General features: G+C 37.5%; 5 protein-coding genes across 6 annotated transcripts; 3 read left to right on the top strand and 2 right to left on the bottom strand.

The window, feature by feature from the left end:
- The first annotated feature begins 30,627 nt into the window (after positions 1 to 30,627).
- On the top strand, positions 30,628 to 33,990 carry LOC145102083 (3',5'-bisphosphate nucleotidase AHL-like). Its single transcript, XM_079039429.1, has 3 exons — positions 30,628 to 31,106; positions 31,895 to 32,585; positions 33,428 to 33,990. Exons 1-3 carry the CDS (start codon positions 30,728 to 30,730, stop codon positions 33,729 to 33,731), a joined length of 1,374 nt encoding a protein of 457 aa, XP_078895555.1. The 5' UTR covers positions 30,628 to 30,727; the 3' UTR covers positions 33,732 to 33,990.
- A 194-nt stretch (positions 33,991 to 34,184) lies between these two features.
- On the bottom strand, positions 34,185 to 37,853 carry LOC145102084 (secretory carrier-associated membrane protein 5-like). Its single transcript, XM_079039430.1, has 13 exons — positions 37,586 to 37,853; positions 36,925 to 36,984; positions 36,542 to 36,646; positions 36,382 to 36,444; positions 36,151 to 36,184; positions 35,937 to 36,059; positions 35,626 to 35,688; positions 35,441 to 35,534; positions 35,128 to 35,173; positions 34,913 to 34,980; positions 34,765 to 34,813; positions 34,620 to 34,685; positions 34,185 to 34,490 (listed from the first exon to the last, which is right to left on the bottom strand). The coding sequence occupies exons 1-13, from the start codon at positions 37,643 to 37,645 to the stop codon at positions 34,428 to 34,430; spliced, it is 894 nt and encodes a 297-aa protein (XP_078895556.1). The 5' UTR covers positions 37,646 to 37,853; the 3' UTR covers positions 34,185 to 34,427.
- A 1,007-nt stretch (positions 37,854 to 38,860) lies between these two features.
- Positions 38,861 to 41,264, top strand: LOC145102080 (4-hydroxy-tetrahydrodipicolinate synthase 2, chloroplastic-like). Of its 2 annotated transcripts, XM_079039424.1 has the most exons (4): positions 38,861 to 39,215; positions 39,781 to 39,861; positions 40,102 to 40,336; positions 40,431 to 41,264. In XM_079039424.1, the coding sequence occupies exons 1-4, from the start codon at positions 39,109 to 39,111 to the stop codon at positions 41,121 to 41,123; spliced, it is 1,116 nt and encodes a 371-aa protein (XP_078895550.1). In that variant the 5' UTR covers positions 38,861 to 39,108; the 3' UTR covers positions 41,124 to 41,264. The 2 variants fall into 2 exon arrangements, with proteins under 2 accessions (XP_078895550.1, XP_078895551.1); XM_079039425.1 differs by lacking the exons at positions 38,861 to 39,215; positions 39,781 to 39,861 and adding an exon at positions 39,907 to 39,938.
- Positions 41,265 to 42,189: 925 nt separating this feature from the next.
- LOC145102081 (oxidoreductase, 2OG-Fe(II) oxygenase family protein) lies at positions 42,190 to 45,350 on the bottom strand. Its single transcript, XM_079039427.1, has 8 exons — positions 45,045 to 45,350; positions 44,253 to 44,366; positions 44,013 to 44,170; positions 43,565 to 43,902; positions 43,320 to 43,458; positions 42,959 to 43,025; positions 42,756 to 42,877; positions 42,190 to 42,557 (listed from the first exon to the last, which is right to left on the bottom strand). Exons 2-8 carry the CDS (start codon positions 44,354 to 44,356, stop codon positions 42,418 to 42,420), a joined length of 1,068 nt encoding a protein of 355 aa, XP_078895553.1. The 5' UTR covers positions 44,357 to 44,366; positions 45,045 to 45,350; the 3' UTR covers positions 42,190 to 42,417.
- A 147-nt stretch (positions 45,351 to 45,497) lies between these two features.
- Positions 45,498 to 49,304, top strand: LOC145102082 (uncharacterized). Its single transcript, XM_079039428.1, has 4 exons — positions 45,498 to 45,840; positions 47,944 to 48,056; positions 48,809 to 48,922; positions 49,121 to 49,304. The coding sequence occupies exons 1-4, from the start codon at positions 45,558 to 45,560 to the stop codon at positions 49,277 to 49,279; spliced, it is 669 nt and encodes a 222-aa protein (XP_078895554.1). The 5' UTR covers positions 45,498 to 45,557; the 3' UTR covers positions 49,280 to 49,304.
- Positions 49,305 to 72,089: the final 22,785 nt, after the last annotated feature.

The raw sequence follows: 72,089 nt of genomic DNA, 5'->3' as shown, positions 1-72,089 counted from the left end.
CCCATCGCGATAGGAATCAGGTCAATCGGAAACTCAACCCCGAAAATCTCTAACACGCATCCCCGGAAGACCCCCGTGGCACAAATCACTCTATCATCAGCTATGGAAACTCTCAGAGGCCGACTCAATGCCTCACGGCTAGCACTGATATGCTGACTAAAGGCCAGATATACAAAAGACCGACTCGCACCCGAGTCAAATAACACTAAAGCAGGCACAAAATTCACAAGGAAGGTACCTACGCATAACCTAATATAAGCATAATATTTCAACATCGATATAAATATATGAAAGGAAACGTACCAGCCACCACATCGGGCGCAGCGCGGACTTCCTCCGCAGTCAGCTGGAAGGCTCTCCCTCGAGCTCTCGGTGCCTCGATCTTCATAGGCCGACTCTCTGTAGCTCTGATGGCGGCAGGAGCAGATCCCTGAGGTGCTCCGTGCAGCTGCGGACACTCAGCCTTCCGGTGTCCAGTCTGGTTGCAGTGAAAGCACACTGCAAATCCCTTGGGGCAGTCCTTGGCCATGTGCCCCTCCTTGCCACATTTGTAGCAAGACCCCGCTCGGCAAACTCCGTCATGCCCCTTGCCGCACTTCTCGCAAGTGCGGCCCTTCTGGCTCCCTGGTCTGGGATCAGCAGGCTTGGCCCGCTTGGCGGCCGGCTGCGACTGTGCCGGTCGCCGATCCCTCCCCTGAGACTCCGCCTCCTCCCTGGCCTGAGTCTCAAGCTCGATCTCCCTCTTCCGGGCATTTGCCTGAAGCTCGGCAAATGTCCGGTACGAGGAGTTTGCAGCGAACTCCCGAATATCCCGCCTCAAGACACTCAAGTAGCGGCTCATACGTGCCTGCTCAGTGGGCACGTGCTCAGGGCAGAACATCGCCCTCTCGTGGAACATCCTCGTGATTGCTGTAACAGACTCAGTACCCTGCTTGAGGGTCAAAAACTCCTGTGCTAAACGCTCCCTCTCCACCTGGGGAACGTACTCATCTCGAAACATAGTGGTGAACCTTTCCCAGGTCACCGCAGAAAGCTCGGCAGGTGTATAATGCGCCGTTGCGAACTTCCACCAGTCCTTCGCTCCCAAGCGAAGCTGGTTCAGCGCGAATCGGACCTTCAAATGCTCAGGAGACGAGCAAGTGAAGAAGCACCCCTCAATATCAGATATCCACCTCATCGCTGCCACCGGACCCGGGGTCCCATCGAACTCTGGTGGTTTTGTGTTGCTGAATTCCCGGAATAGTAATGCGTCCCCACCCTGCGGCCTTGCAGCAGTCACCGCTGCGGTAGCCGCTGCAGCAGCAACCTCAGTAAGAGCGGCATAACGCTCGTCGAACGTCTCAATCAGTGTGGTCTTTATGGACCCAAACATCTCCGGAATCTCGACCCTGATGGCCACAGCTACCTCCTCCTGGATGATCCGGCGGATATCCTCCTCACTGGTACCACTGCTCTCGGACGTGAAACGTGTCCTCACCATGATCTACCGCTGAAATACGACATACAATAAATTTAGAATTCCCACGAACACGCTCACACTCGTCAACTCTTTCCTCTTTGATTCTTGGCATTCCAAAGATTCTTACTTGGGTTGCACCCCGCTCCGGTGCTTCCAGTAGTACGGGCCCAATACTACTGTCCGCACCGCACCAGAATACACTCCAAGTCCTCCTCTTCGGATTCCAGGTCTCAAGTACTCTATCATGCGTAGACCACTCTCTAATATATCTATCATAAGTCCCTCGCTGCTACCTACTCACTCTCAAGCATCTCATAGCAGCTCACCTCTCCCTAGACTAAGGCATCACATATCAGGCCAATCTATTCCTAGTAGCAATGCCTAGCCTAGTCTAGCATGCAGACACATCATATCAATATTAACATCACGTAATGTAAGGGTATTTTGGGAAATCACCGTTCGGGCGCGGGCTGATCGTACACACATCTCTTGCTCTGCGTCTTTTAAAAATCTTTTAATCTTTTGAAAATTACATCTCAATCCTCAGTTTGAGTCCAAATACGCCCGAAGGTGTACTCGAATCCCTCAAACCTGGCTCTGATACCAAATTGTAACACCAAAAATTTAAAAATAATTTTCCACATTTAATAAAGACAAACTTCATTTAATATTCATAAAAACATCATTGTTTGTAATTCATTTCATAACATATATAAAATCCCCAAGATCACATAATATAAAAATCTCGCGTGTGTGCACTGATCAGGCCGGCGCCTTCCCGCGATCCTCACTAGTACCTGAAACAAATAACACCAACACTGTAAGCATAAAGCTTAGTGAGTTCCCCAAAATACCATAATAAACATATTAGCCACTCGAGGCTATAACTCTGTGGGTCCGTGCACCCATACTCTGTGAACCCTCAGGTTCTAACTCTATAAACAAGCATAGCATAAATCACATAGAAGAATGCAGTGCAACACATAACATACATAGCATACAAATACTCTATCACATAACTCTGGTTACCTACTCAAGGTAAAGTATAGTGAGAAGACTCACCTCGCGTGTCTCGATATCTCACAACCTGGGAATCCCTCGTGCCCGATTCTCCGAGCTCTAATCCTCCTATAACATCATAACGTCCCTAGTTAACACTTTATATCTCTAATGTTGACTATCCCTAAAAAGTCAACACAAGTCCACTCTGGTCAACGGTCAACGGTCAGCGGTCAACTTTGACCGGACTCGGCGAGTGCTAGGGCGAATCGGCGAGTCTAAACGTCCTCACCAATTCTCTAAGATTCCCTTTCTACTCGTCGAGTACCCCCTTGACTCGACGAGTTCCTCCTGAAAGAATCGCGGGGCCACCCCGACTCAACTCGCCGAGTCTGAAGAACAACTCGGCGAGTCCCAGTTAATCTTCAAGCTACTCGCCGAGTCTGTTCATCGGACTCGGCGAGTCCATGCCATGCAACCGCTCAAACTGCTTCCTAAGGTCAGATCTGCTCCGACAATTCACAGGTCTGGCCTTCCTAAACTGGTTCATCACGTAAAGCCCTCATTTCGGTGTTCATAATACACCCCAAGACTCATAATTCACATTTTGACCTAAGGCATAAGGATTCCAATCCAAAACCTCCATTGATTCCCGAAATGCTCAGGCATGGGACATTCTGGACTTCTAAGGGTCCCAATACAGGGTTCCAATCGCTTGGGGGACTAAGGTAACACTCAATCTAGCCACAAAAGGGTTCAATAAACCCTAAATCCATATACACATCAACATAGAAGAGTGCAACTCGAAATCTTACCTGAATAACGTGCTCTGTGTCCCCAAATCCTCAGAGTGTGGCTTCTCTTGTTGTTCCCTTAACCAATCCTCCTTCTCCTTGCAAAATAACACTTAGAAGATCAATAACGGTCTTCTACCTTGCTCCAGATGTTCACAATCGAATTAGGGTTTCTCTCCAGGGACTAGGATGAACAATGACGGCCATAAGGCCCCTTATATGTGTCCCAAACCTGAACGGTTAGGGTTTCGCTAAACAGCGCGGACTCGCCGAGTCCATATCCGGACTCGCCGAGTCCAGTCGCGAACCCGCGACCAGATCCGCGATCCTACTCGGCGAGTCTGAGCTCCAACTCGCCGAGTCCCCTCTTAAAACACCCAAAAGTCATAAATATAACGATACCTGGAATTCCGGGCTGTTACAACTCTCCCCCACTAGGACTAGACTTCGCCCTCGAAGTCTCACTCTGAAAATAGCTCCGGATGCTGCTCCCGCATCTCACGCTCCGGCTCCCAGGTCATTCCCGATCCCTTCCGGTGCTGCCACTGAACTAACACCAGAGGTATCTCCTTATTCCTCAAAACCTTGATCTTCCGATCTCTGATGGCCACTGGTCTCTCGGCGTAATTCAGGCTCGCATCCACCTGAATGTCCTCTAATGGAACCACTGCCGACTCATCGGCTATACACTTTCTCAATTGCGACACATGAAAAGTGTCGTGGATCTGACTCAATTCCGCTGGCAACTCCAAACGGTAGGCCACCCGGCCTACCCTCGCAATCACACGAAAAGGCCCAATATATCGGGGCCCCAACTTGCCCCTCTTCCTGAATCGAATCACTCCTTTCCAAGGAGAGACCTTCAGGAGTACGAAGTCGCCGACCTGGAAATCAAGCTCGGACCGGCGTCTGTCTGCATAACTTTTCTGTCGGCTCTGGGCGGTCAATAACCTCTGTCTAACCTGCTGAATCTGCTCTGCCGTCTGAAGCACGATCTCTGTACTGCCCATCACTCTCTGTCCCACCTCTCCCCAACAAATGGGGGTCCGACATCTCCTACCATACAACAGCTCAAAGGGCGGCATACCAATGCTCGAATGATGGCTGTTGTTGTAGGAAAACTCCGCCAAGGGCAAATACGCATCCCAGCTACCCCCAAAATCCAACACACACGCCCGAAGCATGTCCTCGAGCGTCTGAATCGTCCGCTCACTCTGACCGTCTGTCTGGGGATGATATGCGGTACTAAAATGCAATCTAGTAGCCAATTCCTCATGAAATTTCTTCTAGAACATAGAAGTGAAACGCACATCACGATCTGAAACAATCGAGATCGGCACCCCATGCCGAGATACTACTTCTCTCACATACACCTCCGCCAATTTCTCTGCTGAAGAACTCTCACTAATGGCAAGGAAGTGAGCGCTCTTCGTCAATCTGTCTACAATCACCCAAATTGCATCAACTCCTCTGGCAGTCCTCGGCAATTTGGTGATGAAATCCATAGTGATCTGTTCCCACTTCCACTCGGGAACCTCCAATGGCTGCAACTTGCCATGGGGTCTCTGGTGCTCGGCCTTAACCCTACGGCAGGTTAAGCACCTCTCGACGAACCACGCGACGTCCCTCTTCATGCAGGGCCACCAATATTCTCTCCTCAAATCCAAATACATCTTTGTAGCCCCGGGATGGATCGAGAATTTCGATCGATGTGCCTCCTCCATCAAAGTAGTACGCGTACCGCCCACAAAAGGTACCCAAATCCGACCCTGAAAGGTCATCAACCCTCGATCATCAGTAACGAACTCTGAGACCAAACCAACGACCCGTTCCCTCTTCTGCATCTCCGGTTACATAGCCTCAGACTGTGCCCCACGAATGGCATCCAGTACTGGAGCTATCACGGTCAACCTCAAACATACATTTCGTAGTGGAGTGCTCTCCCCCTTACGGCTCAACGCATCTGCTACCACATTAGTTTTGCCCGGGTGGTACAGGATCTCGCAATCATAATCCTTGACCACATCCAACCACCTCCTCTGACGCATGTTTAGGTTGGGCTGGTCCATCAAGTACTTCAAACTCTTATGGTCAGTGTATATCATGCAACGAACTCCATACAAGTAATGACGCCAAATCTTGAGGGCGAACACTACTGCCCCCAGCTCTAGATCATGTGTGGGATATCTCGTCTCGTGAGGCTTCAGCTGCCTCGATGCATATGCTATTACATGCCCTCTTTGCATCAGAACTGCACCCAACCCCGAAATAGATGCATCACAATAAACTACAAAATCCTCCATCCCTTCCGGGAGAGCTAACACCGGGGCTTCGCACAATCTCTGGCGAAGTGTCTCAAAAGAGGTCTGCTGCTCGGGTCCCCATGAGAATACAACCCCCTTTCGCGTCAATCTAGTGAGTGGCACTGCAATTTTGGAGAAGTCCTTAATAAATCTCCGATAGTACCCTGCCAATCCAAGGAAACTCCTGATCTCAGAAGGTGACTTCGGCACCTCCCAATTCATCACCGCCTCAACCTTGGCCGGATCGACCAATATCCCTTCCTGATTAACAACATGTCCTAGGAATTGGACCTCCCACAACCAAAAGTCACACTTGGAGAACTTCGCATAAAGCTTCTCCGATCTCAACACCCCAAGGACCTCCCTCAAATGTTCCTCATGCTGCTCTCTAGATCTCGAATACACCAAAATATCATCGATAAATACAATCACTGACCGATCCAACATCGGCCTACATACTGTGTTCATGAGATCCATGAATACAGCCGGGGCGTTGGTGAGCCCAAAAGGCATCACCACAAACTCATAATGCCCATATCGCGTCCTGAATGTTGTCTTCTGAACGTCCTCATCCCGCACTTTCACTTGATGATATCCCGACCTCAAGTCGATCTTGGAAAACCAAGATGCTCCCTGCAACTGATCAAATAAATCGTCGATCCTCGGTAATGGGTAACGGTTCTTGACCGTCAACTTGTTCAACTCCCGGTAATCAATGCACATCCGGTGTGAACCATCTTTCTTCTTAACAAACAGGATAGGCGCTCCCCACGGCGAGCTGCTCGGCCGGATGAATCCCTTCCCCAGCAACTCCTGAAGCTGCGAGGATAACTCTTGCATCTCTGGAGGTGCAAAACGATAAGGCACCTTTGCGATAGGTGCGGCTCCCGGAATCAAATCAATACCAAACTCCACCTGCCTCACAGGAGGTACTCCCGGCAGCTCCTCGGGAAAGACATCTGGAAACTCACGCACCACCGGTACCTCCTCAACTAAACTCGGTCTCTCGGAAGTCTCTCGCGTATCCATCACATATGCCACAAAACCCTTACAGCCCTGCTGTAGACACTGCCTCGCCCTGGCGGCCGAACAAAAGGCTGATCCCGAACGCGTACCCTCGCCGTACACCGAAAGAACTCCCCCACTAGGGTCTCGTATAGTCACCAGCTGACGCTCGCAGTCGATGACTGCACCGAATCGGCTCAACCAGTCCATGCCCACAATGACACAGACATCACCCATCGCGATAGGAATCAGGTCAATCGGAAACTCAACCCCGAAAATCTCTAACACGCATCCCCGGAAGACCCCCGTGGCATAAATCACTCTATCATCAGCTATGGAAACTCTCAGAGGCCGACTCAATGCCTCACGGCTAGCACTGATATGCTGACTAAAGGCCAGAGATACAAAAGACCGACTCGCACCCGAGTCAAATAACACTAAAGCAGGCACAAAATTCACAAGGAAGGTACCTACGCATAACCTAATATAAGCATAATATTTCAACATCGATATAAATATATGAAAGGAAACGTACCAGCCACCACATCGGGCGCAGCGCGGACTTCCTCCGCAGTCAGCTGGAAGGCTCTCCCTCGAGCTCTCGGTGCCTCGATCTTCATAGGCCGACTCTCTGTAGCTCTGATGGCGGCAGGAGCAGATCCCTGAGGTGCTCCGTGCAGCTGCGGACACTCAGCCTTCCGGTGTCCAGTCTGGTTGCAGTGAAAGCACACTGCAAATCCCTTGGGGCAGTCCTTGGCCATGTGCCCCTCCTTGCCACATTTGTAGCAAGACCCCGCTCGGCAAACTCCGTCATGCCCCTTGCCGCACTTCCCGCAAGTGCGGCCCTTCTGGCTCCCTGGTCTGGGATCAGCAGGCTTGGCCCGCTTGGCGGCCGGCTGCGACTGTGCCGGTCGCCGATCCCTCCCCTGAGACTCCGCCTCCTCCCTGGCCTGAGTCTCAAGCTCGATCTCCCTCTTCCGGGCATTTTCCTGAAGCTCGGCAAATGTCCGGTACGAGGAGTTTGCAGCGAACTCCCGAATATCCCGCCTCAAGACACTCAAGTAGCGGCTCATACGTGCCTGCTCAGTGGGCACGTGCTCAGGGCAGAACATCGCCCTCTCGTGGAACATCCTCGTGATTGTTGTAACAGACTCAGTACCCTGCTTGAGGGTCAAAAACTCCTGTGCTAAACGCTCCCTCTCCACCTGGGGAACGTACTCATCTCGAAACATAGTGGTGAACCTTTCCCAGGTCACCGCAGAAAGCTCGGCAGGTGTATAATGCGCCGTTGCGAACTTCCACCAGTCCTTCGCTCCCAAGCGAAGCTGGTTCAGCGCGAATCGGACCTTCAAATGCTCAGGAGACGAGCAAGTGAAGAAGCACCCCTCAATATCAGATATCCACCTCATCGCTGCCACCGGACCCGGGGTCCCATCGAACTCTGGTGGTTTTGTGTTGCTGAATTCCCGGAATAGTAACGCGTCCCCACCCTGCGGCCTTGCAGCAGTCACCGCTGCGGTAGCCGCTGCAGCAGCAACCTCAGTAAGAGCGGCATAACGCTCGTCGAACGTCTCGATCAGTGTGGTCTTTATGGACCCAAACATCTCCGGAATCTCGGCCCTGATGGCCGCAGCTACCTCCTCCTGGATGATCCGGCGGATATCCTCCTCACTGGTACCACTGCTCTCGGACGTGAAACGTGTCCTCACCATGATCTACCGCTGAAATACGACATACAATAAATTTAGAATTCCCATGAACACGCTCACACTCGTCAACTCTTTCCTCTTTGATTCTTGGCATTCCAAAGATTCTTACTTGGGCTGCACCCCGCTCCGGTGCTTCCAGTAGTACGGGCCCAATACTACTGTCCGCACCGCACCAGAATACACTCCAAGTCCTCCTCTTCGGATTCCAGGTCTCAAGTACTCTATCATGCGTAGACCACTCTCTAATATATCTATCATAAGTCCCTCGCTGCTACCTACTCACTCTCAAGCATCTCATAGCAGCTCACCTCTCCCTAGACTAAGGCATCACATATCAGGCCAATCTATTCCTAGTAGCAATGCCTAGCCTACTCTAGCATGCAGACACATCATATCAATATTAACATCACGTAATGTAAGGGTATTTTGGGAAATCACCGTTCGGGCGCGGGCTGATCGTACACACATCTCTTGCTCTGCGTCTTTTAAAAATCTTTTAATCTTTTGAAAATTACATCTCAATCCTCAGTTTGAGTCCAAATACGCCCGAAGGTGTACTCGAATCCCTCAAACCTGGCTCTGATACCAAATTGTAACACCAAAAATTTAAAAATAATTTTCCGCGTTTAATAAAGACAAACTTCATTTAATATTCATAAAAACATCATTGTTTGTAATTCATTTCATAACATATATAAAATCCCCAAGATCACATAATATAAAAATCTCGCGTGTGTGCACTGATCAGGCCGACGCCTTCCCGCGATCCTCACTAGTACCTGAAACAAATAACACCAACACTGTAAGCATAAAGCTTAGTGAGTTCCCCAAAATACCATAATAAACATATTAGCCACTCGAGGCTATAACTCTGTGGGTCCGTGCACCCATACTCTGTGAACCCTCAGGTTCTAACTCTGTAAACAAGCATAGCATAAATCACATAGAAGAATGCAGTGCAACACATAACATACATAGCATACAAATACTCTATCACATAACTCTGGTTACCTACTCAAGGTAAAGTATAGTGAGAAGACTCACCTCGCGTGTCTCGATATCTCACAACCTGGGAATCCCTCGTGCCTAATTCTCCGAGCTCTAATCCTCCTATAACATCATAACGTCCCTAGTTAACACTTTATATCTCTAATGTTGACTATCCCTAAGAAGTCAACACAAGTCCACTCTGGTCAACGGTCAACGGTCAGCGGTCAACTTTGACCGGACTCGGCGAGTGCTAGGGCGACTCGGCGAGTCTAAACGTCCTCACCAATTCTCTAAGATTCCCTTTCTACTCGTCGAGTACCCCCTTGACTCGACGAGTTCCTCCTGAAAGAATCGCGGGGCCACCCCGACTCAACTCGCCGAGTCTGAAGAACAACTCGGCGAGTCCCAGTTAATCTTCAAGCTACTCGCCGAGTTTGTTCATCGGACTCGGCGAGTCGATGCCATGCAACCGCTCAAACTGCTTCCTAAGGTCAGATCTGCTCCGACAATTCACAGGTCTGGCCTTCCTAAACTGGTTCATCACGTAAAGCCCTCATTTCGGTGTTCATAATACACCCCAAGACTCATAATTCACATTTTGACCTAAGGCATAAGGATTCCAATCCAAAACCTCCATTGATTCCCGAAATGCTCAGGCATGGGACATTCTGGACTTCTAAGGGTCCCAATACAGGGTTCCAATCGCTTGGGGGACTAAGGTAACACTCAATCTAGCCACAAAAGGGTTCAATAAACCCTAAATCCATATACACATCAACATAGAAGAGTGCAACTCGAAATCTTACCTGAATAACGTGCTCTGTGTCCCCAAATCCTCAGAGTGTGGCTTCTCTTGTTGTTCCCTTAACCAATCCTCCTTCTCCTTGCAAAATAACACTTAGAAGATCAATAACGGTCTTCTACCTTGCTCCAGATGTTCACAATCGAATTAGGGTTTCTCTCCAGGGACTAGGATGAACAATGACGGCCATAAGGCCCCTTATATGTGTCCCAAACCTGAACGGTTAGGGTTTCGCTAAACAGCGCGGACTCGCCGAGTCCATATCCGGACTCGCCGAGTCCAGTCGCGAACCCGCGACCAGATCCGCGATCCTACTCGGCGAGTCTGAGCTCCAACTCAACGAGTCCCCTCTTAAAACACCCAAAAGTCATAAATATAACGATACCTGGAATTCCGGGCTGTTACACCACTCTCACCCACCGCTTCCTTGATTGGTGGAGGGTCGTTAGCCGAACGGGTAGGAATGGACTATAATTCTCCCCTCATTAAAAGTATAATGAAAAATACTAAGTAACTAAACACTTATAAATTCCCAATCTTAGTTACTTAGAAAAATGTGAAAAGGTGCTAGCCCATAAAATTACACTTTGTACCTTACCAAGTCGTTAGTGTAGCGTGTGTGGTTAACCGGCACACTAATATGGACTAGTAAAAGTGGCAAAGGGTAACTTGACTTTATTATAGATCGGTGGAGCGTGTGTGGTTAATCGGCACATCGATTAGGTAATATTGTTAAGGGTACCAAGTCAATTTGTATGTTTATTCACACCTTGTTTGTGATCCTCGGCATCCCAGTCACAAATTTGAGAGGGCACAATCGAGATTCAAATATGCCATTGAAAAGTTCAATGTATCTCAAAAGATCTAGGAGTTTCAAAACCAATAAAACATAATAATAAAATATTTCATTTTCATGGTGGAAATTGGTAAATCGTCATTTACCTACCTTCAACTATTTTATAATTTTGATTACGGCATCCCTCTTCCAATTATAAATAGGTTGTTGGGTCCTAGCCTTAATATTTCATATTGGGTGTTATATTAAGGACTTTAAATCAACTAACTTGAATTTCTCTCATTATAGATGTCTAGTTTAGACAGCTATGGTCTTCCCAAATCTTTAGGAACAAGCTTCCTAATAAGGATGATATCCCAAATGGCAATCAAGGTGAAAGATCAATCCCTTTGTTGGGCATTCGTGGGACTAGAAATCATACTTCACTTCATCCACCTCCTCCAATAAATCTCCCTATCCCACAAGTTTTAAGACTTGATAAGTTCTAAGTCACTCAATCCCTATTAGCAAGCAAAGTCTATATGTGCTTAGATCTTGGGGATTAAGCCACATATTGACAAGTCGGGAGAGTCGGGTGTCGAAGTCTCGAGGTAGCTGGCTGCTTACTTGGTTCTTCAGTCACTCCCTGATGACAGGTCGCGACAAGACCCTTAATGATCTTACCTATTTGCTTGATGATGCTAAATGAGCAGTGATTTGGAGCATTAGTAAAGCAAATTGGATTGGAAGATCTACTTTCCAAACCTATTTGGACATTGAAAATGGTGACATTGGAGGTCCAGGAAAAACTTTCTCTTCCCAATGGAAAGGGATCGGCCATAGTCAACTCGATTGACCAAATGGTAAAGAGAAAGGTTAAGTTTGTGATAGTCCCATGTACCGTTTCCAAAGAGTCCATAAGATTCTGTTGCCAAAGGAAAGACATTGGTTGCGAAGCTGCTAAATTTACCTGAAACATCTTAAGGATGGTAAAGTTAATAGGTTTGACTCTACTTCGGGTAAATTCCATTGTCTAACTCTATTAAGTTTCTATTCTGAGATTCTTATTGCATAATGTGACGAGGTCACATGTTGATGTTTTAAGAATCAAAGAAAAAGTGAAGAAACTTAAAGGAAGTATATGTTGATTCTGATCGCGAAGATGGATTTCGATCGCATGGTTCGGTGATCAGAATTTTGAGTTGTTACTTAAGAGTTATGATATATTGCTTAGGAATAGATAACAACAAGTTTTCCATATGCATTATAAGGATAAATTTTTCCGCAAAGTTTTAAAATAAAAGAAAAATGGTTTTGATTTTATTTATTTTAAGTATCCTTACAATGGCATTTGTGAAAAATTGTTGATTATATGTTTCCATTGATAAGCAATATGGGTAAATGGATTTGATTCTTTGATTAGTGGAAGTGTCATAATTTACCAAATAAGGAAAGATTCTCATCACCCAAGTTTCAGTTGGATAGAAACTTGGAATCATGCAACTTGTATTGTATGATCATGAGATTTTTTTTATATATTTGGGAAATTAAGTCTAATTCCTTGTTCACATGTATATGTGAATCAAGTGAAGGACAAAGGGATCGGATACACTTGGGTGTGCGTTGATCAGGTCCACCACAAAGTTGATAATATTATTCATTATGATTTACTAAAGTTTAGTAAATATGGTTATACTTACAAGTTTAAGTATAGTTCTGGATCATTGGAGAAGTTTCAATGATAGACATAATGAGTAAGAATAATCAAATAAGGCAGAAAGATAAAAGTTTCTCTAATCTGAAGAGATGGGAGAGTACTTGAGTATCTTGTTTTATGATTATCTTAGTGATTATGAAACCATGTCACAATTGATCCTCAAAGGACACCTTAGTTCATTTTGTTTGGCTAAGGAGAGGAATCGTGAATTGTTGAAATGGTTAGATCAAAAGATAAATTATACTTCGTTCCAAAATTAAATCTTGGAGTCATACTCCAAGATTAAGCCTTGAGTGACATAATCTTAAGAAAGGTTTAAAACACTTGTTAAATGTAGAGTAAAATGTGTTCTTACTCTTACATTTGAAATTGGTAAGTTGTGATGTTTTGGATAAAACAAAGACCAACTAAGACCAATTGTGAGAAGTGTTTAACTTGATAAGAATCTGCACTAACTCTTGAATATTCGTTTTTGTCAAGGAATGGTTCTTGACAAAGAGAATCTTATATGTCAAGAGGTCAGTGGGAGTCTTAAAAGGATCTTAAGATAGATTCAAGACCTAATCAAGAGTTTTGTTAATCACTAGACCACGAATTGAGGTTTGTAACTTATCGTGTTGACATATTCTGTGCCCATTCCAGTTAAAGTTGGTTTTGCATTGGAGTTATGAGAGTTCTCAACTGGTTGCATAACAACTTGGAAGCAATGGTAGGCCCATGTGCTACCAGGTGGCAATAAATTAATACTGCACAAGTTCAGTCCATATGAATTTGGATTTGCCATTAACCTTGCCGTGTGATAATGGTTATGTCAAATTCACATGGATAGGAACACATACACCATCAAAATCTAAGTGTCATAAGGTTTCTCTCCGATTCATGAAAATGATAGTGAGGAAAATCTTTCACTAAGTAGATTTAAATGGATAGCAAGTGTGAAGTTTGCATTCTCATGTCGTTAGTGGAGCGTGTGTGGTTGGATACTTTTGTGTTATATGATATGCTAGTTGATTATGTATGTTATTGTATGGAAGACCCCAGGAGGAGCCCGTGGCAGTTGGATATAAGACCATGTGTGATTTCTGGCTGCAAGAGGTATAGTTTTTTGGGGCACATTATCAACCTGTAGGGTATTTCGGTTGATCCACCCAAAGTTGAGGTGGTGATGCAGTGGGAAGTACCGAAGAATGCATCCGAGATCCGTAATTTCTTGGGTCTAGCAAGTTATTATCGGAGATTCATCCAGGATTTCTCCAAGATTTCTCTGCCTTTTACCCGCTTGACCAAGAAGAATGTGACATTTCGAAAGGGCACGGCCCAATTTTAGTGAAATTGACAATTTCGGCCCAAGTTTATGAAATTTTGCATTTTTGGCCTAAAAGCATAGAATTTATCCTTTTTGGCCCAAGTTTGATAAAAAATTATCATTTTCAACCTTATAACCGAAAAATAACATTTTTGGCTCAAATTTGTTTAAAATGACACTCAAGCCCACAAAAGTCAAAAATTTACAAACTTAGCCCAAAAATCGTGAAAGCCCAATATGAGGCCTATTTGTGAAAATTTACACTTTTAGCCCTTTTAAAATCATAAATACCATAGAGATCCAAATTTAATCAAAATAAATCCTTTTTGGTCCCTTCAAAACCCTGGGTTATATAATAACTACACTTTTTGATTATTTTGTCATTTTTGGCCCTCTTATGCGATTTTCTTAGTTTTAAACAACCTTGTAATGTTTTAAACTGTCACATCTGGAAATTTTGTGTCATGTAATCTATACACTCAAGCTAATGTGAATCAAAAGCTTAAGAACATGTGTAACACCTATGATTATAACTTCAAAAACTTCAAGTAACTACATCATACAAGTACTACAAATAGTCATCAAACAATTGGAAACCCTAGAAGTTCTTTTTTAGGTACACCTTGGACTAGAACTTCCTTATTGGATCCAAATGGGCCAATAAGCTTCCAAATAGACTATCATGGGCTTAGAACCCTAATTGGGCTCTAATTGGACCCACACTAAATTATTTCAACGTTTTGGGCCATATTGGGCCTAGAATGAAATAAATTAATGACTATGAACCATAATTAACCTAATTTGACCCTAACAAGTCATAAAAATCACCTTTATATTTATTTGGACCAAAAATCACTCAATTTAACCATGAAAATTGGGCTTAAGCATTTATGGCCCAAACATCCTCTTTTTCCCCACCATTCTCGGCCCAAGCCCAAATAAAAGGGAGGAGTTGACTTCTTGCATGACACATCATCTTTGTATGGAGGATATCTAAGCATTACCCTTCAAACATCCATGCATTCTCATTCTTCCATGCAAACATCACCTCAAGTTCTTTTCTTCTCTCCCTCCCTCTTCCTTCTTGATTCGGCCGAGAGTAACCCACACACACACACTTCACAAACTCTCTCCAAATTACTCAAGAAATCATCCTTCCACTCCATTCAAAAGTCTCGAAAATTTGGCTTGAAGCATAAGAATCATTCTAAAGAAATTCACCATCTAAGGTAAGTTAATGTTTAACTTATGATCTAACTCCCTCTACTTCATTAAAATCTCTTCTAAATTCATTCATTTTTGTGATCTTGCATCCTAGAGGTCGAAATCTTCACCAAAGGGTGCTTAGGCCAAAAATCACTTCATTTTCCTTCCATTTTCTTTGCAAAACCGAGCCCCCACACCCAAGGTGAGCTTCATACCCCCTATTTTCTGTTTTTATGAGTTTTGTGGGGGGGGGAATACAAGTGAAGGTGTAGATCTATATGTGTTTTGTATGCCTTGTATGATTTCCATGCTTACATGCATGCTTTTGTGTGCTAAAATGTTGGATCTAGCCATAAAACCCCTCAAAACCGAGATATATCTTATGTCAAATGATTTTTGCATCAGATATGTTTCTACATACAAAGTGTTGCAAGAAAAATGGCTAAGTAGTTTAGTAACAATCTTCTTTGGGCTAAAAACACAAATTTTGGGCCTAAAATGTGAAAAATACAAAATCAAGGATCCAAATTGACATCTCACGAATTCTGATGGATGAGGTGTGCCAAAACAGTTTCAATAAAACAAATTCTGGAAATTTACTCATTTAGAGGACTAAAAACATAAATTTCAAGCTTAATGGGCTAAAAATGACATTTTCGGCCCAATGAGGCCCATTATGCGAATTTTTCTGTTTTGGAGGGCCAAAACTGTGATTTTCTGTAAAACAGTGGACCATAAGTGATCCAAGTCCTTTTCAAAGGTTTAAAATGCTTTTTAAATTTAAAAAGGACCAAAGTTGCAAAAATTTCACAATTTGGGCCAAAATTGTCAAAATTGCGAAAAGAAGGGTTATAACCGAGAAAACTGAAATTCCAGGGACTTAAGCTGTTTTCTATGAAAAATATGCTGAAAAATATTTATTTCAATAATTTTTGGTGTTAAAATGTCAAGAAAATTGATTTAAGGACCAAACCGGAAAGTATTTAAGTAAAGGGTTGAAAAAGTAAATTTTACAAACAAGGAGGGGCTGAAAACAGAATATTTTCAAGACTAATTCCATGCATGCAATTTGACCAAATAATGGTACCGCGACTATCGACGAAACACAATACACTACAATACCAAAATCGTTGTAAAACGAATTGGTTCGGTCTCGAACCAATGAAAATCCGAAACTACTAACATGGCGACACTACGATACATACAAATAACGTTTGGGAACTTAACTTACATACGAGTGTGCACAGACGTCTACGCACCATCTTTGGGCCCCAAAAGTGTAAAATCTTGTTTGTTGGGCCTAGCTAGCCCAATGACCTGATCTTAAGGCCCGAAGACATATTTTTCTACGAAGTGTTGGGTTTCACCGACTTGGCACAACGTAGAGGGACTTTCAATGGCTCGTATACCACTGGTCCCCAAGGGTCCTTTGGTATTGCTAGTAAAGTCTACATATTTTTGCGAGGCGGGTCGGGGACCCCTCGTACACATATTATCCCCAACCGGCTAATAGAGTCATCGAGGCCTTCGTGTCCTCTTTCTCTTCGGATGTGGGACGACACGTAGTCAGGGTGGCTGGATAACGTGATTAGTACGGACGACGCCTTCGGGATCGTTAGTATTGCTATAAACTGGGCGTTTGTGTAATGCGGGTTTGTAGTAATTAATCATGCTCAAAAATAATCCAACGTCGCCTGGGAATGAGACTACTATTTTTGTAATGGTTTCAATGCAACTTAATGGATTTCAAAGGATTAGGAAAACATCGGGTTTTCCTAGGTTTTTCAATACATATCGGATTCGAAATGCATACAATTTTAGTGAACAATTGCTACAAGTATAGAAACAAACAAGCATACTTATGGATCTTCACAACCGTTTTCAAAAGCTTCTCTTTTCAGAAAATATCGGATTTTCTGGTGGTTTTCAAACGATACGAAACATTGTTTTTCAAATACAACTTATGAACTCACCAACATACCATATGTTGACGTTTTTTCAAAATACTTGTATTCTCAGGAAACCCTTGAATCAAAGGAAATCATATTCAGTGATGGCTTGCAGTTTGTTTATGTACGAGTCGAACAATTTATTTTGGGGAATGTAATATTTAAACAGTGTATGTCATGTAAACGCTACTGGTTGTACTATATTAATGAATGGTGACGAATGTTGTTATGTTTCATATATATTCAATGTTATGGTATACAATTGAGTCACAACAGCCCCCGGACGTTTCCGCCGTCTGGTTCGGGGGTGTGACATAAACCTTTTCTTTGCATAATAAGTTGTATCAACTGTTATGTTATACAAATATCATCATATTTTAGCATATTTTCAAGTTTATGAAGTTTAAAACACATAATCACAACATATATCATGAAAAACACACATAATCAAGCATATACACATAGATCTACACAAAACAACTTGTATTCTCCCCGAAAACATAGTATAAACCGAAGAATAGTTGGTATGAACTCACTTTGGTTTGATGAATTTGGTTTTTGAAGAAGATGGGAGGAGTTTTCGGCCTAGATCACTTCTTTGAAGAGATCTTCGATTTCTAAGAGATTTTATGAGCATGGATCATGAAATAGAGTGTTAAGGAGTGAAGGATTAGCATAAAATAAAGTTAATCATCTTACTTAGAGAGTAGCTTACCCAAAAGTGATGATCTTTGATGAAGTGTTCTTGATGCACAGTTACAACTCATGAAAATTTGGAAGAATGGAGGAATTCTTTGAAGATTTAGAGAGGAATTTTAGAAATGAGATAAATTTTGTAATGGTGAGTAGGAAGGTCAAGATTTTAACGAGGAAGGAGATAAATTAGTTTTGGGTATTACATGGAGAATTAGGAGGCTTAATCTTGGAAATATGTGATGCAAATGGCATGGATTTCCATTATGCAATAGTGATGTGTCAAGTTATTATCCTTATTATTATTATTATTATTATTTCCTTTTTTTATCAAAACCGAGGATGGAGTGAGGGAAGGAAATAAAAGATAATATTAAAAATTATTGAAATTACAAGGCCCAAATGTGGAAGTTTTCGGCCCATTAGGCCCTCCTATGGGTTTACGGCCCAAAAGGGTGAACATAATGGGTTTTCGGCCCATTTAAGTTCAAGAAGGTTGTTCACGGCCCATTAAGGCCCATGAAAATAAATGTAAGTCATTTTAGGCCCATCATGGCCCAAAATGATATGGTTTAATGAATGTAGGTCCAATTAGAACCCAAATGGGGTTCCTTGGCCCAAAATATCCAAATTGAGAGTTTATTGGCCCGATAGGCCCAATAAATGATTCCTGGCCCATTAAAATGTTTGAACTGGGAAGTTAGGGTTTCAAACCCACAATTGAGTGTATAAGATGTATTGAATTAGGTTTTGAACTTCATGCGTGAGTTCTGATTCAAATAGTTGTTTTTAAATGAGCATAGTGCATAATATCAACTTAAAGTTACAAATTATACAAGGGTTAATTACAGGTAGACAGAATTTCCTAGTTGAAAATGCTAGTTGTGACATTGTATGGTAGGAGATTCAAGACCCCGGTTTGTTGGGGCGAGGTTGGACATCGGGTCATGGGGAGCACTGAGGTAGTGCTCAAGACTACCAGGCTTATTCAACAGGTGTGCGACCGGCTACAGGTCACGTAGAGCCGTCAGAAAAGTTATGCGGACCGGCAGAGCTCGGATCTCAAGTTCCACAGTCAGTCATATGTTGGAAGTAGATATGAAGTAAGACTGTCATGAAGTTGGTTGTAGGTGTCAGGATATAAGACAACACTTCATGAGTGCTCATAAGTTCTGAGTATTAGAATCAACCCACGCTCACTGGAATCACTTCATGGAATTTTATCTCGAGTGATCGTGAGACGGTAATATCATATAAGTCTTCAAACCTAGAGATATGATTTGTTGCCTATGAATTGATTATGCATTGATTGTACGAAAACGCATTGGTAACTCGATGTTATAAAACGTGCTTTTGTGTATAATTCAACTAGTAGTAGAACAAAAATATGAGTCGAAGTTTATCTGTTCCTTCTTGGATTAGAAGCTGATATCTGGGCCCCTCGATGATTTTGTTTTGACCTATGTACCGGGCCCGGTCAGCACTAAGTTGATGTGTTCAATTAAGTTCTCTGTCAAACAAATCAGGAATCGGGAAACAAACTGCTGGACAATAAGTAAGACATTGTTCCATGTAATTGTCCGGCTGATATCTAGAACAGAGGATTATATGATCACTTATCTTAAATGGCGTATCAACATCTTCTCAGTTCCGAGAGACCTTGAAAGAGCTACGATTGCCGATCGGTTCCTGAAGTATTGCAGTTATAGTTATTAGACTTATCCAAGTGGGAAACTTTTGGATAAGGTGTCTAAGTCCATAACTATTTCTGGTAAGTACTTGACCCGACCCGGCATGGTCCATTTGGGTTGCATGGCATCATGCAATTGGATAAACTAAATGAGAGAAATAACACATATGGTTTATTAATATATTATAAGTTCTAATATATTAATAATATTATTTAATTAGTTTTGATCAAGAATTAATTTAGAATTAATTAAGTGATCAAAAGATAACTAATTAGATATATGGGTAGATTAAGTAAATCTTCCATATCTTATATAGTGGGCTAATAGGCTACATGGGTTATCAAGTTGGGTTCCACCCATAGGATGCTCCATGGAGTTAATCCATGGATCAAGAAATGAAGAGTCATGGAACATTAGGGTTTACCTAGTGTAACACGCTATATAAGCAATGTAACTCTCCCCAAAATCAGCTACATACACTAAGAAACAAGAGGGCTTGGCCAATTTTGCATGTGTTAGAGTATTCTCTAAAGTTTATTCTTTGCATTTGGTGTTGTGTGAAGCATTTGACGCATCACACTTGAGGTGCTAGGCTCACAAGGTTTCAAGGAACACTTTCAACAACAAGGTATGTATTTCTATCTTATATACAAAGAAAATTGTACCCCATGTATGCTAGATAGGTTCATAACCTTGGAAAACAACTTTGCATGATTATTAGACAAACATAGATCCAAGGTTATTAGGGTTGCATGTACACTTAGGAAGTGTTAGAATGCTCAAAACCCATCAGTGGTATCAGAGCCTAGGCTTGCTTGTTTGATTTTTGTGCAAACTGCTTGAAAAATCGAGTTTTCTGCTTTCTGCACGTATGAACTCGCCGAGTCCATGGGGGGACTCAATGAGTCCATGACCAAATGCAAGCTACTTGTCGAGTCTGTTCATGCACTCGACGAGTAGAGGCTGCAGTTTTCAGAATTTCGATTTTTGTTGCTGGAAATGGACTAGGAACATTACCCTAAACTGTTTTGGCGTTTTAAAACTTGTTTTAGTTGGTGTAGTGTTCATGTTAATCCATTTACAATGACAAATTATCAAAATTACAAGTTTTTAAGTGTAATTTTTGATTTATGAAAGTGTTCATATTCATATTCTTGATCTTATGATGTTTAGATGATCATAGGAATTATTTGTAACCTATGTGGTAGATTAATTCATGATCATTATGTGTTTTAATGGAGTCCATAACTTGTCCTCAAGTTATGGAAAACCAAAAGTCACTTTGTTTTAAAACCATTAAAAGAACACATGGGTTATAAAAATGAAGAGTCTTCATTTTTAATACTCTAATTAACTCATAAGTTACAAGAAATGAAAAGTTTTGAAAGTTTACAAAACTTGCCCTCAAGTTTTGGAACAAGTAAAGTCATATTAAAACTTTAGTTCCAACCCTTAGAATTTTAATAGTTAAAATTCAACCCTTATACTTTATAATATTATAAGTTGATAATATATATATATATATATATATATATATATATATATATATATATATATATATATATGTGTGTGTGTGTGTATGTATAAGATCAAAGTCGTCTTACCGCTAGTACGCCGCATTCACGAAGCTAGTCTATAAGGTGGGTATAAGGTTGTTGCCTATAAAATGGCAACTTAATGGGTTTCCACTCTCACCTACCGCTTGCTTGACTGGTGGAGGGTTGTTATCCAAACGGGTAGGACAAGGACTTATAAATTCTCATTAAAAGTATAATGATAATTATAAAGTAACTAAATGTTTTATTAAATTTCCAATCTTAGTTACTTTAGGAAAAATGTGAATAAGGTGTTAATCCATGAAATTACACTTTACACCTTGTCTAAGTCGTTAGTGGAGCGTGTGTGGTTAACCGGCACACTAACTTAAACATAACAAGGTAGGTAAAAGGGTGACTTAATGTTTATCATAGTATCGATGGAGCGTGTGTGGTTAACCGGCACATCGATTGAGGGGTAATACATTAAGGGTACCAAGTAATTTGCATGGTTACTTCACACCACGTTTTCTGATCCTCGGCATCCCAGTCACAAAACTTGGAGGGCACACTCGAGATTGAAACATGCCTTTGAAAAGTTCATTGAATCTCAAAAGAATCTAGGAGTTTCTAAGAACCAAATTAAATATTTTAATATTTCGTCTTTGGTGGAAATTGGTGAATCGTCATTCACCTACCTTTCAAATATGTTATTACTTAGATTACGGCATACCTCTTCTAATTATAATATATTGTGATTGGGTCCTAGCCTTAATACTACATTTGGGTGTTTTTATTAAGGACTATCTCTATTTCTAAACTAAACTCTTCTTCTTTTCAGATGTCTGCAAACACTGCTGCTTCTGGCTCTAATCCTAATGGCTCTTTTTCTCTAATGAACTTGTGTGTGAAAGTCACTTTTGATGGATCCAACTTTAATGAATGGATCAGAAACATCCGAATGATTACCCGCTACGAGGACAAAGAATATGTCCTCGATAAGGAGCTTAAGGAGATTGATGAGACAGTTGCTACTCCTCAAGAGATCACTGACTTTAGGGCACATGAAAGGGATGCCACCAAGGTGGCATGCATCATGATGACCACTATGACAGCCAACCTCCAAAAGTCCTACGCGGACTTCTACCCTTTTGAAATGCACCAAGATTTGATGGAAAGATACCATCAAAGTGCAAGAAAAGAGAGGTATGAAATCATCTCCTCCATGATAACAACCCGAATGAAGGATGGTGTACCCATCACGGGCCACATGCAGAAAATGCAAAGATTTATGGACCGTTTGCTGAAGCTTAATGTGAACTTCCCCGAGGAGCTTGCAATAGATATCATTTTGCACTCCTTACCTTCATGTTATGATCAATTCCGCTTGACATACCACGTGAACAAGGAAGAGGTCACTCTCAGCAAACTTCAAGGACTCTTAAAGACCACGGAAAGTGGTCTTAAGGGTAAGGCGGTTATTACTACTCCTACTCCTACCAACTCCGCCCCTGTCTTGCAATTAGGAAAGGCGAGGGAAGAAGAGAAAGAGTTCTTCGAAGGGTACCAAGGCTAGGATCCTTGATGGCTCTTCTTCAAGTGGAACCAAGAAAGGTTTCATCACTCCTTCTTCTGACCCAAAAGAGGCTGAATTCTTCTATTGCCATGAAAAGGCACATTGGAAGCGGAACTGCCCAAAGTACCAGCAAGATGTGAAGGATGGGAAAGTCAAACCCAACCATGCAGGTATTTACACTATCTTATCTAACAACTCACCCCATTCTAACTCATGGGTCCTTGATACCGGTTGTGGTATTCATATCTGTTCTGATTTACAGGGACTAAGAAGAAGTGAGAATGTGGAGCAAGGAAGAATAAACTTGATCATGGGAAACGATAAAGCTTCCCCTGTCACCAAGATTGGAGTTTATACTTTATCTCTAAGTAGTGGGTTTAGTTTAGATTTGAATAAATGTTGTTATTCGCCAGAAATGGCAAGAAATATTATTTCCTTTCATGCATTGTATAAACAAGGTTTTACCTTTTCATTTGATAATGAAGTTGGTTTGATTAATGCTTTCTTTAATAATATTCTTTATTTTAAAGCATTACCTTGTGATGGTGTGTATGAAACTGCATCTGTGGTTGATAACTTAGGAAATAATGTTTTGTGTATTGATTCTCCTAATAATAATAACTTGGATAAAGCTTCATTATGGCATTGTCACCGTGGACATATAAGCAAGAAACGCATAGGCCAACTCCAAAAGGATGGAGTCTTGGAGTCATTTGACCTAAAGTCAGATGATAGTTGCGAATCATGCTTACTTGGAAAAATGACAAAGTGACCCTTCATAGGTTCTTGTAAGAGGGGTGAAGGTTTGTTGGACCTTGTACACATGGATGTGTGTGGACCATTCAAACATGCCACAAGGGATGCTAATCGTTATTATTTGACTTTTACTGATGATTACAGTAGATATGGATATGTCTACTTAATCAAGCATAAGTCAGAGACTTTCGAAAGGTTTAGGGAATTTAAACATGAAGTTGAGAATCAGTTGGGCGGGAACATTAAGATGCTTCAATCCGATCGAGGTGGTGAGTATCTTAGTTTAGAGTTCCTCGACTATCTTAGGGAATGTGGGATTGTCTCACAATTGACACCTCCCAGGACACCACAGTTGAATGGTGTAGCTGAGAGGCGTAATCAAACCTTGTTGGATATGGTTCGTTCCTTGATGAGTCAAGCATCGCTACCAATCTCATTCTGGGGGTATGCCTTAGAGACTGCCGCCCATATCCTTAATCTAGTCCCTACAAAGAAAGTTGTCAAAACTCCTCACAAGATGTGGACTGGTAAAGTACCCAAACTAGACCACATCAAGATTTGGGGTTGCGAGGCTTTTGTGAGGCACGAGTCTCATGATAAGATAGAACCCTGAAGCGAGAGGTGTATTTTCATCGGCTACCCACAAAGATCCTTTGGTTACCTCTTCTACAGACCTAGTGATAATGTGGTCTTTGTAGCAAGAAGAGGAGTCTTGAGAGAGAGAGATAGAGAGATAGAGAGTTTATAAGCCAAGGAGACAGTGGGAGGCAAATTGACCTTGAAGAACTTCAAGATCCAAGTGGTGAAGGAACTTCAAACCCTAGCCCTCAACTTGAGGAGGAAACTCATGTTGAGCCAATTGACGAGTCTGTACCTCTGAGGCGTTCCACGAGAGTTAATAATGCACCTGAGCATTACTATGGTTTCCATATTACTGCGGAAGGTGAGACACTTATTAGTGATGAGACACTAGTAGGTCTGGATGAACCTAACAGCTACGCGGAAGCCATGGCAGGCCCAGAGTCTGCTAAATGGAAAGAGACTATGGATATCGAGATACAATCCATGTATGACAATCAAGTTTGGAACTTGGTTGAAAATGTACCGGGTGGTAAGACTGTAGGGTGCAAATGGATCTTCAAGAAGAAAACCGACATGGATGGTAATGTACACACTTATAAGGCTCGACTGGTTGCAAAGGGATCCTCTCAAACTCCTGGAGTGGATTATGATGAGACTTTTTCTCCAGTAGCCAAGATTAAGTCTATTAGGGTTATGTTAGCCATAGCTGCATTTCATGACTATGAAATATGGCAAATGGATGTCAAAATTGCTTTCCTTAATGGAAAGTTGACTGAAGATGTTTACATGAGTCAGCCAGAAGGTTTTTTCAGTAACGAGTACCCTAATAGAGTGTGTAAGCTTGAGAAATCCATTTACGGATTAAAGCAAGAACCTCGCAGATGGAATCTTTGCTTTGATGAGAAAGTCAAGGAATTTGGCTTTTCTAGGAGTGAAGATGAATCTTGTGTGTATGTCAAGGCTAGTGGGAGTATAGTTAGCTTTTGGTATTGTATGTGGATGACATACTACTCATAGGAAATGACATCCCAACTCTGCAGGAAGTTAAGTCCTGGCTTGGGAAGTGTTTCTTTATGAAGGACCTAGGAGAAGCTACCTATATTCTAGGGATAAGGATTTTGAGAGACCGGAGTAAAAGACTAATTGGATTTAGTCAAAGTACCTACCTGGACAAGGTGTTGAAGAGATTCAGCATGCAGAACTCCAAGAAAGGAGAGTTACCTATCTAGAGTAATGTCGGATTGAGTAAGACACAAAGCCCTAGTACTGAGGCTGAGATAGCAGAAATGAGTCGAGTGCCTTATGCTTTGGCAGTAGGCTCGATCATGTATGCTATGACTTGTACTCGACCTGATGTAGCCTTTGCCTTGAGCATCGTTAGTAGGTATCAGGGGAACCCTGGCAAGGCTCATTGGATTGCGGTGAAGAATATCCTCAAGTACCTACGGAGGACTAAGGACTGAGTCCTTACCCTCGGTGGGAGTGATGACTTGAGAGTTGTAGGGTATTGTGATGCTGGTTTCCAGACTGATAGGGATAATTTCCGCTCTCAGTCGGGCTGGGTCTTCACCCTAAACGGAGGAGCAATCACTTGGAAGAGTTCCAAGCAGGAGACAGTGGCTGATTCAACTTGTGAATCAGAGTATATAGTAGCAAGCGAGGCAGCAAAGGAGGCTATATGACTGAAGAACTTCATAGGAGACCTTGGAGTAGTACTAGCTATAAAGGAGCCCATGGAAATTTTCTATGATAGTGAAAGTGTTGTTGCCTTAGCCAAGGAACCAAGGGATCACGGGAGATCCAGACACATCGACAGAAAATATCATTTTATCAGACATCGCATAGAAAAAGGAATCCTCGTGGCAAAGAGGGTATCATTGGATGAAAACCCAACAGATCCCCTCACGAAGGGACTGAGTAGGGTTAAGCATCTCCAGCATGCTCGAAGCATAAGGCTGAAGGATGATGTAAGTTTTAGTAGTTAGATATATTATGAAATTTGTAAAATGTAATTGACATTTGATGATGAATAAAAGTTGTGTTTATTCATGAGTAAAGTGTTGTTATCTTTTGTCAATCGTTTACTATAATTTCTTTTGCATGTTTTGACTTCCAGAATAGTATGTTGTGGTTTCACATATTATTCAAAATTTCCACAGTCAGTCATATGTTGGAAGTAGATATGAAGTAAGACTGTCATGAAGTTGGTTGTAGGTGTCAGGATATAAGACAACACTTCATGAGTGCTCATAAGTTCTGAGTATTAGAATCAACCCACGCTCACTGGAATCACTTCATGGAATTTTATCTCGAGTGATCGTGAGACGGTAATATCATATAAGTCTTCAAACCTAGAGATATGATTTGTTGCCTATGAATTGATTATGCATTGATTGTACGAAAACGCATTGGTAACTCGATGTTATAAAACGTGCTTTTGTGTATAATTCAACTAGTAGTAGAACAAAAATATGAGTCGAAGTTTATCTGTTCCTTCTTGGATTAGAAGCTGATATCTGGGCCCCTCGATGATTTTGTTTTGACCTATGTACCGGGCCCGGTCAGCACTAAGTTGATGTGTTCAATTAAGTTCTCTGTCAAACAAATCAGGAATCGGGAAACAAACTGCTGGACAATAAGTAAGACATTGTTCCATGTAATTGTCCGGCTGATATCTAGAACAGAGGATTATATGATCACTTATCTTAAATGGCGTATCAACATCTTCTCAGTTCCGAGAGACCTTGAAAGAGCTACGATTGCCGATCGGTTCCTGAAGTATTGCAGTTATAGTTATTAGACTTATCCAAGTGGGAAACTTTTGGATAAGGTGTCTAAGTCCATAACTATTTCTGGTAAGTACTTGACCCGACCCGGCATGGTCCATTTGGGTTGCATGGCATCATGCAATTGGATAAACTAAATGAGAGAAATAACACATATGGTTTATTAATATATTATAAGTTCTAATATATTAATAATATTATTTAATTAGTTTTGATCAAGAATTAATTTAGAATTAATTAAGTGATCAAAAGATAACTAATTAGATATATGGGTAGATTAAGTAAATCTTCCATATCTTATATAGTGGGCTAAGAGGCTCCATGTGTTATCAAGTTGGGTTCCACCCATAGGATGCTCCATGGAGTTAATCCATGGATCAAGAAATGAAGAGTCATGGAACATTAGGGTTTACCTAGTGTAACACACTATATAAGCAATGTAACTCTCCCCAAAATCAGCTACATACACTAAGAAACAAGAGGGCTTGGCCGATTTTGCATGTGTTAGAGTATTCTCTAAAGTTTATTCTTTGCATTTGGTGTTGTGTGAAGCATTTGAGGCATCACACTTGAGGTGCTAGGCTCACAAGGTTTCAAGGAACACTTTCAACAACAAGGTATGTAGTTCTATCTTATATACAAAGAAAATTGTACCCCATGTATGCTAGATAGGTTCATAACCTTGGAAAACAACTTTGCATGATTATTAGACAAACATAGATCCAAGGTTATTAGGGTTGCATGTACACTTAGGAAGTGTTAGAATGCTCAAAACCCATCACTTCCTTCAAGAGAGCATGCAAGTCACTCCAAGAGTTCAAATCTCACAAAAGTTGGCTAGGGTTTCAAGGTGGCTGATGAAGAAGGTGGAGGTTGATTATGGGGAGGATCCCAAGGAGTTAGAGCCTTTAAATAGGCCTCATAACCATAGGTTTAGGGTTTTGGTCCAGCACGACTATGCTTGGCGTATCCTTAACTATACTTAGTGTAGGTCATTAAACCCGCGTCCACATTCCAACACCTACGCTCAGTATAGGGGACTATCCTACGCTTAACGTAAGTTGTACTTCTTAATACTTAAGCATAAAAATCTCAAAGAATCATACCTGTAAATTATGGATGTTACATTGGACACCTATTTCCAACAATAATATCAGCTACAAATTACAATCAATACATGTAGTTTTCTCAAAAGGTTCCAAAAACCCCATAACAATATTCTCCTATCGAGGTCTCCTATTTTTGTGATACTCAAAACTTAGAATTTGAAGAATCTAGTGATGAACTCACTCCCGTTGGAAGTGAACAAATAATCGATGACCACAAACCTGTTGTTAAGAAGACACATGATTATACAAATCGCCAAAAGTCAAAGAAATTGTTGGACAAGGAAGAGGTGCCTTTTGCTAAGGTGTATATCGATGTTTTTAATATAAGGCACAAAGAAATGAACAGAGGTAGGAGACATTTTGAGAGTGGTTTCTAGATCATTTTAATGTCCAAGTGGGATGTTTGGATCGTACAAGGTACCAAGTTAATTCAAACCGGAAAGATCTTTAAAAGAACTGTAACAATTTCAACAACATCTACAACAATAAGCCAGAAAATCTAGCTAATGAGAGATCTAAAGTCGATGTTTTAAAATCGACACAAAGAGAATATCGAAGGCTTAGTAATCATAAAGCTATTCCCTATGAAAAAACTTGAGAATTTCTAAAAAAAACCATGTGAAATTGTAATGCGTAAAAAGTCGGTGAAGACTCCCTGCCTCCTTCATCAAACAAACAGAAACATCTTCATCCAACGCCTACAAAACATCTTCAGATGCATATTTTCCACCCAGATTTGGCCAACAAGAGAAAACTTTTCATGTTGTTGACTCATCGCCTCGGAGACAACGAAAATTAAAGAAAATGACATCGACATCCTCACAACCGAATGAAATAGTTGATCTTGTTAACGAAATCACCGATATCTACACTAAAAAAATCAGAGGCAAAAGAAAGAAGATGATACCAATAAGAAAATTATTTCTTATATGAGAAATCAAAGAATGAAAAGTTCAACTATCGGAGAAGGAGATAGAGGCTCAAGATATGTTATATTTTCTCAATCTGCATAATCATTTGACTGGAGGTAGGAGTGTCAATTTATGACATGACACTACAAAAATACACGATACGAAACAAAATTGAGACGAAATCGAAATTTGAATTTGTGTTCGTTTCCTATTCGTGTCAAATGTAAAAAAACACAACTATGTGTTGTGTCCGTGTTTAAAATTTGGCATGAAATTGACACGATTTAGCATGTGTGTGTCGAGTTTTCATGTTTTTCGTCTTAAATGTGATTAAGTATGAATTATATAAACTAATAATTGTATTATTTTATGTGTGTCATGTCATGTTGTGTTTGTCGTGTTTTAATCAACTTGTTTTCATGTTAATGAAAATAAACACGACATTGTGTCGTGTCGTGTTCGTATTATATAAAACATTGTGGTGTCGTGTGTGTCAGACAAAAAAATGACACGATTGCCCGATTTGACACCCTTAACTGGAGGTGTTTCTGTGACCGTTGATCGAGAAGAAACAACAAATTGTAGCAAAATATGGTTAAGAGTTTTTGACTTTTATTTTAGGAATTTACGAACTTTAATTATCTTGTTTTTTTCATTTGTACTAGTTTACTTTTAATTGAAAATATTATGTTTTATTTTATTTTTCTACTTTTAAATTATTAATAAAAATTAATTTAACAAAAAATGAAAATTGAATGGGTTGGACGAAATGAGAAAGATGACTTTTCCATATGTTGTAGGATGAGAGAGATAAAAGAGAAATAATAAAAAAATTGACTTTCCAATGATATATCAAGCGGATTGGAAGTTATGAGAAAATTAGATACATTTCAAGAAAAAATGTCTTAACCTTTTAAGATAAAATAAGGATTAAAGTTAGAATAAAAAGTTTATGGTTTCGACAATCAGCTAACTAAAACTTAATGATTTGACTCAAAATGTTTGACAATTTGAAAAAAAGATCACATAAAAATCACAAAATCATTTATGTTGAGAAATGCTACTTCGATGACTCAGTGACTCACAATTGTTTAATTTTAGTTTTCCATTTATGTCCACAATGAGACTTGAACCCTTGACCTCATGGAAGGAGGACAACACTCGATACCGTTTAACTAGAAGCCCTTTGATAGTTAGTAACATCTAAATTGGATTCATTTGACTCAACAGGATATTTATTACAATCTCTAAACATGTCAAAACCCTTAAAATTATCCGAACCATAAAAATGTTTTAAATAGCATTCATTACAATTTAACAACCCCTAAACATGTTGTCATCTGCACGGCTTTCATTTTTTATTATTTATTATTTTATTTTTTTTGTGATTTTAATGGACAACTCGGTTTTAACTTTTAACGATTCAATTATTAGAACATTAGGTGTGAGACTCGTGTATTACACGAGTTTATTAAAAATAAAAATTTAATATGAATATATATAAACATTAAATATTTTATAAAATAATGCTTTCCATAACAAATGTAATCTTTTAGATTATTTATGAAAGAAATCCGATCGTTTGGAACATTTATGAGAATTTATTATTAAATTAATAGAATGATAACATTATATATATATATATATATATATATATATATATATATATATATATATATAACCCATTAGAATTTTTTGGAAATTTATTTTAAGAAAATTGAAATTTCCAAAAACAAGTAGAAAATAATAATTTTAAAAATCTTAAAAATATCATGTGTCAAAAATGAAAGAAGATGTAACAAATGGTAAAAAAACATTAGGGGATGATGATGATGATGGTAAAAGTATTTTTATTTACTAGGGGATAGGGGATGATGATGTGAATCGTCATCGGGTTAAAACGAGGCTTGCTCTACAATCTCCGCAATCTAAAGGGTCTTAAATGCAATATTCCACATTACCTTTTTCTAAGCAAACCAACACAACACCGTGTGCCTTTCTCGGCCAAATACATCAAAATCACTGGAAACTTTGAAAAATCTGGATACAGTCGAGTGTGAGAGAGCTATTTATAATGACTGTTTTTCCTTCAAAATTGGGAACCAAAATCCCACAAACTTTGTTCTTTGCCAACAAGAGCAACGATTCTCTAAAACCCAATGTAAAATTCTGGGTTTCCTTTCATAGTCGCAATTACCCAAAATCCACAACCTCCATTTGCTGTCTAAATACATCTGATCGAAAACCACACGTTTCTGACGAAATGGAGAAGAACGGCAATTGGGTGTCGACTGAATCACACCCAGATGAGAAATACGGTAAAGAATTGGAAATTGCTGTGAAAGCCGTTCATGTTGCTTGTTTGTTATGCCAGAAAGTTCAAGAAAATTTGATCTTTAATGGAAATGGAGATGTTCAAGCCAAAGACGATAATTCCCCTGTCACAATTGCTGGTAATCTTTGATTCTCAATTTCACTTTTGATTTTCAAATTCATTGTCTTGGTTGTGTGGTAATTGCTTGAAGATTAGTGAAACTGATTTTATGCGGGTAGCAAGAACAATTGTGTCTTAATTCTTTATTTCAGAACTCATTATTTCTATGTCTACTGGTTAATGAATTGCAAGAGCTATACTTTCACTTATGGAGGTCAAATATAGAAGTTTCAAACTCATTATTATTATTGAGTATGTACGCATTATACAGTATATTTATTTTTTTAAAGAAAAATTGATGATTATGAGTTAACTTCCAACAAGTACTACAAAGAGAATCATGTTTGTAACAAAGTTAATTCTCCAACATTGATTCGATAAAGTACTACGTTTGACCTAAAAACTAAAAGTAAGGCAACTTCACAAGTGCCAATGGGATTCATTAATTTGTGGAAAGATTTTCTTTACACAAAGTAAGTACCTATAATGGACTTATAAGTGACAATCCTACTCATTTTCGATTTTGCTTTCAAGCTATGGACTAGCAACATGTAAAGTTACTATGATCGTAAAGCTACATGATGAATTCATGAAAAGAGTATCTTTCTCAAAAGCAATTAGAACATTATTTTGGATATGAAGTTTAAAGTGTTGTTTTTTATTACTTGATAAAGACTTGCACTTACTCCAGTTAGTCATACACTCACTTTAAGTCCAATACACGCCAAACATAGTATAACCTGTTCTGTCATGTCATGTCCAGTGTGATTATCAGTTGTAACAATCATATCACAAATTTATTAACAGATTGGAGTGTGCAAGCAACCGTTAGCTGGATATTATCCCAAGCATTCGGACCAGAAAACGTATCAATCGTTGCAGAAGAAGACATCGAAGCCCTCTCAAAACCTAACGCCGCCAGCCTCCTCTCATCCATAGTCACAACCGTCAACGACTCCCTATCCACCGCCGCCACTTTCAACCTCCAACCGCCAGCCACACCTCTCAAAACCACCCAAGTCCTCGAAGCCATTAGCCGCTGCAACTCAACCGGCGGGCCCACCGGTCGATTCTGGGTACTCGACCCGGTCGACGGGACCCTAGGATTTGTACGCGGAGACCAGTACGCGATTGCGCTAGCCTTAATTGAAAACGGGCAGGTGGTGCTCGGGGTTCTTGGGTGCCCGAACTACCCGTTGAATAAGGAGTGGTTAAATTACCAAAATGGGTATCGGAGGATGCTTTCGAGATTGACTAAAACAGGGTTGGATAGCTGGGATGGGAAAGGGTGTGTGCTTTATGCAAAGAAAGGGAGTAAGAAAGCATGGATGCAACCGTTGGTGAGTGGAGATAAAAGTTTTGTGTGGCCGAATTCTGCAAGGCCGGTCACAGTGTCGAGTATTGATAATCCCGTTTTGGCTACGTTTTGTGAGCCCGTTGAGAAGGCGAACTCGAGCCACTCGTTTACTCAAGGGTTGGCTCATAGTGTTGGGCTTAGGTACTTGTTCTTTCTCTTTTCAAGTCTTTCAATTTTGATCCGAGTGAAATGTCTTAAGTACCAATATAGGAAACTTACTTTATTCTAGATATCAATATAGGCAAAGTACTTTATTTTTTACCAAATAATAGCAAGGTATCACATACTTACATTTCACTACCAATATGGGTAACGTAATCTATTTGTTACATTTTGTTATTGCTATTATTGGTAAAAAAAAAATGTAAGTATGTTGTTATTATGGGTTATCTGTAAAATTTTAAGTACAGCAAATTTGGAGGAATAGCAACGTACTTTTTTCACACTGCCAATGAATTCAATGCACTTTATTTTTAACTCATGATAGGCTACGTACTTATATTTTTTTTTACCAATGATGAACAATTTTACTTTATTGTTTTACCCAAAATAGTAACTTACTTACATTTCATTACCAGGTAATGTACTCAATTTGTTATATTTTTTTTGCTATAAATATAAGTATGTTATTCATATTCTGTTATATGTAAATGCTATATATTATTTGTAAAAAATAAATAGATAGATTGCTATCATAGTTACAAAAAAAATACATTTATCATACTAGTAAAAATATGAAGTGTTCTGTTATTTTCTGCAAATTGCTCTTTTCAATACCAAGAATCAACAAATCGATCATTTGTAATGGTCACAGATATTAACTATACAATGAAATTTGCAAAATTACTTGGATATCCATGACTGTTGCAAACACATTGCGAGTTGAGACATTCATAAATTTACTAATCTACCCTTATCCCGAAATTCAGGGATAAATCGGGAAAATCACATGAAATTTTTTAATTTTCACCCTCGTACTGCAGGAACCAACCATTACGAGTATACAGTATGGTGAAATACGCCGCCATCGCTCGTGGAGACGCAGAGATTTTCATGAAGTTCGCAAGAGCCGGATATAAGGAGAAGATATGGGACCATGCCGCCGGAGTTGTCATCATTGAAGAAGCCGGCGGAGTCGTCACCGACGCCGGTGGCCAGCGACTCGACTTCTCTAAAGGTATGTACTTGCAAGGACTAGATCGAGGTATAATCGCATGTGCTGGCGCCTCCCTACATGAGAAAATCATGAGAGCAGTTGATGCCAGCTGGAACTCTTCTAGCCTTTGATCCATCACATAATATCTTAATATCCGCCGTTGGATTTTGTATGATATGTTTTTAGAGTACAGAAGGGGAGAAAATATTTGCTCTAGTAAAATAAATTTTCTTCACTTATTTGACCAAATAAAGAAAAGTAGGAAACGAAAAAAAAAATGGTTGAATTTAAGATATATAATGGTCAAATAAATAACTTTTGTAATACAGCTTAGATGATTTGGTACCAAAATAATATTGTTTTGTCAAATGCATGATTTTTTTTGTGGGTTTTCCTTTGTATTATATATCATGTAATTATATTGGGTTATTTTGATTAATTTGCCATGAGCTATTTCATTTTTGATTTCAAGTTTTCAATCTTTTATCTGTATTTAATATGCCATTAAACATGTAATATAGACACATTCAATGGAGCCAAATTTTGTTCATTTGTTGAATCATATAATCCACAACTCAAAAGCATTCAAAAACAAGAATCACCAATCTCTTCTCTTATTATAGTTTATAATCAAATATAAAAATAAAATATAACCGATTTACAAACAAAGTTAAAAACTATCAGTTCCTCTCCTTCTCCTGCCATCTTTCTAAACTTTTTTACAACTCAAATCCATTTATGAAATTAAAATCAGCAAATATAATCTCACCATTAAAAAAAAAACATTATCAGAATCAACGTAACTCATGCCTCAGGTTGGTGACACCTCAAGCACCCCCACGTCTCATCTCTGCTGCTCTGCCACTCCCTCGGAAATACATGTATACTTGCTGCATAATTAGGAATAATATGAAAAAAAATATATACTTAATATTCTTAATAATAGCTTTATTAAAACATAACAATAACAATTAACCAATGTGGATAAAAGGGTTGTTTATTTGTGAAAGAGAATAAACCTGAATAACCCAAATGCTGAGCAAAGACTCGAGACAGAATAGCCCGAAACCAAGAAAGTAGAAGATCTATACAAAATAATCATAATTAGTACTAAAATAATAAACGTTATATTCTTAAAAGATTAAAATCTGCACAAAAACTCACCCCAACTAAAGCTTGATCTCCTACAAGATCAACTGCTGGTAGGATTCCTCTGTTCAATGGAAAGCAAAATTGTTACAAAAAAAAATGAAAAAGGGCAAATTTGGCCTAAAAGGGATGAATATATTTATAAAAAGGGGGAGGAACTCACGTGAGAGATTTCCCTTTGAAGACAATGGGAGGAGCAACAGCCGCAAAGATTACAAAACCTATGTGTAACTGTAAGCAGAAAAATAACAACAAACAATCAGAAAATGATAATGTTTCTTTTTCATTATATTTTGCATTTTCGTTCCCATAATTTGTCCAAATTGCTTCTTTGGAAACCATAGTAAAAAATCAAATACAATGGCTAAGGCTTTTTACCAAGTAAAATAGGAAGAACCAACCAAACCCGAATGCACTTTCCTTCCTGCAAACACAATTAATAATGTTAATCAAAAAGATAAGAAGATGATACTTTGTTAAGCAAAATGCAAGAAAACAGCAGCATGTTTTTATTTATTTGTAATTGTAGCGTTTAAAATCTACCCAAAAATAGCAATGTCATCCAAATACAAAGCAATTTTCATTGTTATAACTGGGTAGATTTTCCAAAGCACAATGGCTTAATAAGAAATGAATTGAAATACAATATTTTAATAAAAAGGAATGAAAGTAGGATGCTATAAAGCGTTACCTAAAAACACGATAAAGTGGCCGATACCACAAAACATAGCCAAGTGGAACCCCTAATATGAAGTAGATAACTGCAAGAAACCAGATCTTCACGTCTGTAGCAAAAGGAAAAAAAAAAAACATATTAGAATAATTTAAGGACAGGTACTAATAAAAATTTAAAACAAAAAGAAAATAAACACACACCTTCTCCTTTAATCCATGCAGTCGTTGTGGCTATAATATTCCAAAAAAGACAAAATACCAACCCTGTTTGCAATAACAATTGTATACTATTAGAAAAACTTTATAAAACTGTTTGATTTTTTAATCAAATGATCTTGTGACTCAAAAGCATCAGTAAGTTATAAATGACAATGGATCAAAAGCCTCCCATGAAAGTTACAATGTCTTATGAAATTGTTGACTATTAGTCAAATGACCAAAAGCCTTCCATTATGCAAATAATAAAGAAATTTGAGAACCAAAACTAATAAGTGAATAAAATAAACACATACCCAAGTATGTCATGAATGCAACATACTGCAATTTCTGTAGATGAATCGGTATCTCATTTGCAATATCGTGATGAATGATTGGGAAAAATGGTGGCCAATTTTTCTCCTCAAGAACAATACCAGCTGAAATGCAAAAAGATGAATTAGTTTATAAAAAATTTGGACTTGTGTATATGATATAAAAAAAAATGGGACAAATATGAAGATGAATTACCTCGAGCAGCTGCCTCCTCTTTTCGTCTTACTATCTGCAAAAAACCCAATCAAAAAAATAACGAGGTTGGTGTTAACAAAGGTGAAATAGATAGCCATGTACTTTTAATAAATAAACATTATTATAACAGTTTACTTTCAAATTTGTTTTTTTAGAACCATAGCAGTGAAAAATTGAAAATTGCTTTGTATTTAATTGAAATTGCAAATATACAAATCAATGAACATTTACCTCTTCTCTCTTCTTCAGATCAGCTTCCCTAGCTTGAAGATCCCTCTCTCTCTTCTTCAGATCCTTCAATAAATTTCCATTGATACCAACATTTGTCAACAACATTCATGTAAAAAAATAAATTAATAAACTAATAATAAGATTTAATAGTCAACCCTACCGAAGCAGAATCAAGAGGAATGTCAACTGAGGCATTTCGATCATAATAATTTGCTGGTTCGTGAGGAAGAAGTGAGATCTTAGAACTTGGAGCAGAAGGAACACCCTGAAAAAACCCATCCAATTTATATAAATAACATCTGGAAAATTATATAATTCATATATAAACATAGCAGAAAATCCCAAACTTTATGGTATATATGGAATTTTGAGTTAATGCTTGATAGAGAAAGTAGCAGAAATAATATTTCCCCCTATTAAGTCTTTTAACTTTTTTAAAATTTGCCCTCGTGTATTTTTCTCAAATATATTTTCAAACATTAGACAACACTTTATGGGAACAAAAAAACAAAAAAAAAAAAAAAAAAGGAAACAAGGCCTTACTGTAGTGTAAAATGAACCCCCACTATAATTTGTTTTCCTGCCTTTTCCCGCTGCTCCTTCCTGATTATGTAGATTCAAAAAGACGTTAGAATGACCAAACATATACATTTGTTAAAAAAAATATTAATATTAACATGAGTTTGCAAAATGTGAACAAATAATCACTTAAAATCACTCAAATTCATATATCATTAATCAAAGACTTTCAAATAAAGGATCATTGTCTTTTTAATGCGTGGATTACATTAATCATTTTGGCCACACTTTGTATGGATGTTTTAAAAACAAAAATGTAATAAAATAGAAACATAATTATGTTTGAAATGAAGAGTCTATGATCTCATTAGCTTTACAATACGCAAAAGCATCGGCACTTTTTGCTAATCATGTGAGCAGAGGAATCGTAGTAAGAACTGCTTAAAAATTAAAAATCACAATTCAGTTCCATAATCAATAAATACAGATATTATGCTGCAAATAAGTTGAAGATCAATTGAAATCGAAATTCAAACAAAATCGGATTCAGCAATTCAGGGCAGAAAAACAAGTTCAATCCTGAATCATAATTAGCGTCGATCAAGTAAAAGTTCAAAGGGAAAACCATGATCAAACATTTAGATGAGACGTTACAAGCAAATTGGAAGCAGAACTGATAACTTACAGCGAAGGGGTTGACTTCCTCCCCATCGTCAAAGGGATTAGGATCATAACGACCAGCCATCAGCACCAAATTCAGGCGGGAGAAGATCCCAGTTAACACAACGATGAAAAACAAGTTGAGAGAGAGAGAGAGAGAGAGAGAGAGAGAGAGAGAATTCAAAGAAGTTTTCAAAAGCTTAGGCGTGTAATAAGTTTACAGTTTTCTATCGTTGAAATACAAGAAGAAGAAGAAGTAGAAAGAAAAAAAAAAAAAGGAGAGAGACAAACGGTATGGTCAGCAGACAACATCAAGATGAACTTTCAAACATCCTTCATTTTCGTTGAAAAATATTTTATTATATATATAAGAAAATGATTTAAAAAACTTTTGAAACTTTCTAAACAAGTTACAAACTTTGTTTTCATTAAATAATTTGAGTCCGGAAATACTTTAATAAAATTGTCAAATTATCCGATTCAATATGAAAAAAAATTAGAATCTGATTTATAATCATTAAAGTTAATATTTTGTGATATAATCTTTAATATTTTATGATATAATATTCAATGAATTATGATATAATATTCAAATACTGCCTGCTGTAAAAGTCAATTTATTAATATTTTGATTTAATTTAATCGCTATTATATTGGTTCTAGAAGTGTATCAAGCGTGGAAAAGCAAAAATGTGTTCAAATTTGGTTATAGTCTTGCTTGGTTGGCCATTTAGTGGTTTGAGTACATGAAAAAATAATCATTAGTTTTAAATGAAATTATATTTAATAATTTAAGTTTTGATATTTCTTTTTGAATAGCTAACACGTAGTTTTCTAAAATCTATTTCTAGTCTACATCTTCATCCCAGGTAGGATGTGAACCTTCAATCAATTGGGGCATTTTATCAACAAATAAATTTCTTTTGTATTAAAGTATATAAATTTTAAATTTATACTTTATAGGATTGAAGGTTCAAGTCGTCGGAAGATAAAAAGTATAGATTTAGTACTAAGATTCCAAAAAAAAAGTATAAATTCTAAATTAATATATCTAAAGAAAATGAGCAGTTCACCATATATATAAATTCGAAATTAATAAAAAATCAGAACTCTGGTTAAATCATATGAAGTAATTTGAATCTCAAATGAGTTCTAGAATATCAAATTAACTCATATAATGGACGAATTTTATATTTTATATACCATATGAACGACTCACAATTGACTTAATTTTTTAATAATGTTACACGTATCGTTCTTGAACATGTGATTGATATATACTTTTATTAAATTTAGTGTCATAACAAAATCCACGGCTATAGCTATAAACTCTAGGGTTCCAGTTTCACTCATCATCTATAGTAAACCCCACTGCAATGTTCCACCACCTCGCCGTCCACTTCCTACGCGACCCAACCACCACCGCCACCACCATTACCACCGCATTTCCACTTAGAATCACCACGCCAATCATCACTATTTTCATCTGAGGAAGGAGCAGATAAGTAAATCTTCCTTCTGTTTCAAGTCTTCCCTGTATACTCAAAGATGTCTGTAGCGTATCAGCAAATGTCTGCTTTCAAGAGCTCTACTTCGTGGGGGAATGACTCTCCTTTCCGGGTTGTGCGCTCGAATTCGACGAATACTCGCAATAGGTATTCATTACAAACCCTAATTGTTTGATGTGGTTGCTTTTGAATGTCCTGTTTTATTACAATGCAGAGCAGCGAGGATAACCGATAATGTTTTTTTTGCTCAGTATGATTTTTGAACACCTAAAGCGCTACATCTTTCAACGTGATTCCAGCTGTTTTATATACAAATTTCACTTTATTTGTGCTATGGAAAAATTATCCATCGTGTATGTTATGATAGGATATCAAATCTTCGTTTTCAACCAGAAAGTGACTACTAATCTTTTTATACTGTTTCTAAAATTACTGGCTATTTGCTTTTTAACACAGAACAATGGTGGCCAACTTTACCACATTGGTTCTTAGCATTAGATGTGAGGCTGATTATGGAGAGAACCTATCCCACCATGGATTTAGTTGGTCTACTGATTAGTGAGAGAAGTTGTAGATTTGATCATGACATGGGGTGTTACATGTCAACATTGTCATATCCAAAGAAACCTTGAATTTTATAAGTGCTTCTTCCACATTACCATGCTTGTCCCACCAACAGTAATTCCTTTCTTTGTTTGTTATGATCAAGCAGGAGTGCAAGATGGGTATCCCCAAAAGCAGCTGTAATCCCCAATTTTCATCTACCAATGCGCAGTTTTGAAGTGAAGAATCGGTATCCATGCTATATCTCCTCTTTACACCCCCACATACAGACAATGAAAAGTATTCCTAAATGAATACACCTTCCTTGTATGTTTCTTAAAATTGCAGTATAATTGTTATGGTTATAAGTAGGAAACAACATGATTCATTATGGCAGTGAAAATCGCTTTGTATTTGGATGACATAGACAAATCAATGAAAGTAAATATCTTTTATACTCTGCTAATACATTGTTTTGCTGTCTTATCAGGACTTCTACAGATGAGATAAAGTCATTGAGATTGATAACTGCAATTAAAACTCCATACTTACCTGATGGGAGGTTCGATCTGGAGGCTTATGATGCCTTGGTGAATATGCAGATTGAAAATGGAGCTGATGGTGTGATTGTTGGTGGAACCACTGGTGAAGGCCAGTTGATGAGTTGGGATGAACACATTATGCTCATTGGCCACACCATCAATTGCTTTGGCACATCAATCAAGGTTCAAACTTCTCTCATTATTGTGCTTTTCAATAATAGCTCAGTAGCAATAAAATTTTGTATTTTGCTTCTTTTTAACATGAGTTTGGTTTCAGGTGATAGGAAACACGGGAAGCAACTCAACTCGAGAAGCAATCCACGCAACCGAACAAGGGTTTGCAGTGGGAATGCACGCAGCCCTTCACATCAACCCATACTATGGAAAAACCTCACTGGAAGGTCTCATTTCCCATTTCAAATGCGTGCTCCCAATGGGCCCCACAATCATCTACAACGTCCCCACCCGAACCGGGCAAGACATCCCCCCAACCATCATCCACTCTCTCTCCTCCAACCCAAACCTAGCTGGCATCAAAGAATGCATGGGTCACAACCGAATCCAAATCTACACCCAAACCAACATCACAACATGGAGTGGGAACGATGACGAGTGTCATGACTCACGGTGGGACCACGGTGCCACGGGGGTGATATCTGTGGCTAGCAATCTGGTTCCAGGGTTGATGCGGGAGCTTATGTTTGAAGGTAAGAATTTATCGCTTAATTTGAAGTTGTTGCCTTTGATGAAATGGTTGTTTTGTGAGCCGAATCCGATTGGGTTGAATACGGCTCTTGCTCAACTTGGAGTTGTGAGGCCGATTTTTCGGCTTCCGTATGTGCCGCTTCCTTTGGAAAAGAGGGTGGAGTTTGTTGAGATTGTTAAAGGGATTGGAAGGGAGAATTTTATTGGGGAGAAAGATGTACAAGTTCTTGATGATGATGAGTTTATCTTGGTGGGTAGGTATTAGTTACTTTTTTTTTTGTTGAGTTAGAAAGTTGTGTTTGGTTTAGGCTGTGTATTATGTGCGGATTTTGTTGTTTCGGCTGGATTTTGTTGTTTCGGCTGAAATCGTACCTTATTCAATAAAGCTTTCAACTTTGTGATGGAACTCAAATATAAGGTGATAGAATGATTACTAAGGCGTTGTCTGGTGATGCTTTCGTTGATACGATTTTGTAAGTTGATTTTGTTTTCTAAAAGCTTGAATAAATGTTTTTTAAGACATTGTCTAGGTTGGTTTTATGTTTCTGAAGTTGTAAACTTAGAACTACATAAGGAAACAAAGGTTGTTAATTAACATGTCTTTTACGTTGAAGTTAGAGGTTCAATTCTTTTTTAAACTATTTTTTATATTTATTGATTTATTTTTAATAATTGAATTGACGTTCAGTTGACAGTCAAATGAGGGGATTACAACCCCAAAGTTCAAACCTAGGATCTTACGTTGCATGTTACATAAATTTAAATCAATTGATTTAGAAAGGACAAACAATACACTTAAAGTCAAACCTTTTGAGTGTATATATGCACTAAAGGAAATAACCTTGGGGCTGTTTTAAAATCGATTTCAATTCGGGCTTGTAACAAATCTATGTAAAGTAGCTTTGCTCGTTTACAATATAGAAATGAATTTTAGTTCTTCCATAGTGGCTAAAAAAAACCTTTAGGAACAAATATTTGTTTCTATAGAATTTTAAAAATATATTAAAAAACATCTTCCGAAAAGCATTAAAATAAAGAAAAGTAAATAAGCTAATATTTGTATAGAAACAAAACATAATAGGACATCTAGAAAAAAAAAAAAAAAAAAAAAAAAAAAAAAAAAGGCAGTTGAAGTAACTTTTTTTGTGTACAGTCGATCTATTTGTCATAATGATACACTGAACAAATTAAGCATCAAATGAGTTGTACAAGTTTTTCTTTTCACACCAAAGACTAGGGACACATGCTCAATGCAAATGTAAAAAGATTTTTGTTCTCATTTCCATTGACTTCTACGATTATTATGCAAACTAACGAACAATAGAGACAAGTAAAAAGAAACAACCGTGTATTGTACAAACGAACTCAAGAGTCAAGAAGAAACAATCATCGATTGTTGTACAGTTTAGCTTAAGTGCTTAACCCATTAAAGTTCATCAAGTCTAAAAAAAGTAAGCCCTTAGTGTTGGTAGAAAATTGAGAGAACAGGAAATCCGTTAAGGCATCTCCAACACATTAGTGTTGAATCAAATTTCAGGAAAAATATACTAAGAAATAATTCAGTACACTTGTCTGATATTAATGTTAATTCTTGAGGTTTTAATGTATTCCAAATAACAAGTATCATCTTCACCTGAGAAATGCTTTTCTAAACAATCGATCTCTGCATTTTCTGTATCGGTAAAAATCCGAGGTATCCCTGCAAAACAATCACAAATTATCACTCAAGAAGATAAATGGTATGTTTGGTTGGATGGGATGGAATGGAACACAATAAAACCCAAACAGATTTATAATAAAACATAGGTTTTCCATTTATATCTTTTGAGGATAAAAAAATTAATTTTTCATGCCATTCCATCAGAGAAAATAAAAATAGTTCAGTTTATGTAGTGACCATGAAAACGCTCCCTTGCTTCTCCAGCCATAAGAACAATATCACCACTGCGCAGAAACATAGCTAACGGTTCATCATTTCTGGACTTCCCTCCAAGAAGAAAAATTGCTTTGCATCCCAAACTTCATTAATAAATCAAACTGTCCATGTCAGCTCCTATTATATATTTAAATAAAATTATGATGCAATGTAAATATACCTACCTCATGCTTACTATAGGTTTGCTCCAATCTGCCTCCATGTCATCAAGGTGACCACCCAACATATCACCTATAAAATCACTAAGTTAATATATATATATATATATATATATATATATATATATATATATATATATATATACACACACACACAACAGTTTCACAGTTAACCTATTTCACTCCAACCTTTTTGCTCCATTTTTCTGAAAAAAAGTGACCTAATTGAAAGTACTATGAAACTTTTTACTATTTAGTGACATTTCCACTTGATCTAACTAAAGACTTTCGACATTAAGAATCTTCAAAAATTAAAATGTATAAAGATATTAGTATGCAAATTGCAAATAGCAAATAGAATTAGTACCTGAAGCAAAGTAATTAACAATAGCAGCTTCTGGTTGAAATTCTTCTCCAACTGGCATAGCAGGAGAAGCCATTTTCTTAGCAACTTCACAAAGAGCATCCGGGATCTTGTTGTGAGGGAGTGAAACATTATAACTCCTCTACATGAAAACATAAAAATTTTTACCATAAATTATCAATGTATACTATAGAGTCTCTACAAGTAAATAGTCTGTATAAATTTGGGGTTGTGAATAAAAGGCAGACCTTTGACCAGTCAAATTGGAGACCAAGAGTACTCCATCTCAGTTTCCTTAGCAAGACAGATGCTGATATTGATTTACTAGTATTTGTATTTCCACTTGGTTCATCACAAGTAGCCCATTCCCATTTATGAGTATGAGCATCTTCTTCACCAGGTAATATTATCTTTTCCTCTTCAACCAACACTTTTCTATCTTTTGCAGCATTGAACAGATCATGTATGGCTCCATGAACAGCATTGTGATTAGTTCTGTTTGGAGGTTCAGGAAAACTCACTAAGCTCTCCTTAATCCATCTGTATTGTTCCTCAATACTCAATGCTTCAGGAATGAAATAGAAACCTGCAGTTGAGAACACACATCATTATCAACTATCAACTATATGTACTATAAACAAATTAAATTAACCACATAACATAACCATAAGAGATAAATAAATAATGATTGCATACCAGGGCATTTATCCAAACTGAAAACTGGCCTAGCAAACTGACATTCAAGCTTTGAAACTCCAATAGGAAGATGAACATCATTGTTTCTAGTAAAGGACTCTGAAACAGACTTAAAATCGATAACCTCTGACAAATCTACAGGCCTCGGTTTCTTCTTCCTGAAATTAAACAAACCATTTACTTTACAACTTCAAACTTCAAATCAACTATACAATACAAATTAATGAATGAATTTCTTACTTTTTGGAAGATTTGTTATTATCATAATATAGTTTGTACTTTTTCTCAGTTTTTCGAAAGGCAGTTCTCTCTGAATCTTCGTTTACGCCATCAGATCCATACATTTGATGTATCCTAAGAGTTTGAATCAACCACAAATAATATATTTTTAAAAAAATCATTAAAACAACTTCAAAACAAAGTTGCAATTCTTTTAGCAAAGAAAAGGCAACTAATATACATTATTAGTTATGATATATAACATAATATATAACATAATAACATAATGGTTGATAAATAGATCAAACCATATTTGTACAAGTTTAAAACAGCTAAAATCAATTTTCTAAATGGTCCAAGAATCATTCATCAAACAAATTTCACATATTATACCAAAAAAAAAAAAAAAAAAAAAACAGATATAACTCGTTCGCTATGTATTTCAATGAACTACGAAATATATGAATTAAAGCACTAAAACATCAGATGTGAATACTATTCCAGCAACAATAACTAGTTTCAGTAAAAAAAAAAAAAAAAAAAAAGATTTCCAGCAACAATAACAACTAATTTCAACAAATTGAGCAACATTTTTCATATTTCAGCAAAGTATATACATTTTCAGCAAACAAATCTGATTTCCAGCACCTATGAACATCTGATTTCAGCAAACAAATACGATTTTCAGCAAATGTACATATGATTTTCGTGTTTCAGCAAACTAATCTGATTTCACCAAAAATAACATCTGATTACCAGCAACTATAACAAACCCTAAAAGATAACATCTTTTTTTAGGAAAACTGTTCTTACCGTTGGCAGCAGAGGTCGGAGACGATGGTGAAGATGTGGTGAGCGAAGGAGACAACGAAAGCGGGCGTAACAGGCGGAGACGGCGACGGTGGGCGTGACAGGCGGCGACGACGGGCGTGAGCGATTGCAGAGCAGAGGAGAAATCTGGTGACGTTGCTGAGCAGAGGAGAAGTCCAGCGAAGTATGCGAGCGGTGGTCGGCGTCAAGGTTCTCACCTAAGTCGAAGCATTCACCGGTGAGAGATGTTATGGCGATCGACAAGGGTTTTGGGGAAGAAAGTTTTATTTGAAGAGGAAAAAAAAAAAAGACGCGTTCATAGCTGCTGATAACTTCAACTGCATATTTCCAATTTTACCCCGGCAACGTAAAGGGTAATTTTGTCATTTCACAACTGTTGATTACACAAAAACAAACTTCCTGCAAAGTCTCTCCTCCGGTCTTTGGCGCGGAAATTAGCATAACATGTTGGAAAAACTTCGATTAGAATTCAGATTTTAGAAAAATCGATAGAAAATGGTGCATAGAGCAGTAATCCATGGTGTGGTTCTGAAGGGGCTATGGCCAACATCCGTTAATCGTACTTCCTTTCGCCAGCAGAATTATCAAACACCCATTTTGCGTTCGAGATGTGAGTGTAAGATCATTACGAACATTAAAGATTTCTGCTCAGAAAGACGTATTGATCTTAATCGCCGTTTTAATTGTTTAAATAATGAAAATATATCGTCGTCGTCGTCAATGGTTAGTGAGAATACTCAGGAACCGCCTCAAGAAACTGATCTCGAGATTATTTCAGGTCTTTATCCCTAATTTTATCATTTCAACATATCAATCATATTCTTCAATTCGTGTTCGAATTACATGTTTTTTGGCTGTGAGATTATGAACCTAACAATATCAAGTGAATAATTATATGCCTGTTATTTATAATTTGCAAGGAAACATATGCTTTAGAAGCTTAATAAATTAGGTAGTTGTAGTTTTGAGAAGGGAAAAGTTACATTTTAATATATTTTTTTTTTTTATGAATGAAAAAATCTTGAAAACCGGCAAAAATTTGCATTTTAATATTTTTCCACTTGTTGAAACCGATACCAAATAAATTTGGGACTATTTCGTAAACTAATCTAAAATATTTGGAATTTTCTGTAAACAAAAATATTATTACTTTTCTGCAAACAAAACCCTTATTATTATTATAATTATAATTATTATTATTATTATTATTATTATTATTATTATTAAAAATATAAATATGAAGACTATTTTTAAAACTTATTATTATTAATATAGTTAATAATACATATAAATGCATTTAAATGAAAGAATAATATTAATGACATTGTTTATGGATAGAGGTGGAGGAGATGGTGATGCTTTTAATATTTTTACTTTGTATATGGTCAATTCAGAATATTAATACTTAACCATTTAATAGAAGTTGCATATTTGTAAAATTGTTTATAAATAGTTTAAGGTAGAAGGATTTTTAACTTTGTATATAAAATTGTTTAAGATAGAAAAATTGCTTTTTAAATCCAACAAATCCACAACACGCATCTACATAGGTAGCTCATATCAAAATTCAAAAGTATTAATTACAATATCTTGTTTAATAAAAATTAAAAAGTATTTACTTTTTATTAAACAAGATATTGTAATTAATACTTTTGAATTTTGATATGTGCTACCTATATAGATGTTTGTAGTGGATTTGTTGGATTTGGAAAGTAATCCTTCTACCTTAAATAATTCTATATACAAAGTGAGAAATCCTTATATCTTAAACTATTTATAAACAATTTTACAAATATGCAAATTCTTTTAAATTGTTAAGTATTAATGTTCTAAATTGAAAAAAATAATAACAAATGTGAAATGATGATATACAAAGTAAAAATATACAAGCACATATTCATGATTTCAATGTTAAAAACATCACCATCTCCTCCAACTTGACCCTTAAATAATGTCACTGATATTATTTCTTCAGTTAAATACATTTATATGTATTATTAACAATATTAATAATAACAAGTTCAAAAAATAGTCTTCTTATTTATATTTTTAATAATAATAATAATAATAATAGTAATAATAATAATAATAGTTTTGTTTGCAGAAAACTTATAATATTTTTGTTTATAGAAAAATCTCAATATTTTGAGTTGGTTTACGAAATAGTCCCAAATTAATTTGGTATCGCTTTCAACTAGTCAAAAAGAGTCAAAATGCAAATTTTTGCCGGTTTTCAGGCTTTTTCATTCAAAAAAAAAAATAAAAATTTAGGACTAATATATAACTTTTTCATAAATATTAAGGCTTTTCTAACAATTTCACTTTAAGAAATGGATAAACTAATTTGGTGCTTCATTGTTAATTACCTACAATCTTAATCAGTACCTGCATGCCGAGAATCACATACCATAGAAATGCTTCTTTTTAAATGAACTCAATTGGGGCGCGGATTAAGATCGTTGTTTTGTATGCCACTATTAGGTTTTTCTTTAAACTTATTTAGATTTTCTATGTTTGATGTTGGTTACATTAAAAAAATAATTTATAAGCTAACTTTAAAAAAAATGTATAGACTATATATATATATATATATATATATATATATATATATATATTATTAATTATTATTAAAAAAAACTTAATCTTTTACTTACATTTCTCTGTCATTTTACATATTTAAACTAGCTAAATTATTGGTTTTACCAAATATCATTTTTTATCAGTTAATAGCTAACTTTTTAACTATCATATAGTTTTTCAAATAATCCATCAAACATAGCCTAAATGAAAATAAACAAGATCATGTTAATTCTATCAAATGCAATAGTATTCCATGTTAGGTAAGAGTTACTAAGTACATATAACTATTGACTTGATTCAGACCGTTCACACCGTTCGCGGACCAAAGGTAGAGCTGGACAAACCACAAATATGATTTTTGGAGATACGGTAATTGATGGCTCGAGCGGTGAGTGGCTCACTCTTAGCCAAAAGGTATTGATTGTTACTGTTTTTTCACTAACGGTTTGTCCTTTTTGGAGTTCCACTTCAGCTACATACATCTTATAAGCATGTTGACTTTTCCCCTAACATATGTGATATGTGATAGGTACGTCGTCCTCTGCATCCTTTTGTTATGGATCATAGACCCCAAGTTATAACTCTCCTTTGGGTTTAAGAGCAAGACTTGCTCCCCAATGCAAACTTCTACTCCCTTGTCATTGCACTCCTCGCTGAAATTGCACTAGATATATTTATTTTGGTTTAACGTGTAACGCTTTTTATTCCAACATTGTCTTATACATATCCAACATAACATCCAGTTCTACCACCAAAAAAATTTCATCAACAAAAAGCATACACGAAAATGTGGCTCATTCAGATGATGTACTATTGCTTTTGTATATAGCATATTATCAAGTCGTATGCACATTTTCATTTAGGTGTTCTCATAATTTTAAATTCCGTAGGTTCTCATAACATGAGAAAAAGTGGATACTTTTCAACTTCTTTTGTCAATTGTCACCCAAGTCATCATGACGATCCAAATATGATGGAGAATTGTTTAGAAACGTCTATATTAACTCGTATGGGTCAAAATCTAAGTGTAACATTTGAAAAGAAGCCATAATATGTTTGCATCAAGAAAATCATCGAGTAAACGGCCAATTTTCACTTCCCATTTGGTGTATTGAATGACGTTTAAAAGATTTAACGTATGTGGTTTTTATGTATTAACATGACAGTTAGACACTTACCCAAGTGTCCGACGGTTTACAGCAATTGGTATTGGAGGCAATGATTTTGTGCAATCTATGATACTTGCTGTGGAGTCGGTCATTCAACATCCAGTTCAACAGGTAAACAAGATAAAAACTTGTTATAATTTTGATTTTCTGATTTCTTAGAGTCAAAGTAGTTATATTTGAAGAAACATGTAAGAAGTGGATGAAACAAAATTTGATTATTGAGATAAATTTAAGTTGCCCATGAGTCTACTAATTTGGTTATATAATTTTGATTCAAGTTACAATAATCACAAGAAACTTATCCAACAGGAGCATGTGAAGCAGAGAGTGTCATCAGGAGGAAAATATGTTTCAGTTAGTATTGGACCCATTCAAGTCGTTTCTAGAGAACATGTTCAATTTTTTTATTTCTGTATATATTTTTTGGTTGAAACACATACCAAACTTCAAATACTTATAACAAGGTAATGCAATATGTCATTATATTCGATAATCATTCTTATTTTCTAGAGATAGAATGAATCTTCTAGAATCTATGCAAGTATGATTTTAACTCTAACTTATTTTAAAAAATAAAGTTTTAATTTAATTCGTCATGAAAAATTATATAAATGAAAGTGGATTATATTACAATTTTACATTCAATTCCTTTAAACTAAAATAAATAAATAAAACCTCTTTGCTAAGCAATAAAAATTTAAAAAAAAAAAAATTTAAAAAAAAAAACAAAAACAAAATTCATTTAGGAGTGGTTTGTTTATTCCATCAAAGAAAACAATAAGCTTTTTTCATTCGAATGGAACGAGCATTCTATTCTTCCTCTAATTCCAATCATATTTAATTGAATAGAAACACTAACTAAAATTCATATTGTTTCCAGGTTCGAGCGGTATACAATGCTATGAGGGGTGATGACCGGATTAAATTCTTTTTGTAGCTTAAAAATCTTAAAAATAATGTATGTATAAAACTATTTAAAATTATATACAAATAAAGATAAACTCTAAAACTACAAAATACGAAACGATGGAGAATGGATGTCATATATAAGTCGGATAAGAGATTGCGGCAAAGTTTTCCTTGTATTTTCACCCAAAATGTAAATATTTCCATATTTGTCATGAAATGCTACAAAGACTTAAATTGCTTGATTATGAGGCAAAACTAGCATTTTGCATGTGTCCAAAGGCTTACTTCATTCGGCATCAAGTGTTCTTAACAAGGGCGGATTTAGGGGGTTCCGGGGTGGCACCGGCAACCCCTAACTTTTCCGGCCGTAGTTGAAAATTTTTGAAATTTTTTAAAATTTTTATTTTTTCTACTATCGTGCAACCTCTAACTTTCCCGTGCAACCCCTACTATGAAATTCTGCGTCCGTTCCTGGTTCTTAATGTCCTTATAATTAGATGATTTTGACTTGTGTCTATTTTTTTACTTGAGCAGCTAAAGTTTGTCATTCACATCATTTTCAAGTTTGAATATTTTTTTAGGAAAATTTTCAATAAAGTCCTAATATTTTAGATATTTACAGTTTCTGATTATTTTATATTTTGTCCAGATTAACGAAAGAGTTATTTTCTCAACAGAAAATGATAGATTGTTTTATAAACTAGATAATCTATACTTTTCTATTAAAAAAATGTTTAGATTAAACCGTAAACTGACCCATTAAGCTTTATTGGAGATTTCTCTATTTTCTATTCATAAAACATTGGATGGTATTTCCAAAGTTTCCGAACAATATGTCTAAATAGAACAGCTTGTATTTACTTATGGTATAATTCAACCGATTCAGGACCAACAGAGTATAACTAAACTATCATCCGATTGGTCATTCTGTTGTACTTTTTGGATGAAGATATGTATTATTATATATGACATAATAAAATTGTAACATCCGGAAATTTCAGGTATTATATTTATTTTATTTTGAGTTTTGAGGAAGAACTCGACGAATTGGTGCGTAGACTCGCCGAGTAGAGACGCGATTTCTCATCCGGATTAATGATCGGACTCGACGAGTCGCAATGGTGGACTCGGCGAGTCAACGCTGTTTAATGAAACCCTAATTTCTCGAGTTTGGGGCCTATTTAAAGGGCCTTATGGCCGTCATTTGTGCTCACCAGCCCCCAGAGCAAAACCCTAGTGCATTTGAGTGTGTGGAGTGAGAGAAGGAGCCATTATCAACCATTGGAGGTGTTATTTAGCAAGGGAAAGGAAGTTTTAGCCAAGAGGAAGCAAGAGGAACAACTTCCTGAAGATTTGAGGTCCAGAACATCACATTTGAGGTACCATTTTCGAACCCTTTTCTGTTGAGGTGATGTTCATGTTGATTTAGGGTTTGTTGAGCCCTTTTGTGGCTAGATCTAGTGCCCATTTGGTCCCATAAACGAGTTAGGTTCTGGATCTGGACCCTTGGAGGTCCAAAGTGTCCCTTTGTCCAAGCTTTTTATGAATCCATGGAGGTTTTGGTTTGGGATCTTTGTGTTTAAGGTCAAAACACCATTTATGAGTCATTAGGTGTGATATGAGAGCTAAGACATGAACTTTACGTGGTAAATAAGCTTGGAAGGACTGGATATATGAGTTAGTGGAACAGATCTGACCTCAGAAGGTCGTTTGGGGTTGTGTATGGAATGCACTCGTCGAGTCCATTGGCAGACTCGATGAGTTGGTGCGGGTTGTTCATAGATTTCGAACCAGGGGTTGAGTAACCGAGTTGGGTGAGTGACTCGGTGAGTCGGAAGGGACTCAGAGGAAATGGGGTCCTCGTAGGGACTCGGCGAGTCCACGCCAGACTCGGCGAGTCGGGGTTGACCATTGACCATTGACCAGAGTTGACTGGTGTTGACTTGATAGAGTTAGTCAACCTTAATTAGGAAGTGTTAATTAGAGATGTATTGTGTTATAGGAGGACTATAGCTCGGGAGATCGAGCACCAGTGATTTCAGGGATTTACGAGTTACCGAGATACGCAAGGTGAGTCTTCTCACTATACTTTACCTTGAGTAGGTAAATAGAGTTATGTGATACAATGCTTTATATATATTGTTTGTTGTACTGCATTCTTCTATGTGATTTATGTTGTGCATGCTTGCAGAGTTAGAACCTGAGGGTTCACAGAGTTTGGGTGCACGGACCCACAGAGTTATAGCCTCGAGTGGCTAATATGTGTTATATGTGGTATTTTGGGGAACTCACAAAGCTTTGTTCTTACAGTGTTTTGTGTTATGTGTTTCAGGTACTAGTGAGGATCGCGGGAAGGCGCCGGCTTGATCAGTACACACACGGGATTTTATGATACGAGATATTGGGATATTGTTATATGTTATACATTGAGTTTCAAACAATGATGTTTTTATGATTTGCAAATGAATTATGTTTTTATAATGCGAAAAAAATTGTTTTGAAAATTTACGGTGTTACAAAAATATGATGGGATTAAGAAATGATATACCATTGTAACAAAATTCTAACGAAATAGCTAGTATGCATCTTTGGTTAACCACTAATGACATCATTTATTTGACTCCATTCGTGTAGGGGCGGAACACAACCATAAAAACTAGAGGGGCCGAATTCAAAACTTCAAAATGAAAATTAACGAATTTTATTTGATTCAAAACTATACATATCAAAAGTTTAAACAAAAACTTCTATAAACTAATTATTTTTGGCAAAGTTTCATTTTATATATATATATATATATATATATATATATATATATATATATATATATATATATATATATATATAATCTTTGGGATTACTTTAGTGTTTCAAAATTTTTATCTATACTTTACAATTGCAAATAACCTCAACAAAATATTTCAAATGACAAACCGATTTATACAAATAATCAACAAGCAGTAGATTTATAAATAAAAGACACACATTTTAATTTAATAAAGTAACCAGTGTCAGCTTTATGAGTGTGTAGTGTCTTCAATTCTTCTTTTATATTTTCTATTCCCAAAAAACTCTCTTTCAATTCCAATTTTGCTCTTTTAGATGGTACCCGGCTACGACTAGAGAGAGAAATTTTGAAAAAGAATGAAATAGAGAGAAAAAGAATGAGAAAGCCGGAGAGAGTACTTACAAACTAAAAGTCGGGCTCCGGCGACCGGCTGAGAAATGTCTTGAGATGGAGAGCAGAAGCGGGCTGAGTGTAGAGTAGAGATCAAAATAGACCAGCCCAGTCTCTAGTGATCTGTCAAGAGAAGATGTTGCAAAAAAATTTGGAGACCGAAAGAGCATTTTGAAGGCGACAACAATGTTGTTCTTTCAGTGAGTTTGAAGAAGTTTTTTTTGGACGGACTGAATAATTTTTTGGGGTTTAAAGCTTTCTTAATCTCAAAGCTAGAGTATAATTTTGATTAGATCTTTGGATTTTTTTTATAGATTTCGGTAGTCATATATAGTTTGTTATTTGAAGATTCCTAAAAAAAATGATGGTTTTGATTTGTTCACAAATTTTCTGAAATTTGGTTATTGTTCATTTAGTGTTTTAGTTAATAACTAAATTGCATAAATTAAATATATATCATATATTCCATAATCTAGAAACCGAGGGGTTAATTTGCTATTCTAGTAATTATTCTATAATCTGATTATATATAGATGTATAAGAAGCCTTCAAAGCAGGGAGGCCATGACCCCCTCTGGCCACTCAGAAGGTCCGCCACTGCATTCGTGTCACCATGCCATTTAGCTTTCTCGTATTCACAGGCACAGGCCTGCACATAGAATACAAAATATTGGCATTATCTATATTCTAGAAACAAGTTTGTGATGTTCTTGTATTAGTAGTAATGTGGTTTCATGAAAATTTGAAGTAAATTTTGTATTTATCGTTCCTAAACCCTTTTTTCAGACAAGGTTATAAGGCTATATGTGTAATCAAATATATAAATAATATTAAGGACGTGTTCGACATGTAGCTTTTAAGCTTCTAGCTTTTAAGAAGAAACTCGAACAAAAAGTTTGTTAAATAGTAGGAGTTTTTAACTAAGGGGTGAACAAAAACTGAACCGCAAACCGAAAAAACTGTATAAACCGAAACCAAAAAACCGCAACCGAAATGAAGCCGACGGTGCGGTTTTTGGTTTTGCAAAAACCAAAAATTTTCGGTGTGGTGCGGCTTTTAGTTTTGCAAAAACTGCAAAAAATCGAACCGCACCGAATATATATATATATATATATATATATATATATATATATATATATATATATATATATATATATATATATATATATATATATATATATATATATATAAAAGTATTGATATTTGTAAGCACGAAGAATCCATGATAATTAAAATTTCTATAAATATAAATATCTATCTTATTATATTTTTAAGCATGTGTATAATGATATTTACAAGAACAAATAATGTTTATTACATTTTTTAATATTTAAATATGAAGAATACTAGTGGTGATATTATCATTTTTATGAATACATTAATTGATATTATCGTATGTATTTGTGAAACAAATATTATATTTATTCGTATTATATTCAAGCATTAGAAGCTTGTTGGATGAGTGGTTATGTCATTTGATTTCAAACCAAAAAGTGGTGGTATCAATTCACCTCCAAGATATCATTTGGGTTTTAATTTTTTTCAGCCTTATAAGAGTATCCCTAATCGCCTTTGAGATAAAACATTCATCATTCTCACCTTTCATATAAGAGAGCCAATCTGGCGCTCCTCATCTTTATATAAAGTTTCTCAAGAAGTGATTAACTCTTCTCATCCGATTCAAAGTAACTCGTTGAGTTACTGAGTTTTAGTAAAAAGGCATATAAAAACCAAATAAAAAAATTGACAAAAACCCGCAAAAACCAAACCACATTAAACCGAACGGTACGGTTTCTAAACTTCAAAAAACCAAAGTTGCGGTTTTTTGTTCGGTTTTGGCCAAAAACCGCACCATGCTCACCCCTACTTTTAACTTTTAAATAAAACAAAAAACTTCAAATCCAAAAGTTAATTCAAGTAAGGTTTAACAAAAATTCTTTTATAATTTTACTAATCTACGTAATTACCATTTATTTAAATTAATTGTGTGTTTTAGATAAATCTTTTTATGTAATTTTACATATTTTAAAAACTTTCGGTTACTTTTGTTGAACACTAAGATAAACACACGTATAACAAGTGTAACCATCTATAAATAAAACACAGTAAGTGAATCCTTATTTAGAGGAAGCCGGTGAGGGACCTCACACATCATAATGCACAAGATCAAAATGAACAACAAAACGAGTGACACTTTTATTAATGGTAGAATAGAAATTTTTGCTAGTTTACAACCACGATGATAAAAGAACAACATTCATATGCTTCATTGATAAAAATAGAAAGTGCTAGTGTTCTTCATATAAGAGTGTGAAAGATACAAAACAAAGGGAACGAATAAATACTAAAACCTTACAGGCTAAGGACAAATTGGTCCATCAACATATGGGCTAACATACCTCCTCCTCCTCCCCCCCCCTCCCCCCCCCCCTCTCATAATACCATAACAATAAGCATTGAGAGTTTGTCACACAAAAAGCAAAAGTCGAGACGGTGATAGAGCCTCCATAAAAATATTAGCAAGCTGCTAGGTTGAAGGAACAAAGGAAGCGATATGGTATCGAGCTATAAGTGATGGTGAGTGAAGTGATAATCAATCTCAATGTGTTTCGTCCGCTCATGGAAAATAGAATTCTTCGCAACCTGTATCGCAATTTTGTTATCGCAATGCAGGGGAGTAGGTAGAGAAATGTGAACTTCCATATCTACAAGGAGCCATTGTAACCAAAATACAAGATAATCTCATATGTAGTCACAACCATAGCACGATACTCAGTCCCCGTGGAAGAGACTGATGGGTTTTGAGCATTCTAACACTTCCTAAGTGTACATGCAACCCTAATAATCTTGGATCTATGTTTGTCTATTTATCATGCAAAGTTGAATTCCAAGGTTATATTCCTATCTAGCATACATGGGGAACAATATTTAACTTTGACGGAAGATAGAATAACTTACCTTGTTGTTGCTTGTGATCCTTGAAACTTTGTGAGCCTAGCACCCCAAGTGTGATGCCTCAAATGCTCACACAACACAAAATGCAAAGGAGTAAACTTTGAGAGAATCTTACTCTTGCAAAAATCGGCCTAGCCCTCACTTGTTTATGTCTATGTGTAGCCGATTTTGGTGGAGAATGGGTTCCTTATATAGTGTTGATACATCTAGGGTTACACCATGTAAACCCTAATGTGTCATGGCTTTTCATTTCCATGACCCATGGGTTTTTAACTCCCATGGAGCATCCATGGAGCATCCTATGGGTGGAACCCAACTTGATAATCCGTGGAGCCTCTTAGCCCACTATACAAGTATGGATGATTTACATAATCAACCCATATATTTAATTAGTTATCTTTTGATCACTTAATTAATTCTAAATTAATTCTTGATCAAACTAATTAAATAATATTATTAATATATTAGAACTTATAATATATTAATAAACCACAAGTGTTATTTCTCTCATTTAGTCTATCCAATTGCATGGTGCCATGCAACCCAAATGGACCATGCCAGATTGGGTCAAGTACATACCAGAAATAGTTATGGACTTAGACACCTTATCCAACAGTCTCCCACTTGGATAAGTCTAATAACTATAACTACAAGTATGACTTCAGGAACCGATCAGCAATCGTAGCTCTTTCAAGGTTTCCCGGAACTGAGAAGATGATGATACGCCATTTAAGATAAGTGATCATATAATCCTCTGTTCGAGATATCAGCCGGACAAATACATGGAACAATGTCTTACTTATTGTCCAGCAGATTGTTTCCCGATTTCCGATTTATTTGACAAAGAACTTAATTGAACACATCAACTTAGTTCTGACTAAGCCCGGTACATAGGTGAAAACAAAATCATCGAGGGGCCTAGATATCAGCTTCTAATCCAAGAAGGAACAGATAAACTTTGACTCATATGTTTGTTCTACCACTCATTGAATTATACACAAAAGCACGTTTTATAACATCGAGTTACCAATGCGTTTACATACAATCAATGCACAACTCATAAGTAATAAATCATATCTCTAGGTTTGAAGACTTATATGATATTACCGTCTCACGATCACTCGAGATAAATTCCATGAAGTGATTCCAGTGAGCGTGGGTTGTGTCCAATGCTCAGAACTTATGAGCACTCATGATTGTTGTAGCCATGTCCAACACCTTAGACCTCTGCAACCAATCATGACAGTCTTGATTCATACCTACTTCCGACATATGACCGACTGTGGAGGTTTGAATAATATGATATACTAAACATAATTATTCTGGAAGTCAAAACATGCAAACGAAATATAGTAAACGATTGACAAGAGATAGCAACATTTTACTCATAAATAAAACACCTTTTATTCATCATCTAATGTCAATTACACTTTACAAATTTCAAGGTTATCTAACTACTAAATCTAATATCATCCTTCAGCCCTATGCTCCGAGCATGCTGGAGATGCTTAACCCGAGTCAGTCCCTTCATGAGGGGATTGGCTGGATTCTCGTCCGATGATACCCTCTTTGCCACGAGGAGTCCTTCTTCTATTCGATGTCTGATGAAATGGTATTTTCTGTCGATGTGTCTGGATCTCCCATGATCCTTTGGTTCCTTGGCTAAGGCAACAACACTTTCACTATCGCCTCCTTTTCTGCCTCGCTAGCTGCTATATACTCTAATTCGCAAGTTGAATCAGCCACTGTCTCTTGCTTGGAACTCTTCCAAGAAATTGCTCCTCCGTTTAGGGTAAAGACCCAGCCTGACTGAGAGCGGAAATTATCCCTATCAGTCTGAAAGCTAGCATCACTATACCCTACAACTCTCAAGTCTTCACTCCCACCGAGGGTAAGAACCCAGTCCTTAGTCCTTCGTAGGTACTTGAGGATATTCTTTACCGCAATCCAGTGTGCCTTGCCAGGGTTCCCCTGATACCTGCTAACCATGCTCAAGGCAAAGGCTACATCAGGTCGAGTACACGTCATAGCATACATGATCAATCCTACAGCCAAAGCATAAGGTATTCGAGTAATTTCTGCTATCTCAGCGTCAGTACTAGGGTTTTGTGTCTTACTCAATCTGGCGTTACTCTGGATGGGTAACTCTCCTTTCTTGGAGTCGTGCATGCTGAATCTCTTCAGCACCTTATCCAATTAGGTACTCTGACTAAGTCCATTGGTCGTTTACTCCGGTCTCTCAAGATCCTTATCCCTAGAATATAGGCAGCTTCTCCTAGGTCCTTCATAGAGAAACACTTCCCAAGCCAGGACTTAACTTCCTGCAGAGTTGGGATGTCATTTCCTATGAGTAGTATGTCATCCACATACAATACCAAAAAGCTAACTATACTCCCACTAGCCTTGACATATACACAATATTCATCTTCACTCTTAGAAAATCCAAACTCTTTGACTTTCTCATCAATGCAAGGATTCCATCTGCGAGGTGCTTACTTTAACCCATAAATGGATTTCTCAAGCTTACACACTCTATTAGGGTACTTTGTATTGACAAAAACCTTTGGCTGACTCATGTAAACATCCTCAACCAACTTTCCATTAAGGAAAGCAGTTTTGACATCCATTTGACAAATTTCATAATCATGAAATGCAGCTATGGCTCACAGAACCCTAATAGACTTAATCTTGTCCACTGGAGAAAAGGTCTCATCATAATCAACTCCCGGAGTTTGTGAGAAACCCTTTGCAACCAGTCGTGCCTTATAAGTGTGTATATTACCATCCATGTCGGTCTTCTTCTTGAAGATCCATTTGCACCCTACAGTCTTATGACCAGGTACATTCTCAACCAAGTTCCAAACTTGATTGTCATACATGGATTGTATCTCGCTGTCCATTGCCTTTTTCCACTTGGCTGACTCAGGGCCTGCCATGGCTTTTGTGTAACTGTTAGGTTCATCCAGACCTATCCGTGTCTCATCACTGATAAGTGTATCACCTTCCGCAGTAATATGGAATCCATAGTAATGCTCAGGTGCATTCCTAACCCTTGTGGAACGCCTCAGAGGTACATACTTGTCAATTGGCTCAATAGGAGTTTCCTCCTCAAGTTGAGTGCTAAGGTTTGAAGTTCCTTCACCGCTTGACTCTTGAATTTCTTCAAGGTCAACTTGCCTCCCACTATTTCCTTGGCTTATGAACTCTCTCTCTCTCTCTCTCTCTCTCTCTCAAGAACGCCCTCCTAGCTACAAAGACCACATTTTCACTAGGTCTGTAGAAGAGGTAACCAAAGGATTGTTGTGGGTAACCGATGAAAATACACCTCTCGCTTCGAGGTTCGAGCTTATCATGAGTCTCGCGTCTCACGAAAGCCTTGCAACCCCAAATCTTGATGTGGTCCAGTTTGGGTACTTTACCAGTCCATATCTCATGAGGAGTTTTGGCTACTTTCTTTGTAGGGACCAAATTAAGGATATGGGCGGCAGTCTCTAAGGCATACCCCCAAAATGAGATTGGTAGCGAAGTTCGACTCATCATGGAACGAACCATGTCCAACAAGGTCCGATTACGCCTCTCAGCCACACCATTCAACTATGGTGTCCTGGGAGGTGTCAATTGTGAGACAATCCCACATTCCCTAAGATAGTCGAGGAACTCTGAACTAAGATACTCACCACCTCGATCGGATCGAAGCATCTTAATGTTCCTGCCCAATTTATTCTCGACTTCCTGTTTAAACTCTTTAAACCTTTCGAAAGTCTCTGACTTATGCTTGATTAAGTAGATATATCCATATCTACTATAATCATCAGTAAAAGTCAAATAATAACAATTAGCATCCCTTGTGGCATGTTTGAAGGGCCCACACACATCCGTGTGTACAAGATCCAACAAACCTTCACCCCTCTCACAAGAACCTGTGAAGGGTGACTTTGTCATTTTTCCAAGTAAGCATGATTCGCAACTATCATCTGACTTTAGGTCAAATGACTCCAAGACTCCATCCTTTTGGAGTTGGCCTATGCGTTTCTTGCATATATGTCCAAGACGACAATGCCATAATGATGCTTTATCCAAGTTATTATCATTAACAGAATCAATACACAAAACATTATTTCCTAAGTTATCAACCACAGATATAGTTTCATACACACCATCACAAGGTAATGCTTTAAAATAAAGAACATTATTAAAGAAAACATTAATCGAACCAACTTCATTATCGAATGAAAAGGTGAAACCTTGTTTATACAATGCATGAAAGGAAATAATATTCCTTGCCATTTCTGGCGAATAACAACATTTATTCAAATCTAAATTAAACCCACTACTTAGCGATAAAGTATAAACTCCAATCTTGGTGACAGGTAAAGCTTTCCTATTCCCCATGATTAAGTTTATTCTTCCTTGCTCTACATTCTCACTTCTTCTTAGTCCCTGCAAATCAGAACATATATGAATACCACAACCGGTATCAAGGACCCAAGAGTTAGAATGGGGTGAGATATTAGATAAGATAGTGTAAATACCTGCATGGTTGGGTTTAACTTTCCCATCCTTCACATCTTGCTGGTACTTTGGGTAGTTCCGCTTCCAATGTGACCTTTCATGGAAATAGAAGCATTCAGCCTCTTTTGGGTTAGAAGGAGTGACGAAACCTTTCTTGATTCCACTTGAAGAGGAGCCATGAAGGGTCCTAGCCTTGGTACCCTTCGAAGAAATCTTCCTCTTCTTCCCTCGACTTTTCCCGATTGCCAAAATCGGGGCGGAGTTTGGAGTAGGAGTGTTAACAACCGACTTCCCCTTAAGACTTGTTTCTGCGGTCTTGAGAAGTCCCTAAATTTTGCTGAGCATGACCTCTTCCTTATTCATGTGATATGTCATGCGGAATTGATCATAACACGATGGTAAGGAGTGCAAAGTGATATCTATTGCAAGCTCCTCAGGGAAGTTCACATTAAGCTTTAACAATCGATCCACATACCTTTGCATTTTCTACATGTGGCTTGTGACGGACTCTCCGTCCTTCATCAAGGTTGTTATCATGGAGCAAATGATTTCATACCTCTATTGTCGTGCACTTTGATGGTATCTTTCCATCATATCTTGGTGCATTTCAAAAGGGTAAAAGTCCTCATAGGACTTTTGGAGTTCCGTTGTCATGGTGGTGAACATGATGCATGCCACTTTGGTAGCGTCCCTTTCATGTGCCTGGAAGTCAGCGATCTCCTGAGGAGTTGCAGTGGTCTCATCAATCTCCTTAATCTCCTTATCAAGGACATATTCTTTGTCCTCGTAGCGGGTAATCATCCTGATGTTTCTGATCTATTCATTGAAGTTGGATCCATCAAAAGTGACTTTCCCACACAATTTCATAAGGGTAAAGGAGTTATTAGGATTAGAGCCAGAGGTAGCGTTGTTTGAAGACATCTGAATGAAGAGGACAAGATTAGTTTAGATATTAAGAGAGTCCTTAATAAAACACCCAAATGTAGTATTAAGGTTAGGATCTAATCACAATATATTATAACTTAGAAAAGGTATGCCGTAATCCAAGCTATAACATATTTGAAAGGTAGGTGAATGACGATTCACCAATTTCCACCATGGAAAACAAAATATTGATATTAGGTTTTTTTAATTGGTTATTAGAAATTCCTAGTCTTTGAGATTCATTGAACCTTTCAATGTCTTGTTTCAATCTCGAGTGTGCCCTCCAGGTTTTGTGACTGGGATACCGAGGATCACAAAACGAGGTGTGAAGTAACCATGCAAATCACTTGGTACCCTTAAAGTTTATTACTCAATCGATGTGCCGGTAAACCACATACGCTCCACCGATACTATGATAAACCTTAAGTCACCCTTTACCTACCTTGTTAAGTCCAAGTTAGTGTGCCGGTTAACCACACACGCTCCACCAACGACTTAAACAAAGTGTAAAGTGTAATTTCATGGATTAACACCTTATTCACATTTTTCCTAAAGTAACTAAGATTGGAAATTTAATAAAACATTTAGTTACTTTATAATATTCATCATACTTTTAATGAGAATTTATAAGTCCTTGTCTTACACGTTTGGCTAACGACCCTCCACCAATCAAGGAAGCAGTGGATGAAAGGGGACACCCATTAAGTTGCCATTTTATAGGCAACAACCTTATACCCCCTTATAGACCGACTTCGTGAATGAGGCGTACTAGCGGTAAGACGACTTGATCTTATACATATATATATATATATATATATATATATATACATACATACATACATATATATATATATATATATATATATATATATATTATTAACTTATAATATTATAAAGTATAAGGGTTGAATTTTAACTTTTAAAATTCTAAGGGTTGGAACTAAAGTTTTTAATTAAGACTTTACTTGTTCCAAAACCTGAGGGCAAGTTGTGTAAACTTTCAAAACTTTTCATTTCTTGTAACTTATGAGTTAATTGAGTCATAAAAATGAAGACTCTTCATTTTTTATAACTCTTGTGTTCTTTTAAGTGCTTTAATAAAAGTGTGACTTTTGGTTTTCCATAACTTGAGGACAAGTTATGGACTCCATTAAAACACATTATGATCATGAATTAAACTACCATGAAGGTTACAAATAATTCCTATGATCATCTAATCTTCATAAGTTCAAGAACATGAATATGAACATTTCAAGTATCAAAAATTACACTTAAAAAAACTTGTATTTTTGATAATTGTCATTGCAAATGGATTAGCATAAACATTACACCATCTAAAACAAGTTTTCAAGTACTAAAACAGTTTAGGGTAATGTATCTAGTCCATTTCCAGCAACAAAGGTCGAATTTCTGAAAACTGCAGCCTCTACTCGTCGAGTGCAAGAACAAACTCGACGAGTAGCTTGCATTTGCACATGGACTCAGTGAGTTCATACGAGCAGAAAACAAAAAAACGATTTTTTCAACAGTTTGCACAAAAACTCAACAAACAAGCCCAGGCTCTGATACCACTGATGGGTTTTGAGCATTCTAACACTTCCTAAGTGTACATGCAACCCTAATAACCTTGGATCTATGTTTGTCTAATTATCATGCAAAGTTGAATTCCAAGGTTATATTCCTATCTAGCATACATGGGGAACAATATTTAACTTTGACGGAAGATAGAATAACTCACCTTGTTGTTGCTTGTGATCCTTGAAACCTTGTGAGCCTAGCACCCCAAGTGTGATGCCTCAAATGGTTCACACAACACCAAATGCAAAGGAGTAAACTTTGAGAGAATCTTACACTTGCAAAAATCGGCGTAGCCCTCACTTGTTCATGTGTATGTGTAGCCGATTTTGGTGGAGAATGGGTTCCTTATATAGTGTTGACACATCTAGGGTTACACCATGTAAACCCTAATATGTAATGGCTTTTCATTTCCATGACCCATGGGTTTGTAACTCCCATGGAGCATCCATGGAGCATCCTATGGGTGGAACCCAACTTGATAGTCCATGGAGTCTCTTAGCCCACTATACAAGTATGGATGATTTACATAATCAACCCATATATTTAATTAGTTATCTTTTGAGCACTTAATTAATTCTAAATTAATTCTTGATCAAACTAATTAAATAATATTATTAATATATTAGAACTTATAATATATTAATAAACCGCAAGTGTTATTTCTCTCATTTAGTCTATCCAATTGCATGGTGCCATGCAACCCAAATGGACCATGTCGGGTTGGGTCAAGTACATACCATAAATAGTTATGGACTTAGACACCTTATCCAACAGAGACAAAGTCATGTTTATTGTTCTTCCATGAAATTAGAGAGTGTTCAAGAAACACGCAAAATTCGGTAGTGGATTTGCGATCATGACGATGACCATCCAAATCAGCATCACTATAGGCACGTAACTCAAGAGACAATGTCGAGGGAAACAAGAGGTTTTGAAATTGAGTTCCACGATGATATCTCAGAATGCAAAGTACAATCCCTCAATGAACCAAAGTAAGAGAAGTAACAAACTAACTGATTACATGAACATCATAAGCTATATCCGGAGGAGTAAAGATTCGGATCTGATAAAGGTACATCATCACTAGGTGAACCCTGTATATTGGTTTCAAGAGGAGTATCTACAGATCGGTTGTAAAAGAGTCACGCTTGTGTAAACAAGCCAAATGTATTTAGTCTGAGAAAGAAGATGCTATTTCTTAGACTGAGCTAATTCAGTATCCAAGAAATAACGCAGTAATCCCAAATCCTTCATAGCAAACCGATGAGCTAAGTCATGCTTCAAAGACTTAATACCAACATGTTCATCACCAGTGATAATAATCTCATCCACATATAAGGACAAAAACATCCGCCATGCACTTGTACATTTGATAAACAAAGTCGGATCATGAGTACTCTAGACAAATCCAAGAGAGGTAACCACTATGGAGAAATTTTCAAACCAAGCACCTCGTAGAGCTCACCATTCAAAAAGGCATTCTTGACATCCATTTGAAAGATCTTCCATTGTCAAATGGATGCAAAAACAATCATAGCATGGACCTTCTTCGTCTTTGTCAATGGGGATAAAGTCTCATCATAGTCAAAACTGTACTGTTAGGAATACCTTTTTGCCATAAGTCTAGGTTTGACATCCCCATTTTTACGATCATTTTAAAAAAATTTATTTATGCTTTTTTAAAACATAGTTTAATTATAAATGCAAAATTTGTTTCCGTAAAATTATTTCTGAAGAAATGATTTTATTGATTTATATAAGCTTGGGATGTCATAACTAATACAAAATAGAAGAATAAACAGACCTTACAGTATCTTATGTTGGATTAGGTGTCTAATCCAATAACTGAATTAATATATATTTGAATTATTAGCAAAGTCCTTTTGGGTTGCCCTTAAACCTAGTAATTGAATAGGATAACCTATTTTTTGAAACAATCGTATATAAAAAACAAGATTATAGCAAAAAAAAACTAGAGGAAAAAACCAATTACACATTGTTTAGGGGATGTTGAAGCGAACTAACCCAATTTAAAGAATAATTGCTATTTCTATTACAAAACCAAAGAAAATAAAATTCTCTAATCGAATAAAAAATAGCGTCACAAGTCATCTTACCACCAGCAAAAGTTTATCATTCTTGAATCTCCATATGTAGAAAATAGTGGTACACACAATAACATCAACAACCATTTTTTTCTTACCACTACATCGAAGATCATCAATTTTTTCAAACATAGAATTCACCGAATCAAACACAATAGGTCTAATTTCCATCCATTTAAATATCACATCCCACGTTCTGGCCGCCACCTCACATCTGATGAACAAATGATTCAACTGTTCTGCCTCCAAATTACAGATAAGACATAAAATAGACAGAATGTCAATTCCTTTTAGGTATAAGTTAGTCCTATTTGGAATCCTATCCAAACACACCCTCCAAATAAGATTATTAACCTTTCTCGGGAAAAAGTGATTCCATCTTGTCTGAATACCAACATTTGGTAAGATCTGGTCATCAATCCATCTCCGTGTATCTGAAACTGTAAAGGCCCCAAATCACCAATATCCCACCACCACGAATCATTCTTATCAGAAAAAGTAACATGCTGAATAGCATTTAACATATTCGGAAATTGAGTACTTTCGGTGATCTTACAATCCTTATTTGTTTCCAAAAGAAAAAGTCGAGGATACATAACCCATTTCCAATTTTCTTTTTAAGAGTTGATAAATTTAAAATACCATTAACATCCAACCGATAAGAAGAAACAATAACTCAAGATCATGGACCCACTCCTTTGACTCGAGAATGAGAATTATCGAACCCTCCTTTATTTGCAAATAACACTTTAATAAGTCTCACCCATAACATATTGTCACACTTAAAAAAATGCCACTGGCGTTTTTGGATTAAAGCAAGATTAAAAGCCTTTAAGCTTCCAATATCCAATCAACCTTTTTTCCGATTGGCAAGAATTAAATCCCATTTTATCCATTGTATGCTTCGATTATCCTCATCACCACCCCAAAAGAACCTAGCTCTACTAGCTTCAAACTCTTTACAAATCGTTTCAGGAAGAAGAAATAACGACATATACTACACGCCAATCTAACCCAAAATAGTCTTTAGCAAGATAGACCGACCACCAATAGATAACGTATTAACCTTCCATTTAGACTTCCTTTTTTGAAATTTATCCTTCAAAAGTTTCCAACTCACAATTCTAGGCATATTTTGACCAACAGGTAAACCAAGATAAATAAATGGCAATTTATTAGGTATACAATCCACCAATCTAGCAAAATCCATGACTTCCTCCCATCTAACCCCAATACCGTATAAATTTGTTTTTTAATATTCATTTTCAATCCCGACACAAAATAAAAGCAGTTTAGAATACTAACCAAATTCACCATATTGGACCTTTCCTATTCTCCAAAAATGATGACGTCATCCGCGTAAAAGAGATGTGACAGCTTGAGATTATCTCTGCCTATATAAACTCCCGTACAAATGTTTTTAGCCAACACATCTTCAAGAGCGACATGTAAACCTTCCATCTCCAAAATAAATAGAAATAGGGAAAGAGGATCTCCTTGTTTAAGTCCTCTTTGTAATTGAAATTCCTTTGTGGGACTTCCATTCTGTAACACCCCGAGTTTAGAAGTGCAAGTTCAGGGTTCTTAGTGTAAATAAGGAAGGTCGAATCGGCGAGTCAATGGGTAGACTAGGTGAGTTGAGTCGTGGTTCTGGTCACGTGTTAAGTGACCAACTAGGCGAGTCGGCGGCTGGACTCGGTGAGTTGGTGCTGAAGGGAGAAAACCCTAATCCGGGGATTGTGCCCTATATAAAGCACATTATAACCCACCTTCATCCTCTTTGCTACCCATTTGAGATCCATAAACCCTCATCTCGTGTGTGTGACTCCATTGATGAAGAATTAGAGCTTGGAAGAGAAATTTGGTGTAAGAAGCTTGGGGATTTGGAGGCCATCATCAAGGGGCTTGGGTAGATCTGGAATCTACTTCTATTTGGACACATTTAAAGGGTAAGGAGCCTCCTCAATCTATTTAATTATTGATTCATGAATGGTGGTTGATTTGGGATCCATTAGCTTGTTTGAGAGCTATCTCGAGTTTGAGGCTTAGATCTGAAGTTGCTACTTCAGATCTAGACTTGTGATGGCCCAAAAGGTCATAAAGTTCCTGTCTAAGAGTTATTGGTGAAGCCCTTTGTCACTAACCCTATCCTTAGAAGTGTTGTGGGCTTATATCTCCTTGCTTTCACGTAAAGTTTGTAACTTTATGTGAGGTTTAAGCTATAGGAGAGTGGATCTATGGATTGGAGTCCCTGCATGGATTGAAAAGCCTCTATATGGAATGAGAACTGAAGAGACTCGGCGAGTCACATGGGTGTGCTCGATGAGTTGTATGATTATGTGCATGGACTCGTCGAGTTGGAAGAACAACTCGGCGCGTCTATTGAAGATTGCCTTGGACTCGACGAGTCTGTTCTTGGACTTGGTGAGTGTGGTCGCGGAACCCTAACCTTTCTGGTTAAGCCGTGTATCGGTGAGTTGAGGGACAACTCGGTGAGTTGAGCAGGATGGGACTCTGAGATTGTTGGACTCGACGAGTCTTGGGGCGACTCGGCGAGTTGAGTCGTGGCATGAGAGTTTCTGAGCATAGGAACGTGACGAGTCAACAGGTTGACTCGACGAGTAGGGTCAACGAGGAAGATTGACTTTGACTGAGGACTTTGACTTGGACCAATGGTTGACCAGTTTGACTTTCAAGGTTATTATGGTAATTATTGGTGTTTATTGGTTTTGGTTAATTGGTAATGTTCAGTGGTGGAGTTCGTGCTAGTGGTCGAAACAGCGTGATCTTATTTCTTTAAGTCGGCAGTTGCAGGTGAGTTATCCTCACTATATCGACAGGGTCTAAGGCACCAAGGCCGGCCATTTATCAGATGGGAATCTGGGTAGTTGTTTGTTATGTTATTGCTTTGCTATGTCTACATCCTGGTAGTTAGGGTGGTATATGTTAAGGACCTGGTTAAGGTCGGTATCCTGGTATATAGGATGATGCTATGTTAGTAACCGGTTAGGTCGATATCCTGGTTAGGATGTTGCTATGTTATGTGATATGCTAGATCGGTTGATTAGTTGTGAATTGCTATATGATTATATGTTTATGTTCACATGGTTGTTGGACTGGGGTTGGGTTGAGGCGGGTCTTGCTTTGTGCTGTAGGCCAACATACCCAGGGTGGACCGGTTAGACCGAAGGTTCGGCGAGGGATCCGGATAGGCTGAAGGCCCCAAGAGGGCGGACCAGACGTGCCGAGGCTTGGAGAGTGGACCATACAGACTGAAGGCCTGGTGTGGGCGGACCAATCATACTGTAGACTCAGAGAGTGGACCAGGTGGACTGAAGGCCCGGTGTGGGCGGACCAGTCACACTGTAGACTCGGAGAGAGAGTGGACCGGGTGGGTTGAAGGCCTGGTGCAGACGGACCAGTCACACTGAAGACTCGATATGCATGGATATTCTGCTTATGATATGATATGTGTATGGTATTGTGGTTGGTATTTTGGGGGTAACTCACTAAGCTTTCAGGCTTACAGTTTTAGTGTATTGTTTCAGGTACTTCAGGAGATCGTGGCAAGGCGAAGGCGTGATCGTACCGCTCCTCAGTTTTATGTTGATGTTTCTGGGATACTCTAATAATAAATGAACTGAAAACCTTTTTGTAATAACTTACTGAATATGGGCTGTTTTTGAAAAGTTTAAATTGGTTGTAACTTTTTGGATGTTACACTTACCCTAGGTGGGAGTGATGACTTGAGAGTTGTAGGGTATAGTGATGCTAGCTTTCAAACTGACAGGGATAATTTCCGATCTCAGTCGGGCTGGGTCTTTACCCTAAATGGAGGGGCAATTACTTGGAAAAGTTCCAAGCAAGATACAGTGGCAGATTCCACTTGTGAATCAGAGTATATAACAACAAGCAAGGCAGCAAAGGAGGCTATATGGCTAAAGAACTTCATCGGAGACCTTGGAGTTGTACCAACTATAAAGGAGCCAATGGAAATTTTCTGTGACAACAATAGTGCGGTTGCCTTAGCCAAGGAACCAAGAGATCATGGGAGATCCACACATTGACAGAAAATATCACTTCATCAGACATCGAATAGAAGAAGGAATCCTCGTGGCAAAGAGGGTATCATCGGATGAGAACCCAACAGATCCCCTCACGAAGGGACTGACTCGGGTTAAGCATCTCTAGCATGCTTGGAGCATAGGGCTGAAGGATGATATTAGTTTTAGTAGTTAGATAATCTTGAAATTTGTAAATTGTAATTGACATTTGATGATAAATACAAGTTGTTATTTATAAGTAAAGTGATGCTATCTCTTGTCAATCGTTTACTATTATTTCTTTTTGCATGTTTTGACTTCCAGAATAATTATGTTATAGTTTATAGCATATTATTCAAACTCTCTAAAGTCGGTCATATGTTGGAAGTATATATGAATCAAGACTGTCATGGGTTGGCTGGTAGAGGTCTAAGATGTTAGACAAAGCAGGGCTACAACAATCATGAGTGCTCATAAGTTTTGAGTATTGGATTCAACCCATGCTCACTAGTATCACTTCATGGAATTTATCTCGAGTGATCTTGAGACAGTAATATCATATAAGTCTTCAAACATAGAGATATGATTTGTTGCCTATGACTTGGTTATGCATTGATTGCACGAAAATGCATTGGTAACTCGATGTTATAAACCGTGTCTTTGTGTGTAATTCAACAAGTAGTAGAGCAGACATATGAGTCGAAGTTTTTCTATTCCTTCTAGGATTAGATACGATATATGGGCCCCTCGATGATTTTGTTTTGACCTATGTATCGGGCCCGGTCAAAACTAAATTGATGTGTTCAGTTAAGTTCTATGTCAAAAATCGGAAATCGGGAAACAAATGCTGGAAAATAAGCAAGACCATGTTCCATGTATGTGTCCATCTGATATCTAGAACATAGTATTAAATGATCACTTATCTAAAATGGCGCTTCATAGTTCAACAGAGTTTAAAGAGCTACGATTGCTGATCGGTTCCTGAAGTCATACTTGCATCTATAGTTATTAGACTTATCCAAGTGGGAGAATGTTGGATATAGTGTCTAAGTCCATAACTATATTTGATATGTACTTGACCCGACCCGACATGGTCACCCGAACAATTTATGGAAAATCTTGTGAGAATAGTATAAGTTATGATTTATTAATATATTATAAGTTCTAATATATTAATATAAAATCATATTATTTAATTAGTGCTGATCTATAATTAATCTAGAATTAATTTAGAGATCAAAAGCATGACTAATTAAATATGGGCTCTTGTATTTATATAGTGTGGGTTAATGCTTATTTGGAATGGGCTAGGCTTGCATGGAAAGTCCATAGATACTCCATGGAGCTTTAACCCATGGATCTCATGGAAATGAAAAGACATGGGTATTAGGGTTTACATGGATGTAACCCTAATCCACCACACTATATAAAGGGGGATTTAGTTCTTGAAATCACACTAGTTGTGGTGAGTATACTAAGTGTAACATCCCAAAAACACAGTCTGAAAATTTCATTTAATTTAATAATAAAAACCATAGTCAATAAACCTCATATAAAAATTGTAAACAATGTATCTCAAAATATTATAACAAATGTCAAGTATATCAGAGTATATGTGACAACCCGAAATTCCCGTTCTGTACAAACATATCAATTCAATAGATGATATAACAGTCACAGTTAATTTTCAGGCTTTTCCGTTTAAGTTTGAATACGTCAGGGTTTATACTTCAGGAGATATTAAGAGAGTGGATGCACTAGGGTTTTGTGCAACATTGTTATTCCAACACTCTAATATATTAGAGATCATATCGGGAATAAAAATATTTTATTTCAAAAATATCTCAGGACTATAAATAGAATTCTAAACCAAATTCATTCATTATTCACATTTCCGACTAGAGAAAATCCATTTTCTCTCTGACGGATCTTCGGGTTTTTATCCCAAAACGTGAGTACCCCTTTCTAGTAGTGTTAGAAAGACTTATATGTGTTTATAACATGATTTAGAAGGCTAAATCATGAGATCTGGGAGTATACAACCCAAGGTGTTCTTGGGCGGTAAACTCCCGAAACGAAGCCAAAACCGACCCTTTAGTTATGCTAAAGCTTTAGACTATTATGTATGCATGTTAGGGACAAGAAAACATCCACAAATCACCCAAGTTTGGGGAGTTCACGGCCAAAGAGATTCTTAGGCCGTAAACTCCCTTTTCACACTCAAAATGGTGTTTTAAGGCCTCTAAAACCTTAAGGCTTTTATCTAAGACTAGTACCCACTTGTTGTAAGCCTTAAACACATCAAAGAACACAATCAAAAGAGAGTTTATGGCCCAAGAGTATATAGGGTCGTAAACTCCATAGAAATGGACAAAAGGGTGTTTTTAAGACACCTAAAGCCCTAGACCTCTTCATGGAATTGTTTCCCACATAATTGAAGGACCAAACTACATAAAAATCACTCATCAAAGTGAGTTTACGGCCAAGGGAAGGCCGTAAACTCAAAAGAATGGCACCAAAGTGTGCCTAAGGTCCTCATTTGCTTTAAACAATTACCTAGAACCTATCCTTCAAATGCAAGAGGCTTGAAATCAACCAAAACCCAACATACTTAGAGTTTATGGTTGTAAACTCTAAGGGAAATGGCCTTATGGCCGTAAACTCCTAATTGGAGTATTTCTAGACCTTAAACCCCTTCAAGAATTAAACCACCAAGTTGTAATAATTCTAGAAGCCATTTGGAACTTCAAAACACACAAAACACCCATGGTTGGGAGTTTAAGGCCATAAACTCAAATAGTTTGCAACCTTAAACTCCATGTGTGTTAGTATATGAGGAGTAAACTCATATATGGGGTCCTTTGGAACCCTAAACACAAGTACCTAGTCCCACAATAGCTTAGATGAAATCCTTAGGGCTTAAAACACTTATATAAAGTTTTTATTATGTCTAGGATGTCTTAACATTATCAATTAGTCCTTTGAGTCTAATTGAGTACATATATGTGTGATTATATGTTCATTAGGATCGTAGTGTGTACACAAGTCCTTGCTTGACACCTAGCCATCCTATA

Source organism: Lactuca serriola, chromosome 4, assembly GCF_051521515.1.
Source record: "Lactuca serriola cultivar US96UC23 chromosome 4, Lser_US96UC23_V15, whole genome shotgun sequence".
NCBI classification, from domain to species: domain Eukaryota; kingdom Viridiplantae; phylum Streptophyta; class Magnoliopsida; order Asterales; family Asteraceae; genus Lactuca; species Lactuca serriola.
The sequence above is the reverse complement of the archived record's forward strand: the minus strand, read 5'-3'. Positions and strand labels throughout refer to the sequence as shown.

Excerpts from the sequence above, each read along its gene's own strand:
- LOC145102083 (XM_079039429.1), top strand. The coding sequence starts at position 30,728 with ATGACTGTTTTTCCTTCAAAATTGGGAACCAAAATCCCACAAACTTTG. Across the intron at positions 31,107-31,894 it reads TTCCCCTGTCACAATTGCTG|ATTGGAGTGTGCAAGCAACC; the intron begins GTAATCTTTGAT and ends ATTTATTAACAG. Across the intron at positions 32,586-33,427 it reads GCTCATAGTGTTGGGCTTAG|GAACCAACCATTACGAGTAT; the intron begins GTACTTGTTCTT and ends CTCGTACTGCAG.
- LOC145102084 (XM_079039430.1), bottom strand. The coding sequence starts at position 37,645 with ATGGCTGGTCGTTATGATCCTAATCCCTTTGACGATGGGGAGGAAGTC. Across the intron at positions 36,060-36,150 it reads AGAGGAGGCAGCTGCTCGAG|CTGGTATTGTTCTTGAGGAG; the intron begins GTAATTCATCTT and ends TTTGCATTTCAG. Across the intron at positions 34,686-34,764 it reads GAGATCAAGCTTTAGTTGGG|ATCTTCTACTTTCTTGGTTT; the intron begins GTGAGTTTTTGT and ends TATTTTGTATAG.
- LOC145102080 (XM_079039424.1), top strand. The coding sequence starts at position 39,109 with ATGTCTGTAGCGTATCAGCAAATGTCTGCTTTCAAGAGCTCTACTTCG. Across the intron at positions 39,216-39,780 it reads TCGACGAATACTCGCAATAG|GAGTGCAAGATGGGTATCCC; the intron begins GTATTCATTACA and ends ATGATCAAGCAG. Across the intron at positions 40,337-40,430 it reads GCTTTGGCACATCAATCAAG|GTGATAGGAAACACGGGAAG; the intron begins GTTCAAACTTCT and ends GTTTGGTTTCAG.
- LOC145102082 (XM_079039428.1), top strand. The coding sequence starts at position 45,558 with ATGGTGCATAGAGCAGTAATCCATGGTGTGGTTCTGAAGGGGCTATGG. Across the intron at positions 48,057-48,808 it reads GGCTCACTCTTAGCCAAAAG|TTAGACACTTACCCAAGTGT; the intron begins GTATTGATTGTT and ends TTAACATGACAG. Across the intron at positions 48,923-49,120 it reads TTCAACATCCAGTTCAACAG|GAGCATGTGAAGCAGAGAGT; the intron begins GTAAACAAGATA and ends CTTATCCAACAG.
- LOC145102081 (XM_079039427.1), bottom strand. The coding sequence starts at position 44,356 with ATGTATGGATCTGATGGCGTAAACGAAGATTCAGAGAGAACTGCCTTT. Across the intron at positions 43,903-44,012 it reads CAGTTTGGATAAATGCCCTG|GTTTCTATTTCATTCCTGAA; the intron begins GTATGCAATCAT and ends TCTCAACTGCAG. Across the intron at positions 43,026-43,319 it reads TGTTAATTACTTTGCTTCAG|GTGATATGTTGGGTGGTCAC; the intron begins GTACTAATTCTA and ends GTGATTTTATAG.